This window comes from Nesoenas mayeri, assembly GCF_963082525.1.
Source record: "Nesoenas mayeri genome assembly, chromosome: 2".
Lineage (NCBI taxonomy): Eukaryota > Metazoa > Chordata > Aves > Columbiformes > Columbidae > Nesoenas > Nesoenas mayeri.
The window spans coordinates 29,498,342-29,570,430 of record NC_137543.1 but is presented as its reverse complement, the minus strand read 5'-3'; the positions used below and the strand labels follow the sequence as shown (position 1 = coordinate 29,570,430).

Sequence of the window (72,089 nt, the reverse complement as noted above, 5' to 3'; positions counted from 1 at the left end):
GTTTTACCAATTCATGTGTCTCTTCACTATCGGCTACAAGTTACAGCAGTAACATCTCATTGACTATTTTTGCTAGCATCAATGCTACTCTTTTACTCCCTTCTCTCTCATGGGTACATCCTTAACACCTCCGAATACTCCTTTACTCCCATCTTTCTCACGGGTAGGCCTTAATATCTTCAAAGCTAATTTCTGCTCCCATGCCCTCCATCAGGGAATCCAAGGACCCACTGTAGTCGCACAGCTACTTCACCATTAGGGTCTTCAGGTAATATTAAATACACAACACTACAGTAACCAGATACCCAAAGCGTGCCCTATGCTGTCCTGGCAGCCCTCAGACTCCTCCTGTGCAACTTGCCAAAGGATGCTCCCATACAACAGAAGGGAGCACGCACAGCCCCAGCTCCAGTGCTCTCCCAAAGCACATGTCTCCCATCCCAGATTTCCACAGTGCTCAGTGCAGCCCCAGTGCTCCCACATGTCTGTTGGTGGGTTCACTTTGTGCAGCAGAATCCTGCCAAGCCCCGAGTGGTCTCTCCTGCAGGAAGGCATGGGACTCCCAAACAGGGGCTGGAGGAGATGAGCAGACCACTGCAGGACAACATGAGGCTGTCTAAGGGACGTAATTGCAAAAGCTTAGAGATTTGTACTCCAAATAGCCAACTCCCTGGCAGAACACAGATCCCTGTCTGTGACAGCATGCATACTTCGGTGAGTCACTTTTAGCAACTGCTCATTAATTTGTCTAAATATTTTCCACTTTATGCACTCCCAGCCTCTCCAGCTCCTCTCACAGACACACGCTTACCCAGACCCATTCCCACAGAGGCAAGGAGTATGGTGGTGAGGAGAAGGTGGTCAAGACCATGTCTCAAAGCAGGACAGCCTTTCTGCTGCCCCAGGCAGGCAGTGGTGTCTGGCACAGGGGGACAAGGAGCTGGGAGGAGGAGACACACCGGGATTACCTGGGATGTCAGCAGCGTGCTGGGGCACCAGGAAAAAAACAAACAAACAAACAAATAGTACAGGGGGTAGTATCCTCTCAGCAAATCTGTCAAAAAAAATTAAAAACCCCAAACAGTTTGTTAGCATTCTACAGAACTACAGAAAGACCCCACAGGAGTAATTCCAGCTGAACCTATAGAAATAAGTAACTCTAGCAGAAATCAACTGTGAAAAAGATCTTATGCAAACACAGGATGAAGAGGGAATCTGACAGCTTATTGTTTCACTCCAGCATTCTGGGAAACCAGCCTAATGTCCCTGACATTTGCAACATGCAAAACTCAGGAGATTTCACATAAAGCAGCAAAATTGAACCAGTGAAATTTATTCATTTGTTGAAATGTCAAAGTTGCTGTTTAACAAATTCCTCAACACTGCAGCATTTTTATGGCCCTTCCAGTGGCCCAATATCTATACCTGGTGTTTTTCTTCTGGTATATATCAGTGAAGGGATGAGGAAAACTCTACTTTTGTCACTGGGCTCACAAGTTTTTTAATGTTTTGATCTTGAGTCAAAAAGCATTAATTATCACTGTGTGAGTTATCTCACCAAATTCAGAAAGGCATTTCTCATATCTAAAATATGCCTTAATGTTCTGATTGAATGTCAGAGCATGCACCCTCTTTCAGCCCTTAATGTGATCCAGCCCGTGACAGGGGTCACAATATAATACTCTCAGAGCCATCCTGGCAACCCCATGGGTCACTGTCCCCTCCCTGCTTCCAAACTCTACCTAAACACCCAGCTATGAGATGGCAAGATACACTTATAAAGCACCTTTTAGCTTTCCAGGGCAGCAGCTTGCTCAAATGCCACTCAAGCTGCATTGCTTTTTCTTGATGACTCTGTCAGGAGATAGAATTTGAGGCTTGAGAGTTTTCAAAGATATATCAAATAACCTAGAAAAAAAATCTAGAGCTAGCTCATAAAAACATTTAGATGTAGATTCCAGAAAAAAAAAATACTGCTCTGCTACAAGAACTGCATTTCCAAACTGGTTTTAGAGGATTTATGATGGCCAATCAGACTGTGTTTTATAACTTGGAGAACAAAATTGTTTTGTGATCCTTTAAGATGAATCTCTCATAAACAGACAAATGAGCTACACTCTCATGTCTGCTCTCATGTCAAGCTGTCAGACCAAGTGCTACAGTAGTGATAAAACAAATACCAGATTTCTTTTCTTTTTTTTGCCTGGCTTTAAGAAAAGTATACAAAGAACCTCAAATTAATCATTATGTTACTTTTCTTAAAATAAAACTAGTGAGAAAACAGTTTAGCACATGGAAAATTCTTCATAGACTAGTTGGTAGGCCCTGATAAAGAGACTGTAGATATTTCTCTTATCTGATGGAAAATCTTTCTTCATCAGTATTCTTATTATAGATTTTATTTGTATTTTATCTCTTTTTTATGTTGAAAAATGCTGGTGAGTGAAGGAATCATACTATCATTAGTAGGATATTATTAACCTGGACTTTGTGGAGCTGCAGTGTGGTCATAGAGCCATCTCACATCTGCTTGTAGAGCTGATGAACCAGCTAGCAAAGCCTCCTGCGAGGGACGGGGTGGCTCTTGCACGCTTTGACCCCCAGCACAGGGCAGAGGACAGGCAGCACAGGCCTCAGCACTGCCCTTGCACACAAGGTGTCATCCAAAGGGACTGAAATCTGCCGGCCAGAGCAGTAGGGCATGGATACCCCTCCTTGCCTCTGCCAAAAAGCTGCCAGGGTCGCATCATTCTCCTTGTAGCCCAGGAGTCACAGCTCAGCTGGGAAATCCAGCCAGTAAAGATAGATCAGTGTCTAGAGTGATGAGAGTCAGAAAGCACTTATAGAACCAGAAAGGGAGGAATAAACATGATGTTGTTGACCTTTTGATTTTAATTGCTGATCCCTGAAAGCTCCTTTTCTCTCTTTCTTATCTTCTTCCCTGTTTTTCTTTCACTCCTCTCTTCACAGGCCTGTTTTCTCTTTCTGTTTCTGTGATTTTGGTTTCCTGGGAAGAGCCTGTGAACCTTTCCTTTCAACAGTATTGTTAGATAGGTAAAGCTGTGATAAACTTGAATCAATTCTTATTTTAATCAAAGTCGGCTCTTTTTGACTTCTTTCCGCTGACAAGGTCTTCACTTGCTCAAGGCACATGATGGACTCTGCTACACTTTTTGGAGTGACCAGAAGCAAAGCTACAGGCAGCTAAAATGAAAACATAGATATTAACAGGTGTCAAGGGCCTCCTTGGAGTAGTAAGCTACTGCTTGCCAAATTTCTACCTTTGCTCTTAAGAGCAGATCACGTGGGTTGGTTTTATTCCCACTTTGCACAGTACCCTGTCCCAAAATAGACTTCATAAAGCTCTGATGAAGCAGGATCTCAGCTCAATGCTTCTGAAGTGGACAGTTACCAACAAGAGATCTCCAACCTGCAAAGGCCAAACCTCCATTTGGCTTGTCGGCAACTTTTGCAGAGCTGCAGACCTTGCTTGCCCTTTCATCACAGGATTTTAGTCCACACCAAGAAAGAAATCCTCTCTTAAATGACACAAATGCATAGGAACTTCTCTGAAAAAGATGAAGTGTTTATTACTTGTGCCACTAACACAACACTCTTACTTCCCAGTCCACACTTGTCTGCCTTGTTTCTGACCCTGAAGAACAAGTTGGGAGCATTCAGCATCTCCTTCCATCACTTTCCTGCCAATGCTCATTTTTTGCTTGACTTCCTGTGGCATTATCCACAACAGACATCTCCTCCTTCTGGAAAGGGCCTCTCTTCAAAACCATGATCAGATCTGTAAAAGAATCAACATGTCTGTGTGTAGCATAGGAAGCAAGCCCATCTGGGTGTCACTAATGTCTTGGAGATACGGAACAGCAGTGACTGCCCACTCCTGTCCTCGCTCTTTGGCCCTGAATTCCCATGGACTGTCCTGCCCTCTAGTGATGGCTATCTTGTCTAACTGTGTCTCCCTCTCTGCCACTGAAGTGACACTGTGGCTCTGAGCAAAGACAAGATGCTGGAAACCTCAGGAGAGCTCACAGTAGAGCCCAGGGCACGGAGCCAGCTGCTGTGAATCGTCACCTCTGTGTCTGGGATGATGGGTGCCTGCAGGCACAAAAACCGGGCTGGGAGGAGGAGTCTATCAGGAGGAGCATGGCTCAGGGTCAGTTTAGGGTTGCAAGAAGGATGAAGGGCAGAGCTGCCATGAGAGGGGAGCTGCCAAGGCGCTGCCAAGGGAAGGAAGAGGCTGCAACTCCAGACATAGCATGTTTCCTAACCCTAGACCTTTGCCACAGCTGAGCTTTAACCCAGACTGCTAAAGATGGCCCTCCTGAAAAAGTAACTCAGGAGAAAATCTTTTCATAGTCTGCCATCCCCCTTCCATTGCCCGCCCCTTTACAGCCCCACTCCAAAGTCAGCTCCATGCTTTCTCTTTCTCTTCTAGCCCTAACCCTAAACCCTAACTCTAACCCTTACCCTAGCCCTAGACTTCAGCCTCATCTGAGCCTTAGACAAGGACACTGAGAGACAGCCCAGGGGAAAAAGTTCTCCAGGGAAAAATACTTTGCAGCTTACCCATTCCACTGGCAGCCCCTTTGCAGCCCCACTCCAATGGCAGCTCTGGGCTTTGTCTCTCTTCCAGCCTTTACCTTCACCATTACCAAGAACATCTATCCTAGCAATGCTGAAAAAATTCATAGGGAAAAGCCTTTTTGTGTAATTTCTGCTCAGACACTGCTCTTAGCTGCAAAACAGGCTCTCCCTCATAAACTTTTGCACCTGGGCTTTGGTTGGAGAACTTCCAGCAACTATAGCTATGGTTGGGAGAGAGATAAAGCATAGAGATATCACTGGAGAGGTGCTGCAAGAAGCTACCAATGGAAGAAACAGGCTGTGGTCAGAGCTGTCAACTTGTTCGTTTTTCACCTGGACTTATATTGGGTTACCTCATGAAGCTCAGACAGCTCAGGGTCTAGTTTTGATATTGGGGTTAGGGTTTGCAGTAAGTTTCAGAAAGAAACAAAGCCTCCAGCTCTTGCTGAAGTGGGAGCTCTCTGTGCCTTGCGGGAGCATCCTCCATACGTGGAGAAGCTGAGAGAGCTGAGACTCTTCAGCCTGGAGAAGAGAAGGCTCGGGGGAATCTCATCCACATGTACAAATACTTGATAGAAGGGAGTGAAGAAGAGGGAGCCAGGCTCTTCTCACTGGTGCCCACTAACAGGACAAAGGGCAACGGACACATTAAAACACAAGAAATTCCTTTTGAACACAATGAAACTGTTTTTACTGTGAGGGTAGTGTCAACCTTGAACAGCTTGCCTGGAAAGCTTGTGAAGTCTCCTTGAAGACATTCAAAACCTGACTGGACATGCTCCTGGACAACCTGCTCTAGCTGGTCCTTCTTGAGCAAGGGGTTTGGACTAGATAATCTGGAGAAATCTCAAACTAAACGATTCTGTGATTGTTGTTTTTAAGCATGAATAAATGTATCAACATTTATTTAAAATAATTCGTATAATTCAAATTGCTTGAAAAATTCTATCAGCAGCATTTGTATGTGTGTGGGTGACTTTTACGTGGTGTACATGCACATATAATTTTGAGACACTCCTTCTAGCCTTGGATTTTGTGTGTCTGAGGAAGCTTTTCATGTTTTTGGATTTCATGGTTTTCTCTTGAGCTTTATACCCAGAACGTGGCTAAGATCAATAATTTTAGTCCAGGAACTCAACATTTTGGCTTTGGGAGCCAGAATAATTTATTTTATTTTTTTTTTAATTCCAGGGACAACTAACAAGGTAGTTCATCACTGACAGCTCCTGGAACCAAACTGTGGGTCCAGTATCTTTCTCACGGGCTACAGCTGATAGCTTTGTAGAAGAAGGTAACTTCAGCCTCACCTCTCTGTCCCTATGCTGAGGCAGAAGCAACACCTCTCAGCTAGGTGTAAATCATTCTTTTTTGTCCAGAAAACAAAACAAACACCAAAAAAACCCACCCCAAAACAAAACCAGAAACAACAAAACCAAGTCAGAATAAATGAAAACATCCTGTAGACCAGAAGATTTGGATGTCAGTGAATAGATATGATATTTTTACTTTTTCCGCCCTCATATGTCAGAAATTGGGCATCTCCAGGGATATGATGACAAATCTGTTGTACCATCAGTGTTCCAGTGAGACACATGCAATTTCCAGTTTTGCATCTTGAGCACATCAGTCTGAACTTTTTGGAATCTGTATGCAATGTTAATGATCTGTGAAACAATCATCATGAAGCTATAAAACTACAGAGCATAATGTAACAAAAAAGTCAAGCCTGTAATAAGGGATTTTGGTGTTCTACAACCAAGCAAAGCATTACTCTTAAAAATAGGTCACAAAGTCAAAAGTAAACCTTTATTTCTTCTGTCTGAAGACAAATTCATTAAGCACTCAGGAGGAGTCAGTAACCACAAACGTGAAATAAATAACCACACAAATTATTTGTATTATTGTTTGCAGTTGTTATCAACAGTAAAATTAATTTCTCGCTAGTTCTTTCTATCATTTTCTTGCATGTGATTAGTGGCAAAAATTTACCCCATTATCACAGGACACAATGTCATGTGTTCATTGCAATGACAAAGTATATTATGATCCTTTTTTCCTGCTTTGGTTAATTATGATCCCAGTGCAGCTAGAGCCAGCTTGAACAAGGGGACACATGTAGAATTGCATTTGGTAGCTCCTTTGACATTTCTAGTTACTTTATCTTTACTATCTAATTTTTGTAATAACTTTGGGAGACAGTGCCCCATACGTGTTCTTCATTACAACAGGATTGTGATGAGACAAATGCTTATTCATTTCTAGATTTTAATTGCACTTAATTAATATTTTTAAAACTCTGTAGCTCCTTTTGCGTATGTAAAGGAGCAGTGCAAAGACAACTTTTATACACTGAAGAATCATGCTGTTTAGTTTAAACTGCGGGCTGTCACTTCAATCTGCAGAACTGGTCACTGGTGGAAATTTTAACAATCTCTAGTAAGGACAGTTACAGATTTCCATGTCTATATCTAACATCCTTCTACCATGGCCAAACACTCTGTATGGAAAGCCCACAAAGAAATCTTGTCTTTGTTGTTTTACCTTAATTACTCCTTTTTTCCTTTTTTTTTTTTGGAAATACTATTTTCTTCTGCCTCAAGACCTTCCTCCAGATACTCAGAAAACAAGTTTGTGGGTCCACCCCTAAACCTATAAGCTGCATTAACTTTATTTTTGTTGAGTTTCTTTACAGATCATATGACTGATCACATTGTGGCTGGAAGGAACAATTCAACAGAAACAGGTCTTGGTTTTGCAAAGTAACAGATGGTCCAAAGTGAAATTTATTATTATTTTGCTGTCAGAAAACTGCTAATCTTGCTATGCAATTATTTGTTTGTATTTGTTGTTGGTCTATGTAAAATTCTATGAATATTCATGACTTCTAGAATGTACTGCCACAGAAAGTAGAAGGACTAAGCAGGATTGTGCCTTGTAAAATCACTTATGTGATAATTGTGGATACTGGGGAATATGAGGGCAGTAGACAACAAAAGGTGGCCTGGCTCACATGAAATTTCCAAATAACATTTCCTTTGTCATTACCTGAGACAAAAAGGTTAGAAAAGGCAGGACAAAGGATGCTTTTAACTTGATATGATCATATACCATGTTTCAGGGACAGGATCATAGCCTGTATTGGGCTCTTTGGTTATGTTATCCCAGGTGCAAGACTTTGTGCTTGTCTTTGTTAAACTTCATACTGTTCTTGTCAGCCCACTCCAGCTTGTCCGTGTCTCTCTGTAAGAGCTCTCCTTTCTGATGTGTCTACTTCACCACGCAGTTTGCTGTCATCAGCAAACCTGAGGGTACTTTCAATTCCATTGTTGAGATCATTTATGCAGATGTTGAACAGCATGGGGTTCAGTATTGATCCCTGGGGCACCGTTCCTGTGACAGGCTTCCAGCCTGAGTGAAGAAACATTGATCATCACTCTGAGTGCAGCCTGTGAGCCAGTTTCCTACCCATCTCACTAACCACCCATCCAACCTGTACCTTGCCAGTTTGTCCAGGAGAAGGAGGTGGGAAACAGAGTTGAATACTTCGCTAATGTCCAAGTAAACAACATCTACTGCTGTCCCCATGTTGACAGAAGATGTTATTTTGTTGTAGAAGGTGATCATGTTTGTCACGCCTTTGGTAAAATTGTGTTGGCTTTTCCCAATCACCTGCCCCATTTGGTTTGTGATAGTTTCTAGGAGGACTCATTCCATTACTTTCCCAGGGACTGAAGTAAGACTCATGGGTCCTCTTTTGGGTCCTTCTTATAGATGGGTATGACATTTGCCTTATGATTGTATGATTAATGGGTACTGTACAAATAAGCTAAGGTCAGCATTTTGCCACTACATAAAAATCCTGGCTCACATTAGTATGCCATAGAAACATGGCTGCTTATTTTTTTATGAAAAATGGATGAAAATTGTATCTATCAAGTGCAAATGTGATGTGAACCATAGTCTTTAGGGTAAAGTTAATACAAGCTTTTGCACAGCTTTGTTTAAATATTAATATCAGTATTCACCCAGCTCATTTGAATGCAGAGCTGCCTGGAAGACATTTCTCCATTTCTACTTCATTGTACTGAAGTTATTTGGTATCTGGAAACTTGTCTTTGCATGCTGGTGTGATCTCATCAGCTTTTAAGTGCTTTTGGTGCAACTAATTCTGGAAACCATTTCTAGGCACACAACGAAAACTATCAAGAGCAGTCAGCATAGCTTCATCAAGGGAAAGTCATGCTTGACCAAGCTGATAAAGTTCTGTGATGACAAGAGTGGCTTGGTAGATGAGGGAAGCACAGTGGATATTGTCTACCTGGACCTCAGTGAGGCCTTTGACACCATCTCCCATAAGATCTTCAGAGAAAAGATGTTAATGTATGGGCTGGATGAGCAGACACTGAAGTGGACTGAAAACTGGCTGAACGGCCAGGCCCAGAGGGTGGTGATTAGTGGCATGAAGCCTAGTTGGAGGCCAGTGATGTATCTTGGGGGTCAATACAGTGTTCTGTCCTGTTTATCATCTTCATTAATGATCTGGACAATGGGACAGAGTACACTTTCAGCAAGGTTACTGATGGCACAAAACTGGTAGGAGTGGCTGAAACAACCAAGGGTCATGATGCCACCCAGAGGGACCTTGACGGGCTGGAGAAATGGGCCAATAGGAACATCATGAACGTCATGAATTTCAACAAGAAGTGCGAAGTCCTGCACCTGAGAGGAACAACCTCATGCACCAGTATATGTTGGTGACCACCCACCTGGAAAGCATTTTCAGTGCAATCCATGCCTGCTTTACTCACTTGCTGTCACATATCTCTGTATTCATGGGTGTGTGCATCTGTCATTGCCACTGGGACCACATGCACAGAGGTGAAACGGCAACGACCTGTCTGCAGACTGGGTTTGCATGTGGCACTGACGCACCAGCTGGTGTGAGGACATTGTTCCAGGAGTACCTGGTGCACAGCCCTGAAAATCTGCCCCAGTGTCCCCAGCCCTAAAACACAGATGACATTGGGTTAATCTCTAAAGCAAAGTCTTGACTGCTTAAAATCTTAACAGAAAGTCTGGTATTAAAAATCATCTGGCACCTGGTGTTAGACAGTGAGTCCTTGAGGGCAAGGACCATATATTTATTTCACGTCCATAGAGTACCTTACCTTAGTACTTACTATATGTGGTTTATGCCTCATGACTGAGATGTTGCCACCATGCATGTAGATGAGTATACAAATGATGGATAACTGTCTCTGAAATAATGAAACCTCAAATAAATGTGAAAGTGCCAGATACATTTATTAATATCCAGCAAAATGGTCATTTTCCTCTCTGTATCAGGACAAGTGTTCTTCTGAACACTATGCACGGTTCTGACCAGAGAAATGATCCGTTCCTCTTTCAAACTTACTGAGGGTAATACTGAAAAAAGAGCACTACCTGAATTCCAGATGAGATCAAAATAATGTTGAGGAAAATAGGACAAATGAGTCAGCACTTATCTATCATATTCCAAATTAATTTCATGCTAAAATGAATCTGCTAAGGTGGGCAAGATGGCAGAATATCGACATTTTTGTCCTTGAGACAGCAGTGACTCAGTAATGACTCTGCTTTTGTCTGAGCCATGGATGAATCTGTAGCTGCTGCTGTGCAATGTAGCTAGCTGAGTCAGAAACAGGGCTCTAAGCAGACGTGGGTTTTGCAGCCAGAAGCTGATGAGATCACACCTGCATGGAAAGACAAGTTTCCAAATATCAATTATCTTCTGTACCACAAATAAGAAATGGAGAAATGCCTTCCAATCAGCTCTACATTCAAATAAACTGGGTTGTTGTGGTTTAACTCCAGCCGGCAAGTTAGCACTGTGCAGCTGCTCACTCACTGCCTCCCAATGGGATTGGGGAGAAAATGGGAAGGACAAAGAGAGCAAACTCATGGGTTGAGTTAAAGGCAGTTTAATAGGTAAAGCAAAAGCCACACACAAGCAAAGCAAAACAAGGGATTCATTCAGCACTTCCCATTGGTAGGCAGGTGTTCAGCCATATTCAGGAAAGCTGGGCTCCATCACACGTAACGGTGACTTTGGGAGACAAATGACATCACTCCAAACATCCCTCCTTCCTTCTTCTTCCCCTAGCTTTTATACTGAGCATGACATCATATGGTGTGGAATGTCACCGTGGTCAGTTGGGGTTAGTTGTCCCAGCTATGTCCCCTCCCAACCTTTTGTACACTCTCAGCCTTCTCGTTGGCAGGCCAGTATGAGAAGCTGAAAAACCCTTAACTAATTAGCAACAACTAAAGTATAAGTGTGTTATCAATATTATTCTCATTCCAAACCCAAAATAGAACACTATTCCAGCTGCTAGGAAGAAAATTCTATCCCAGTTGAAACCTGGACATAGGTGAATACTGATATTTAAACACAGCTGTGCATTAGCTTATGTTAACTTTATCCTAAAGACTACGGTTCACATCACATTTGCACTCAAGTGATATCATTGTTATCCATTTTTGCTAAAAAATAAGCAGGCATATTTCTACAGCGTACTAATGTGAGCCAAGATTTTTACACAGTGGCAAAAATGCTGACCTTGGCTTCGTTGTACAGTACCCATTAATTATCACGAGACACTAGAAGGTTTATATATGATTGTACAAAAGCATCTAAAGCATCTAAAGGGGAAATTTAGGCTGGATATTAGAAAGAAATTCTTTACAGAGAGAGTGGTCAGGCATTGGAATGGCCTACCCAGGGAGGTGGTGGACTTACCATCCCAGGAGGTTTTTAAACTGAGATTGGACATGGTACTTAGTGCCATGATATAGTAAATGGACTGGAGCTGGACCAAGGGTTGGACTTGATGATCTCTGAGGTCTTTTCCAACCCAGTCAATTCTGTGATCTTCTAACTGAAAGAAGTGGAAGTTCATATTCCCAGTGTACCAGAGTATTTAATTTTTGAGCACTTATGTCGTTCAAATTTCAGTGGACAAGAATTACCTGAATAAGAGAAATAATTGCCAGAAGTTGAATTTGACAAAATGTCAACAATTTCAGTATCCCCTACAATGGCTGTGGAGACAGACACTGTCCCTTGGGATTAACCTATAATGAAACTTTGTCTTAAGCGCTCTGTGTTGTCTTAAAGGACATTGTCCCTAGCATAAAGCTTTGTTTTGTGAATTCTTCCATGTATGTGTATCAACAGTATACACACAATATATCTAGTGTAGTTTGCAAGCACATCTCAGATGCCACACCTCAAACACTGGGAATTTGGTAGTGAGGAGAGTTACCCTCATTCAACAGCGACTGAGTTTCTGGATTCCTACTCCCCCTTTTTATTTGATGGAAGTTTGGTGTCTAGTCAAAATTATACATCTAGTTTTGCTCAATAGGCAGCAACACAATAGGAACATTTGAGAAGGGGTGGTGTATGGGGATATAGTAGAAGATTTGGCGAGGAGGTTAGTTAAATGTAAATACGCTCAAGTGACTTGCACCTGTCTGTAGAAAAAGCACATACATCACACTAATTGTTTTACTGACCTCATGTGCTTGATGAGTAGAACTCTAGGCACCTTATCACTGTGTCTGAGATTCCTGCTTTGTTGTGAGAAAGACCGAGAGGCTGCGCCTGCCTAAAGCCTTGAAATACAGGCAAGCTCAGCAGGCTCAGTGATCTTCCAGTAGGGCTGAACTGACCAGCACCTGCATCCCCACTTGTGTCATCTCTGCCTGGGAGCTCAGGTGTGGCTTTGGAGATCCCCCAGTAGAGAGGTAACTAAAATAAAACTTGCTCTTTGCAAATGCATTCGTGGCCTCTGGCTCTTCTTGCGACATGCCTGTGTATGTGTACACAGGTGGGTTTATCCCACAGGTATCAAGCGCATCTTCTGGCACAAGCTCAGTCCTTCTCTGGAGGTGAATCCCTTTCTGCTGTAGCACACCTCCAGCACACTGCCTGTGAGTGCAGTGAGGTTTCCAGTGCAGAGATAACCACGTGCCTGTACTCTGCTCTATGCTTTGTGGCACTCCATATCAAACCAAATGAAACGCTCAGCAGCCACCTGAAAAAATGGACTCCATATGCCTAGAAAAACACAGATTATTGTATCCTCATTACCAAAACCACTTGGAGAGCAATCTTCTTGTCTTCATGCTATATTAAACCATTGGACCTACAAGAAAGATGGAGAGGGACTTTTTACAAGGGCATGTAGTGATAGGACAAGAGGCAATGATTGTAAACTGAGAGAGGGTAGACTTAGATTTGAGGTAAGGAAGAAATTATGCACTGTGAGGGTGGTGAGGCTGCCCAGAGCTGTGGATGCCCCATTCCTGAAAGTGTTCAGGGCCAGGTTGCATGGGGCTTTGAACAACCTGGTCTGGTGGAAGGTGACTTTGCCCATGGCAAGGGGGTTGGGACTAGATGATCTTTAAGATCCCTTCCAATCTAAACAAGTCTATGATTCTGTGGTGTAGTCCATAACCTCAGACCTGCAGCCTGATGACTTGAGTCTACACAGGCATACTTGTTCAGCCTCTCAGAAGCAGAGCTCTAGACACTGACCTAGACTGCACTATTAACTGATGACCAAAATCCCTTTTAATTAGCCATCTCTATCTGGTACTAACAGTTTTTCCTCATGAAGACCTGGAGGGAGTCAGTAAGCACTGACTGTACATTATGATATGTACTTGTTTGAAATCCAGGACACAGCAAAGTTTTGAAAAAGGAAACACTTGATCTAGTCCTGAGCAGAGACAAACCCAGGATGCCAGTGTCAGCCTCTTTCCTGGTATTACCCAGCGAGAGCAGCTCACACTGCAAAATGTGGCAGACACAAGTGACCAGGACAAAGCTGGAGACCAGCTGCAGGCGCCTTGTCTCAGACTGACCCAGTCGCTGGGTCTTATGGCTGCATTAGGCAGTAGTGGGCTCCAACTTTTGCACCACAGGTCTCATTGCCCAGAAAGACTTGAGATAATTGCATGCAGCTAGAGCTCTTTCATGCTCCCAGAACCTCAAAGGAAAGGAGAAATAGCATAATTCCTACTAACCTATAGGACAGACAGACACAGGCTTCTAAATCCTGTCATGACATGTGGGAAATGTCACAGACATAGGACAAAGCATCATGGAGGACAGCATCTCTGCAAAGATTGTGGATGGTTTCTTTTCTCCTTTTAGAGGAGCCCACATGCTGCCTTCTTGATGCTGCCTCCCACAGTTCACTGAGATGCACCCTGTGCTTCAGCCAGAAGCTTGTGCCATATCTGCAGTCAGAGCAGGGATTGACATCTAAGTTGCTTTCCTGGGGCAACCATGGCAGTCTTCCTTGGGAGAGGCATTTCATCAGGGCAGAACCCTGCAAACAGTGACCCAGAGTGTCAGGTCCTAAAAATCAGCAACAGTCACTACCGTGACATGCTGACTGGTACAACCCTGATTTCTGACCAGTGACATGTCTCTGCTCTTCCCCTGCCCTCTTCTGTTTACACAGACATTGGTATCAAACACTGAAATCACAGAAGCATGTGAATCTACACAATAAAATTTAATCAGATAGCATAGCAGGTAGTGTGTCCTCCCAGCAAGTTTTATAGTAATTTATTTCCAGGATAGTTTCAGGGCAAAGTATATGGTGCAACATTAACTTCTTACTGTGCTTCATAAATTATGAGCTGAAGAAGACAACAAGGTTGGCTTGAGCAGGCAGAGGACTGCTTTGCTCTCTCTGCCACTGTGTACAGCATTCCAGGAAGGGTGGGAAGCAGGTAGGACATATCTGCAGCCTCCTGGGCAGCAGTATTTGGGCCTGCTCTGCTTCTTAGTCTCCCCACACACCCTGTTTTAGACACTGGGGTTCTGCAAACTCATGCTCACTATAGGAGGCAGCTGCTCTTTCTGTTGCAGACAGCAAACGCAAACTCCTCTCTACTCATGACACTGCCTACCACTACCTTCTACACGGACATTATATGAAGGAGTACAAAGTTGGTGTTATAACAGCAGAGTTAAGAAATAAAAGATACATGTGGTGTTCTGGAGAAACTCCATCTGTGGACTCTATCACCAAGGTTCATCCTCTCTCTCCCTGTCTCATAACAAGAGACAGCTTTTCCTTTTGGGCCACTGCTTTGGCTAGAGACAAAGCACAATTCTGATGCTTGTGGCAGCAGCACAGGGAGAACTGCAGCAAGACAGTGGGACTGACTGTGGATGGCACAGATACGGGCACGAAAAATTCAGGGAAACCACACATACTCATTAACAAAACAGAGTGGCTTAGGGATGGATCTCCTTGCTAAGCATATGGCAACACCACTTCCCTGCTGATTTGAAACCCAGGCCACAGTTCCATCACTAAATTGATGACAGAAAAGTGAAGACCATTCCTGTGGAATGCTGAACCCTCAGTGCAACCATTGGGGTAAGAAAGGATGCTCTGTTGACTTGGCACTGGCCCCAGCCATGACCCCAGTGCCTGCAGGGATGGCACCAAGGTGGCAGGGGCAGCGCTGGGGAAAGGCAGGTTCTGACCAAGCAGCACTGCCTGTCACTGGGAACCCACCTCCCAGCCTTGCTTGGGCCAACTGGGTACTGTCCTGAGCCTCGCAACTGTGTTCCATGGGATGGTCCTCCTGGCCTAAGCAGGATGGGCCAGGTGAACCGCTGCTGCAGCTCCACGTGGGCTCCCCTGTGGCTCAGGGATGCACTGGCTCAGCCAGGGCCCACAGCAGCCATGTTTCTCATGCCTGCTGCTGTCTGCTCTGCGGGGAGGCTCTGGCCCCATAGAGCAGCATGTGCCCATCTCAGCATTATCCAATGTCAGCTCCAAGCTGGTGCTCAGTGAGGGCAAGCAGGTGACCTGGGACTGCGTGATTAGGGACAGGCACCTTCTCCTCATCAGGGAGTTACTGCTCATCACCAAGTTAAAGAGTCCCAGGCTGCAGCTTCTTCTTCCCAAGCCATGGCCCTGAGACGAGGACGGGGACACCCTGGGAGCAGTGTGACCTTGGTGCTGGATGCACAAATGTCTGCTCCAGTGGCAAACATCTAGTAGAGGTGAGTGACGAGGCTCTTAGCAGCCAGCATGTGCCCAAGGGACAGTGCCCATGGACACTTGCTGTCACCAGAGCCTGGGGGCCTTTGCCAGTATTGTGGTTTAACCTGAGCTAGCAATACAACTATGATAGCCACTCGCTCACCCTGCCCTCCCCCCAACAGGGGACAGAATCAAAAGGGAAGAGAGAAACTTGGACTGCAATAAACACAGTTTAATAAAATAACAAAACACTAATGCACTACTAGTAAATATATATATATATATATAAAATATATAAATGAAAGACACTCAAGGCAATTCCTCATGACCTCTGTCCATAACTGAGCAGCCAGTCCCAGCAAGCCACACTTGGTTCCAAAGCTGATCCCAGAGAGAGAAAAGAGAGGAAAAAGGCAGAAAAGCCCAGAGGCATCTGAAAACAGCAAAAGGCTGGACTAAACATCCCAACCAAATCTCCCTTGGTTCTAACAAAAAAGAGCCAAGAAAAAAATAAAAACACGTGCAAGAGAAAGCACCCCAGAGAGAGTGAGTGGAAGACTCAGTTCTCCTTATATCTGAAGCATGATGCTAATGGGATGGAATACTCTTATTGCTCAGGCTGGATGTCAGGTGAGCTCTGCCCCATCCATGCCCCTCTTCCTTGATGCCTCACACCTGTAGGCAGAGTGCTCAGAGTGTCCTTGGCTCTCAGACCAGAGCAATTAAAAACCTTAGCTCTGTGCTGGTGTGTTATCTTCTTCTTCTCAAACTAAGTCCAAATAATGAGCGTGTTTGCTATGAAAAAGAAAGGTTTCTAACTGCATTAAGAAAATTAACCCCTTTTCACTCAAACCAGCACAGCTGGGCAGGACCCCCAGGGGCTCCCAAGGAGGCCATCGCAAGGTAACTCCCTGCTACTTCTCTCTGCAGACCAGGCACCACCTTGAAACTGCAACTCTGCCTAACCCTGGGCAAGCTGTGGGTGGTGAGCAGCAGGAAGGAGTCAGCCAGGGATACAGAAGAGGAGAAATAAGGCAGCCATGAGGATAGCAACTCCCTCATCCTCATTCGGCCCTGTGTTGCCCCTTTCTGGTGAGTCTTGGTGCCATGTCCCACAGCAAGGCTGAGTGGTACAGCATTATGATCTCCTCCTGTGCCCTGTAGACAAAAGGCAGTGCTAGCTACTAAGAAGAAAATATTCTAACTGCATGGAAAATTACTTCAGTTTCAGCTAACACAGCACACAGACAAGTGCAAGTGGGTGTAATGGCCAAAGCCAACTCTTCTCCACATCATCTACATGCAGCCAATGAAAGCACAACTGTTCTCACTTGCTCCTGTCTCTGAGGATGCTTCACCTGTCCCAGACCTGTCTTCAATGAAACAACTGTCATCTCGTGTCCCCTGCAGGAGCAAGGACCATCCATCCACCAAGGAGATACACAGGCTTGGAGACAGTGAAGGAGCTGGTTGGGAACTGAGAGTGGCCCTCAACAGTGAAGGGGATGTCCACCTGGAAAGCCAGCCTGCATGTCTGCTGCCAGTCATCTTGAAGGTGAATGCCTCTGACCTGCAGCTGGAAGAGCTCCTTGTTGGCTTTTCAGGGACCACTTCTGTAGTGGGGTTCATCTTCACTGGGACCCCAAGCTAAAGTCACAGTGTAGCCCAACTCTGGTTGTTTAACTTTGAATTCTGCATAGGGTATTTCTCTGTCTTGTCTTCTTTTCTGTTCCTCTCCATTTACCTCTGGTTTCTGGCATGCCCTTGGAAATTTCATGTCCTTTTCTCCTCTGCAGTGTCCTCAGGGAGGCACACGGAGATTTAGGGGTGGCCAGAAGGTAGAGGAGAGCAAAGTCCAGTTATTGGTGAACAGGAATGTGTTTGCCCTGGAGCCTAGCAGCTCCTTGCTCTGTCAGTGCTGGTGGGTACCTGCAAGAGTAAGTAGCCAAAACCCACCCACCTCCTCATGAGCCAGAATCCCAAGGCTGCTCCTTGTGGTGCTGGTGGGAGTGTCCAAAGCCTCACCTGGAGCACTTGGCATTGCAGGACTTTCTCTGATACATTCCCTTCAAGCTCCTTTCAGCTGACCCATATGAGAGGTGGATGCATGCTCTGTAGAAGCCAAGCAAGCAGGAGAAGGTGGCGGAACAGAAAAAAGAAGCATGGCAAGTCGTCTGCCTGCTCCAGAGGAACTGGTGGAGGCAAGGGACTTGCCTGTGAAGTGGCTGTCTCCTTGCAAAAGCTATGTTTTCTGCCAGCTCTCCATTGCTGCTTTGTGTTTGGATTTTGGGGCAATATGGCACAGAGGAACAGTTATCTAGTTAGAGCTCTTTCTGAAGGCATTGGAGATTGTTCCATGAAGCAACTTGTGTCAGAAGGTGAGAGAGACAGCAGTATCCTATTAAAGGTCGTCCCGCTGATGTAGAGCACATGTGGCTGAGGAGCCTTCCTGTGGCTTGGCTGAGATCAGGTGCTGGGAAGGAATATTGTGCCCCGTTCCTGGCATGCAGGAGCATTGAATGTTGGCTGAGAGCACCTGGAAATCTGAGCAACACAGTTGTTGTCTTCTAGGTGCCTTAGGCAATCCTGGGTGACATGTACACAATGCCTACTTTATTAACATTATGTTCTTGTTCCTTCAGAGTGGTAACAAGTTGCCTGCAGCCAATTTCCTCAAGTGGTTGCTCTCCCTGCTCTCTCACATCAGGCAAACCTGTTCCACCAGTGCAACGAGCTCCAGCAATCTGGCCATCCACATTGGGCCAAATGTGTTGACCACAGCTGAGGACAGCCTGCTCCTGCTGGAAGTGCGAGTGGAGGTGATCAAAAAAAAGAAGTGTCTTCAGGTGACACTGCAGGTGTGAGAGCAGTGCTGAGGCCTGTGCCCCCTGTCCTCTACCGTGTTCTGGAGGTGCAGAGGGCACAGGAGGCATCCCACCCCTGGCAGGAGGCTTTGCTGGCTGGTTCATCAGCTCCACGAACACATGCCCACAGCTGGCAGAGCTGAAAGATGGCTCTATGAACTAGAAAGAGCGCTGGGAAGCTCATAAAAGAGGTTGCTCTGATGTAACTTCTAGTTCTGCTTTGCAGTCTCAGTCAGTTTGGATGAAGTTTCCAGTCTTACAGATGCTTATTTAAAATGAACTTGCAAACTTTTGCTGCTTTACTCTTGGCCCTATTTTCCTATTGAATCTAAAACAAACAAACAAACAAACAAAAACAAATTAAACAAAATATTTCAGAATGAAAAAAAGTAGGAAAAAAAACCCACAAAAATGTCAAGCTGAAGCACTTTGACTTGTTTTGAAGTTCTGTTTCAGTTCTTGGGGGGCCAAACCAATCTGATAAATTTGAAGTAAAAGTGCTCCAAAGCAGTCTTTCCATGCACTTTTCCTCCTCCTGAAAAAATGTCCTCACACCAGCTGGTCTGTCAGTGCTACATGCAAACCCAGTCTGCAGGCAGGTTGTTGCCGTTTCACCTCTGTGCGTGTGGTCCCAGTGGCAATGGCAGATGCACACACCCATGAATACAGAGATAAGTGACACCAAGTGGGTAAAGCAGGCATGGATTGCACTGAAAATGAGACCTCAGAAAAATGTAGCATGAGTCCTATGAAAGAGATGCAAAATGCTACCTGTGGCTTCTACCCCACCAGCTCAGGAATTTTAAACTTTCTCATATCAATGAGATAAACTGTCTGGTCTGTTTGTAGCTGCTCAAAGGCTTCATCAAACCACCATTTTGCTTTAATGGTGTAGTCAATAATAATGTCTGTATGTGCTGCACTGTTTTAGAATAAATCTTCTGTCCCTGCTCAGTACTGAAGTAAGGGATGTGATGGTAGCTCTGCCTTAACCCTTGTTATGCGGGAGTAATGCTTTTTTCTTCTTTTTCCTCATGTCTTGGTTTTGAGTGGAAAGAAAGAGCATATGGCTGAGGCGGTTCTGTCAACTCTACCTTTGTTTTCTGAGAGATGAGCTCTAATTGGGTCGTTCAGGCATCTGTTTTTCAAGGATGTTCTCTAACAGATTCGTGTTCTCTAGGACCTCAGCAAGAATGATCTCACATTGTTTTTTTTCCTTATCCCTGAGACCAATAGTTATTCTGCCACAAACCATGAATTTTTAGATAGATGTGGCCGGAATTGGTCTATTGGGTCAGACATTTAGCTTGTGCTAAATGGTGAATGATAGATGAGAAGCAGCTCAGGAGACAGGTGTAATGGGTCTTGAATGTGTAAGTAGTTGCTGATAGTTGATGAAACTGAAGAGGGTAGATAAAAGAAGGGGTGTTGTAAAGGTGGTTAAACAACAGGATGAGCTTTGCAGCAGCATTCAGTATGCGAACATGTATGGAGAAACATTTTTGGTCACAGTCAGCAGATTTCCAGCCCACTGATATCACACTCCTAGTGCAAAATGTCACATTTTAAACAACTTTTTTCACTTTTTCAGAAGAAAGTCTTTGCTGAAGCATGTCAAAGATTATGCATTTTTCCAAGGTTAATGCCCAGATAAAGAACAAAGCCTTTGCCTTACAGAGGTAAGTAAAAGAAGAAATCCTCCCGATGAGCTGTCATGGGGATGAATGTCATATATCTCATGGCAACTCTTGCATCTTACACAAAATGACTGTCCTGAGAGTTTCTGGGCCACATTTATTCACAAGATTTCATCTGTTTTGTAAATGTCATTTGTCTTGGTCAGTGATTAATAAATGGCCTGAAAGAACTGGAAAGTGATTTCTCCTTTTCTTATGTGTTGTTGGGTTTTTTGAATTTTGATAAATGAGGCATGGTAATTTAGTCTTATAAACTGGCATCCTTTTATAAATATGCATAATAGAAGCAAACACTCTGTCCTGTGTGTATTTTTATATATGGCTTTGGAAGGGATTCTTCACCAGAACCTCTACCATTTGATACAGAACCCTCTGGCTCTGCTCCTTGTGGTGAAACTGTGTCTTGACCTGAGCCTTGTACACCACGTTGGAGGTTAAAAGTGCATTTCCCAGGACTGTTTGTGACCTTCCAGCACTGCCAGGAGCATCTACCACAGCACAGTGTGGAAGGGCAGGATTTATACATGCAATTCCTCTTTTCACCTCCACCTGTGATCTCTTTCCAAATGAGAGTCTTCAGGATCTACCTGGTGGAGTGATTATGAAGAGGTGTTATTCTGCTCAGTGCAGGTACATCCATCAGGTGAAAGAGCCCAGTATTTTTTCAGTGAAGCATCATCTCTCTCTGGCTGGAAACGGCGACCTGGACCACATAGGTCAGAGGACATCTTTGAGAAAGTCCTTTTACTCATAAAGCTGTACACAACAATTTGTTTCCAGTACTTTATGTGATGATATTTTGAGTTTCAGACATATGGGCGCAGCTATTTCTCATGTAGGCATCCGTGAGAGGGAGAACTTGCCCCAGATTCAGCCCAAAGCAGAGTCACCCAAGACTGAGAGCCGGGCAGCCGGCATGTCCCACAGAAGGAGATAAGACTGAAGGTCGTTTCCTGTCAGGTCCCGTTCCCATGTCGATGCTGGGACGCCTGAACGGAGCGGGGCCAGGAACGAGGTGGCGCCCGGGACCGCGCCGCGCAGCGCTCGGCAGGTGGCAGCAGCGCCCAACGGCCGCGCACCGGCCCAACGGCCGCGGGCGGCTCCACCCCCGCGGCCCGGCCCGGCCCGGCTGCGCTCGGCCGGGCTCGGCTCGCTGCCTGTCTCGTCGTCCTGCGGCTGAGTCGGGCCATTGGGGCAGCCCGGACTTAGGAGTTCCAGTAACCCCCGTGGTTAGTCAGCTTGGCGCTCCTGACAGTCTGTGCACAGCACCAGTTACCTGTTGTAATGGGATATTTTCATTTACACGGAAAAGTGAATGCAAGGATTGGCAGATTCAGGAGCAAACACGCTGTGTATCCCACACTTTCACCAGTTCCCATTATATGTTACCTGATGACAAACTGTGCTGTTTTATCACACCTGTGGCAGGGAACGGGTGCAAACCCCGAGCCTCGGGCTGTGCTGTCTCCCACCAGCCCTGCCCGGAGAAGCGGGGAGCAGAGCGGGCTGTGGCTGAGCGTCCACCGCGCACGGCTGAGTGTACGGCGTGAGAAACGTGGGGCACGGGGAGATGTGGGCCTGGTGGAGACGGTCCAGAGGGGCCACCGAAATGATCAGGGCTGGAACATCTCTCCTGTGAGGACAGGCTGAGACCTCAGCCTGGAGGAAAGAAGGCCTTTCAGTACTTGAAAGGGGTCTATAAGAAAGAAGGTGACAGACTTTTTAGTAGGGCCTGTTGTGGCAGGACAAAGGGTAACACTTTTAAACTAAAAGAGGGGAGATTCAGGCTAGACATGAGGAAGAAATTTTTTGCAATGAGGGTGGTGAAACACTGGCACAGGTTGCCCAGAGAGGTGGTTGATGCCCCATTCCTGGAGACATTTAAGGCCAGGCTGGACAGGGCTCTGAGCAACCTGATCTAGTTGAAGATGTCCCTGTTCATTGCAGGGGGTTGGACTAGATGACCTTTGAAGGTGCCCTCCAAACCAGACTATTCTACAATTCTATGTAATTCAGTTGTGAGCTGAGAGCAGGGAGCAGATTAATAGGGATTTGAAGTCACTACGGAGGGAATTGCAGGACAAGTCTGCAGGATTTTGCAACCTATTTATATTTGATATTTTTCCTACCCTCTCCACATGCAAGTTGGATTTCATTGCACAAATGTAGTCCTTTGCCTTCACCTTTCACAGAAAATTTTCATCACTATGGAGGTGTCATCACTGATACAGCTCCGTACAGACCCACTGCATAGAGACAGAACATAAACCACGTTTATATGCACATCTGAATGACAGTAATAACGCAGACAGCATGCAGGCAAATGCAGCTGAGCTTGTGCCTTCTGAATATGCCGTGGTTTTGAGCTCCATTGTTTTTGGGTCTTCTTGGGTGTGCCGTATTGTGCATTCCCCTGTAGCCCTTCAGATGCTCTCTCCTTATCTGTATGCCCTGTGCTATGCACACTGTATCCAAGTAATTACATTTCCATGATGAAATCAGAATCAAACCTTATAAACCCTGTCAGAGGCAGGAGAAAGACTCACTGTTGTTAGATGGCAGGGGTTAACACACAAAACCTTAATCAGCAGAAGAGCTAAGTCTTTTCTGCTACAGGTCAAAGGGCCAAAAGGACACAGACTTGCAGGAGTTCTAAAACTCATGCTGTAAGTCCAGCAGCGCCAGGCTTCCTGAGGGGGTGGTCTGGTATGACACGTTCTACAGTGTCTCAGAGTGCAAGGAAGAGATGGTTGTATCTGTCGCATTTATGTAACTCCTTTCATCTAAGGAGGGAAAAAAAGAATCAAGATGAATCCCCAAATAGTGGAGGAAAGATTACTAATAGATAGGTCATATTTTCTGTAACTTCAGGAATAATTCTCAGTCAACATCTCCTTTGCATAAACCAGATTGAGTTAAACTTGATCTCAGTTGAGGAGTGCTCCTAATAAAGCTGCAGGAAGAGTCTCCCTCCAGTTGCTCCCTGGCAGAGTCCAGCACCAGTGGCAGGTGATTACAGAACTGTCCTCATGGGACCTTTGCTCAGCCAAGGAGAATGTTCAGCCATTCTCTCATTTGTGAGGTCTCTCAGGGCAGGCAGGAGGAAATCCAGAGCCAGACAGGCTGCACCCAGGCTGGCCAAGTCACTGCTTTTTTCTGTCATCAGGAGCAATGAATGCCATAAAACTTATGTATGTACACTTTTTCCAATGTTGCATTTAATTCCTATTCTCATATAGCATGATTTTTTGTAGGTGATTTTTTAACCTACACAATTTCTTCTCTATTTCCCTTAAATCTGTGCCTTTGTGCCTCCATGAGCTTATTATCACTGTTTCTCCTTCCCTTGTCTATAAGTAGAGAATCTACATTCTGTTACTTTTGGGATATCTGATTTGATGGGGTCTGTACACCAGCATGTTTTGAGAGTGCACCCAGGATAGCTTATACTATTCAACACCTTTTAATGGTCAAGAAACAGAGACATGAAATGTAAGACGTGTCACCACAAGGTGAAGTCTGTGAGTGACTGAATGCAAATACATCTGTGTTTATATTGACAATGGACATCCGATATGTTATTTTATCTGTATGTTGCTCAGTTTTCAAGTTATTTAGGAAGCCTAAAAAACAGAACTGCTCTAACTGTGACTATGTATGTCTCTGCATTCTTATGGAAAAAAGACTTTATTGCTTTTTGTACCTTCACTTTTTTTTATGTTAGCATCCATTTGTGTTGAATTCTCTCGCAGACTTTGTGTAATGGTACCTCTACATTTATATTCCAAGGCAATGATATTTCCTTAAATTTTCACTCTTAAGTATCATTATTAATTTTTTGTAAGCTTAAAGCAATACAAGAAAAAAGATATCAAGCAAATAAAGATAGCAAGAATAGCCAGTGAAATAATACAAGCAAATCAGGACATACTAATAATTTCAAAAATGAAACAATTAACCCTAAGTTCATGAAACTGAGGTTCAACAAAGGCTTGTGGGCAGCCTGCCTAATAGCAGTTACATAATAGCAACAATTTGTTTTCTGTCTGCAGAGTTCCTATGTGTGGGTTTTTTGTTTTGTTTTGTTGTTTGGGTTTTTTTTCTCCACAAAATGTCTGGTACACCTTGTATAGCGCAGCAGGGGCTGGAGCACAAGCTCATTGTTTCACAGTTCATACCTCCCTTCCCCAGATGCCTGGAATTTCTGGTTACCCAGCAACCCCAGGGGTGGCTAAATCCCACACTTTGCAACGTGCAATGGTGTCTGTATGGTCTGGAGCTGTCTTAGGACTGAAAAGCCACAGTGCTCGGGCCTGCAAAAAAGAACAAGGACTGAAATCTGCAGACTGTAGTACCCAGATTCCATGAAAGTGGGTCACAAGGAGCATTTCAACCATAGAGACTGATGAGTTTGGAACCACTTTATCAACATTATCTTGCTTGTACTTCTACTCATCCTGTCTTCCTGGACATTTTCCATGCAACCCAAGACTGTGATGCCTGATAACTGTAGGTCTGAAAACTGTGACATATGAAACTGACGTGCGTGTCACGGTCTGAGTTTTTTAGCCCCCAGTGGCCCTCACTACTTTTAGCAAATGGTTGCCTTCACCTACAAAGTGTTTATTACTTTTTGTACAGAAAGTAACAGAAGCTTGTACAGAAGTAATAGACAACTTCCTTCTTTCACAGAAGTGAGTTTACCACTTCCTTTCCCAGATCATCTCTAATTTCAGTCCTCTCCTCCTAAAATTGTTAGATGTCCATTTGGAGCAGAATGTTGGAAAGAACTTATTAAGCATATTGTTCTGATTAGACAAACTCTGATCTCACACGATTGTAGCCTGATGTTCAGAAAAACCATCTTCTTGTAAATCAGACTTTCCAGAGAATGACAGTGAGATAATGGGAGAGTTTTGTGCTCCATGCACTGGGTAAGACCTTATGGAAAAGCTGTAGTAGGGCTGATGAAATCTGGTATACTTCCATTGTCAATGAGTTTCAGGCTCGGAGTTCTTGATTTGAGAGGGCAAGGATTAATATCAATGATGAAAATCTCTGAAGAAATATGAAGATTAACTACCAGTATGGTTTGGCTATACAATTTTCAGAAAACACAGCAGTGTTGGGGGAAATTAATAGCCAGTTTGTACAAGGCCTGGAAGGCACAGAAATGTCAACAGTCTGCCTGATTCCGGCTACTCCTCTGTCTGTTACATTTAACCTGAGAAATTATGGGGGGGGGGGAAAGCAGGTTTTAGTTTTCTAATTCAGATATATTGTCCTAAGAATATTTTGCTCCTTCAGATCTTATGATCCCAGAAGGTAAGTCTGCTAACTCAGGCTACTATCAAAAGACATATAAAGGTTTTGAAATCTTAGTTGTGGGAATGGAGTATAGATGTCGCAGGACAAGTGCTTGCAATGTAGACAAGTCTTTGAAAAGTTTAGATGTCCTCCCAAAAGATTCAAAAGCTGCATATGCACTGTGAAAAATGTAAGGGAGAAATAAGGTACAAATGCACATTTAGTTCTGACTGACCTCTCTGGGAAACAGCCAGGAAGATCAAAAGCCAAACTAAAATGCTTGAAAAATAAGGCATGAAGTGATACAAACAGAAATTCCTCAAAACATAGTGAAGAACAGAGCAAGATGAACTGCTGAATGTTTGCAGAAAAACAAAGACAAAAAGGCTGGATGTTTTGGCTGAATTAGCCACAGAAGGAGAGTTGAAGTGGAAAATGAAAGAGAGGTATTCTTAAGGGAAAGAGAGAACAATGTAGTGGAGGATTTAGAGAAAGAAAAATGTCTGCTCTAAAACTGGCCTTTCTAGATTACAGAATGAGGACAAAATGCATCAGGAGTTCAGAAAGACTGAATCAAAATGAGGACCAAGACAGAGACTGAGATGCTTCAGGAGTGTAGATGTTTTTTGGGGAAAAAATGTTTACTTAAGTAACTGTAATTTATAAGTAGAAACAATTTGGACTGAAGGACAATACTCCTAGCAAATGTGAAATACTAATAACAGCATGTATTATGAGAAAGCTGGTAGTTCATAAATCCTGGAAATTAAAGTAGGAGCCAGTTAGGAAGAAAGGTGATAAATGTTATATTGTGTGTCTATGCTATTACTTTAATCATTCTGACTTTTATATTAAGGACACTTAGTTTAACCCTTGCTCATCCCCTGTATAAATATTAACATAAAATAGAAGTTGTCTCAGATTGATACTATATCCACAAGCTATTATATGCCTTGTATTCAAATGAAATATTTAGTTTGTTTCAGAGCCAAATCCTATTTAGTCAAGTTTATTTAGTGTTTTATTAACACTACAAGATCCCTTGTCATCTCTTATCTGTCTTCTTAAGGAAAAATAATACTTTCTTAATTACGTTATTGCAGTCATGTGCTGCTGCCATTATATAAACTCTTCCTAGTATGTAATGATGGATGAATACAACATAGCATTTATATGGGTTTGTTGCTGGCATGGAAATATTATTATGTAGGCCGTAGAACAGGTACAACAAATTGACTTTGATGATACAAGTTCCTTTCCTGAGTCTTGTCTCAGTTCTGACCAAACCTAAGGCTAGCAAGGTCTAACTCTGCTGTTTAAGAGGACACAAGTTTATCTGAAATGCTTACACTCAAGTCATTGAATAAAATCTACTTTTCAGTGACTAAAATGTTAACGAAGACCAAGATGCAGTTATCCCATATACCTAATTCTGAGCTATCCACACCTACTACATCATTCTTGTGTAATGTAGATTCAAACACAGAGGTGGGAGGGATTTAAGGGTGATGTTGGTTGTTGATCTCTTGGAAAGGAGATGACTGATTCTTGCAGAGAAAATTCAGTTTGGTTATCAGCTAAAGGAGTTTATTAGCAAAAAATTATAAAGATAATGCAAAAAAATATATTCAAGGAGAAAGTTTGGAGAATGTTGATTTAAGCATCATTTAAATTTAGGTTTATTCTGATAAAATTATTTTAAGTGGTAGTTTTAAGATACCTTGTATGTAGGACAGTTTAGGCTTTGAAATGTCACTGTACATTGTTGCCCTTAATACAGTATAGAGCATATTTTCATTATATTAAAAAATCCATGGTTTCTGAACTTAGCATTATTGAAATTCTTTGGTAAGCACAACTGCCTATTCTTCTGCAAGTAGTGATTAAGACAGTTCACTATTTGTGTAGGTCTGATGCTGTCCCTGGAATATTATTGTAAATGGGCAAATTATACATTTTGACAAAATACTAATTTGTTAGTGAAACACCATATAGTTACTGTCCAGAGTGTCTTTCAGTTTAGTAGTAGCTTCTTGGGTGTGGAGTAGTTTAACTACCCAGTGGATCCTGGGTAACCTTTTCCCCAGAACCCTTGTTGTGGCAAAACGTCAGACTGCTGTTGTACATCACTTGTAAAGAATAATAATGAAACAGAAAGGGTGAGTTAACAAGGTCAGTGGGTGTACAAATGACTGCTCAGGTCTATATGCAATAAACACCCTGCATTGCACAATTTGCAACGGTGTTCAGAGCCCGTCTGTTTGCAGCTGTTGTTTCTGCTGACACTATGGATTAGTACTTTGTCTTGTGTCTTCCAGTCCAAATGCAAGCTGCTTCTGCTCAGAGGGGCTTTTGCCTCATTCTACTCTCCATTTCTCTGTGTGAAGCAAATAATTCATATGAGTTGATGTTAACTACACCTATTCAAATATGTCTTTCAGGGTAGAGATGGCCATACTTTGGCATGTAAGTTCCTTGTAACCTGCAAACAATTCAAGCACAGCTTCGAGGCTAGAGGGGTGGCCCATCTGACTGGCAATGAGTCTGTGCCAGCATAAGATCTGGCTGTGGGAAGATGTGAGCTAGCACAAGCTGAGCAACCCGCCCAGTCACACTGGTACCCAGTGTGCATGCAGCAAGCACAGCCTGGCCCTGCCCACAGTGAGAAGCTGCTGCTTTATGTGAACTGTCCACCAGCATTTCAAAGGATCTGGTACATGTCTCATGACCAGTCAAATGAAGCTTTGGGTTGTAGCTCACAGATTCTCAGAGCTCTTTCTTACCAACTACAGATCTTTTGACATTCTTACTTTCCCTAACAAAAGCTGCTTAGTCCTTCAAGCATCAAAATGTGTTACACATTTTGCCTGTCATGGTGGAACTATTAGCAAGGATGCCTTGATGACAATGCAATCAGTGTACTGCAAAACTTCATCAGAGATCAGCTTGTTATATCACCTTATAAACTAGCTCATGCTGGTTGTGAAAAAAGTTTTCTTCCATTCAATAGCCAGGTTTCATACTCATTTGGCAGAGAGGTAGCTACAATAGCTTGGTGCAGCTTTAATTTAGTAGAGAACTTGATGCTGTGTTGACCACATATTCATTGTGAGAGTTTCCCAGAAATAATGGTTCTTTCTTTTTGCAGATCGCCCATGTGTCTCTAATGGCATTCTCATTCAAAGTGTTTGTAATATAAGTGAACTCATTGATGACTTAAAATTCAGTTCAACTGCTGGATACAGAAAGTACACCCTTTTCCAGAACCTTCTGCCTAGTGATCTGCTCAGAGCAAGTATAGGCATAAAATGTTGCTCTGAGTAGGCCATCAGTAAGTGAATCACTAGCATGAACAGCTCCTATTAATACCTCTACAAAACTGTATGAAAAAAAACAACAAACAACAAACAAAACAAAACAACAAACAACTTTTGGAGTTTGAATTGAGTCTGAGGGCCTATTTTGGACATTACAGATCATCGTGCCTTGTGTCCTAAGCAGGACAATCAGGACATGGTCTAATATACCTCCTCTTCTGATGTTCCTTATAACAACAAAGTGCTTGAAAGGCTTGACTGACCTTTACCTTGCATCTCATCATGGAGATGTTTCAAAATTATTATAATAGCCACTCTTAGACAAGGGAGACTTTCCAGGAATCTTCTGCATGAGAAGTTTTAATAAGCTCATGAAAGCTACGTAAAAGTCTAGGTTTCACTTCTTCCATTTCCTGCCTTTGTATAGTGATAAATGCTATGGAATTTGTTCCATTGTTTGCCTGAAAATTGCTTGTTGATTTCTTAAAATAAGTGTTGGCAGCATATGAATAGAGTAACACTGGTGCTCTATCACAGAGATCTTTCATTTTATACAACTTGATCTGGATTCATTGACGAATGGACTTTAATGTGGTCTGTCAGCAGGTATGTGTGACCAAGATATCACAGTCTGAGGAGTGCTTCTTCCCTCTTCAAACAGAAACTGACTGACCTTATTACTGCCAGCAAATCAGCTTCAGTTCTTCCACTTCATATTGTAAAACCATCCCTGTGCTAAATGACAAGTCTCATCTGAGCACTTTCTTCAAAGAAAGCATAGTCTGTGTGACTTTGCAGAATCAACCTCACCAGCTATTTTTATTCAGTGCAGCAGCTATGTCAGTTGCCCTTCAGCGTTCCTTTGCATTCTGGAAGGCAGTTTCATAATTTTCGCCTCTGTGTACAGAAATTTCAGTAGCTGTGATTGCTATAATGCTTGTTTCTGACCACAGAAAGGAAGGATTCAGCAGAGACAGCATGTGATGTCCTCTAAGAAAACAAGCCATTTTAAGTTCTTTCTCATTGCAGAAGGTTACTCAGTAGTCCTAATTCACAATACAAAGTTATCTGTGAAGTCACAAAACAGTGCTGTTGTCTTTTTATTAATTTTATTACAGTACCCTGTATGCTAGGCTGGCTGTACACAGCTTTATCCTCACATTACCATCGTTCCGTCTTCATTCCTTTCTACAGGATTTGTCCCCAGCACTGGCAATTGCAACACATCACTGCCACTGAAAGAGCTATAATGGCTTATACAGCACTCTCATGGACATTTTCCTGGGTCAGTGCATCACTGTGCTGTCTCCCCTGTTGTGAACTTATTACATAGTTTTTTTCATCATTTTTGTAGCCAAAAATTTGCATATTAAAATTAAACTTGTTTAAAAAAAAATGTCAGCTACACATTCTGACAAAGACACAAACATAGTTTAACTGGTCAGCCAAGCCTGTTTCGCAGGGAATTGCTGTCAGACAAAATCATGACTACCGAAAGTCATGCTCTTGATAATGGAATGAAATGTGGAAATCAGCTTTTGTAAGCAACAAGACCAAGAAGATGAAGGTACAGCTGTTATCAGTGCTAGTAATCTAGTTCCAGGAAATCTGGATGTTTCTTTCAGGGGATCAGCACTATTTCTCCTCTGAACTCTAGCAATGAGATGTGATTAATTCCTATAGTCTCAATTCAGTTTGAGTTTGATTGTCTGAAGAACAATGAGGTCAAAACAAGTGGTGGGAAGGAGTTTTTTTCCTGCTGCCAGTCCAATGTAGAAAGATACTTAGAATTTGAAGGCAAACATAGTTTATGTAATGTTTTGATATCAAATAGGTGGTAGCTGCTCATCATTTCTATGAAGTTCATATCTGTAATAACAGGCAATTTGGTACACAATGTACAGTAACTTGTACATTTTGAAAGGCTTTTCAGCATGAGCTGCATTATCAAACCAGTTTCATGTAGTATACCAGTCCTGGGAGAACACTAATCCAACCAGAATCCTTAAGAAGATTGAGTAATGCTAATGTTTACTGAATAGAAATTTTCAGACCTGCATGTGAGAAATGTCATTAAAAATGATGAAATATGAAAACAGTAGCTACATTTCTGAACTTTGGTTTCTGAACTGAAAGGTCCATTTTGTGAGATATATCATAAATCAAAACATGATAAATTAGAATTATTCAGATAACATTATGATTTTGGATTTTGATTAAATCAATCCAAATTTAAAACTTCTGCTTCGTATTCATTCTTGTAGAACACCAAGTCCGTGCATTCACCTTTCAAGCAGGGTCTTACTCTGGCTATAAACCAGAGATGAATTTTGTAGTAATTCATAATTTTCCTCCATTTTCTACTTCTTCTGAAAAATAAAAAAGTATGGCTTGTACAGATATAAAAAACAAAAGGAATTTTGTAGAAGCAGTTTACACTCCCTAATTTTGTAGAGTGTCTGAAACTATGATGAGCTTCTAACATTAATCTTTTCATTACTTTTAATGGGTACATACCCAAAGTAAACATCTTAAAATGCTAAAAACATGAAAAGCCATGAAAAATCAGTTTGGGGCTTTTTTCCTACATTTTCCTATATCATTTGAAAATGTTGTAACCCCACTGCTTGTTTCTGAAGATAATTACTATTTTCCTCCAATAGCAGCAGGTAGCCAACTTCACTTTACCTAAACCCATCTTTTCCACTCACTAGAGAGTTTTAATCATTTGCAAGGAGTGTTGTGGGGTGACACTAATATCTTTACTTAGCCTGGCTGTTTGCAATGCAACTGGACAGTGATTTTTCATCCAAAGCAAGCAGAGGAGGCATCACTGGTCTCTAGGATGGAAAAGCAGGTAGAAGATTTTCACAGAAAGGAATAAACTGGAGTACAGACAACATATCTTCCAACAAAAAGCCTTAAACATGGTTGGTTTAACCAGTAATGTTATCCACTCACAGGGGCAGGATTTTTCAACAACTTCCTGACGGATGTTAGAAAAATGACTGAAAGCTGGTTCAGCCAGCTCTGAACTGCTTTTCCTTTTCACATTACCTCAGCCTCCAGCTTGCAGAGAACATTCTAGGGTCATGCTCTGACTTGAAGTAGGAGATGAAGTATTATTTCCAATTTCAATTGTTTGAGAGATATCATACCTGAATTAGTCATCCTGGTACTTTGTGTCAATGGGTGAGGAAGCCATCAGCAGCCCCATGGGTCAAAATTCAGAAAACTGATGTGAAAGCACCTTTGCTTTACTTTTTCCTGGTCTATGCTGAAAACAGTTTAGCTAGACCTATAAGCCTGGTCTTACAGTTTGCTCTGATTTCACATGCCAGTCAAAAGGTTGAACTGATGTGACCTTTGTGAGATGGATAACAGCTAAGCTATTCAAAACTACCAATTTAGGCCTAAACCTTGGCTGAGTAAATACAAAGCCTTAACCATGCATAGTACCCATAATGAGTTTTCCTTTTTCAATTTCAGTGGATAAAATTTATTTTTAAATCAACAATATTTTACTGCCAGATTTTCAAAAACCAATTTTTCCATTGCCAGATATTGAAGTATCTTACCAAAAAAAAAAAAAAAGGAGAACTAAAAATGAAGCAGGTAAGTTTATTTTAATTTTTCATGAGTGAAGTCACTGTTCAACACCGCTGAATGCAGTGTAGCTCCCCACTCCCTAAAACAGAGTTTAAAAAAGCCCAACACTGGAATCATGCAACAATCTGAATAGTTATGTCTGTGTGTGTGCATGTCTCATACATTTCTGGAATGAAAGGAAGATGAAGTGGATGAGAGGAAACATAACCAAAACCAGCCTATGATGAGCTGGGTACTTCCTGATGGTTTGTGTAGCCTTTAAAGTCCAAAAATCAGTCCATAAATATAAGAACAGGAAAAGTTCCAAAGCATTCTTTTTGAAGTCACTGGGTTGTTTCCTTATCCCTGAGTATGGCACCTAATACAATGCTGACACAAGAAGGATACTAATGTTAACTTTTTACCCAGGCAGAAGAGAATGAAGGAGCCCGCAATAGTATAGGGACAGAAAGATTAGTTCTGAGACATAAGCTTGAGGTTTAGTTCCTATATAATTTAGACCTATATTAACACTCAAAAAACCTGAAGGTCCTTAGTAAAAAATTTAGCCTATCATCAGATAATTTATTAGGAATGCAAAAGCTGTCATTTAGTGGCAGTTTGACATAGAAATATATAGCAAAATAGATTTCTCAGTATTTTACTGGAAGTTGCTCCTAGACAGAAATTTAAACAAACCAACAAACATTTTTTCAAAACAAAGCTTAGTTATTTTCCCAGGAAATAAAAAAGAGGCATGTATCATGTGGCTATTTCATTGATTTATTAAGTATTTGCCAGCCTTGGCAGGTTTCATTTCTACTTTGAAACCACATCCAATTCAGTGACAGATTGACAGAGCTGCTAGAATTGCCCAGTTCAATTTGAAATTTTTCATTGAAACTAGAGGCCTCAGCTATAGGCTTCGGCTTGATGTCTGGGGTGCATATCCATCATTCTTGTTTACACCCATCTATGGCAGAAATCACAGATTCACGTGAATGGCTTTTGGACAAAGCTAGGTGAAGGTCTGTTGTTATTAATAGGTTTTGGTCTGAAATTTTCTGCTCATTTGTGTGTGCAACTTTAGCAACAGAAACTAACAAAATCAATAGAGTATTTATTACCTTGTGAAAGAGTTGTCAGGCATTGGAATGGGCTGCCCAGGGATGTGGTTGAGTCACCATCCCTGGAGGTGTTTAAAAGATGCATAGATGAGGTTCTTAGGGACGTGGTTTAGAGGTGGACTTGGCAGTGTTGAGTTAAAGGTCTTTTCCAACCAAAATAATTCTATGATTCTATGACATGACACTGGGCAGTTTGGCACAGTGCAGTCATTGGTGTTCAGCCACCATCCATCTCTGTGCAAGCACAAGCCATTTCTGCAAGCTCTCCATCCCAACTCCTCATGGAGCTCCTGGGCAGCCTCTCTTTGGTCACTGCTCTGCACACACCAGTCCAGTCCCTTTGCTTACCCAGATCTATTCTTCCCAATCCATGAACATTTTCATGACAATGTTTTTAAGTGGGGTAGAAAGTTCTTTCTAACAGTAATAGAGGAGCATGTCACCATTCTCTCTCACTCTGAGAAACAATATTCCTTTGTTCAAATTAGAGCTTAGAACAGACTCATATAAATTAAATCTCAGACTACCCATTACTGGGGTATCCAATTGAATACTGTGTTCAATGTCTTCAATTTAAACATTCGGCAAACAAAAGCAGAGTATGCCATGGTCTCTAAAAACAAAAATAGAATACTTCACATTGTGTTGTTTTAAATTTGAAATAAAAATAAGTTGTCACAGAAGTTAAAATCTCATCTCTTCCTATATCTTACATTTTTACCAGCAATTAAGGTGAAAGGGATTTTTTCGTTTGTTTGTCTGTTTGTTTTTTAATGCAGGTGATTTAGTTGACTTACATTTAGCAGGGCAGATGGCACAAATAAACTAAACAGAGAGCACAATGGAATCACATACATAAAATTACTCAAGTATATGAACATTTGTGTGATAATAGTTGATAACAAAGTAAACACTAAACTTTCTCACAAAATGTATTTTCTAATATTTCTTTCAGCTGCATTTAGAGGGGAGGTTAGATACTTTTCTCACAGCTCTCTCAGCATTTATTCTTAGGTACTCCTTCCTTTTTGTTTCTGTTTCTCTCCTCTTGGTTCAGTTTCATAAACTGATTTACCACCTTTTCCTTTGTTGTTGGAAAGATACAAATGTTTCCTTGAGAACTTTCTGTTGTCTTTTGAGAATTCTAACTCACACTGTGCTCACTGTAGAGTTCCTATAGCGGGAATATTTAGTGAGTTTAACTATGAGCATCCATGTTCTAGTTGAACTATATTTGACCAGAGGAGAAGACAGTCTGTTCATTTTCATTGGGACCAATACTTAGTCAGTGTACCAGTACAATAAAAATGTTGTATATTCTAACAAGATGTAACTTTTTGGTCCAGATGTCAATTGAAAAGTTTACAGCTTTGGGGTTCTGCACAGAGGTAATAATCTAATGACATTTTGACTTAGGCATTTCTATTGTCTCTACCTATATCCTCCCTTACAATTAGTTTCTGTGTTACTGCATTAATATGTCATAAAGCTTGCACTGTCGATATTTGTATTATTCTCTCATTAGAAATTAGTAGTAAAGCATCATTTTTGTAGCAGAAGAAAGGGCTCTAACTTGACCTCACTGAAGGACCAAAAATTATTTTACTTTCATAATTGTGTTTAATATTCACAGAACAGCTAGAATGAATCAGAATGATGCAGGGTTCTTCTGGATCTTGCTCAGCACTGAAGAGAAACACGGACAAAGATGCAAAAAAATGACTGCAAATAGAATTGAAAATTGCTATGAAAATTAAAAGGTGGATTTACAGCATGATCATTGTATACAGTTCTGCTGAAATCGTCTTGCAGGTTGATGCATGTTTGACTTGTCATAAATCCTGCAGCCAGAACACTCCTACTGGTTGGCAATTGACTACTATGGAGGAAAAACCTTTGATACGGTTCCATCTGTACTGACATTTGTGGTGCTTCACAAAAATAATAGTGATTATCACAAAAATATATTCCAGGAAGTTTCATAAAACATACACAAACAGGATGGTTTTTTTTCCTGTGCACAGGGTCAACAAATGTGTTGTGAGACATAAGCTTTCAAAGCAGGATTCAAGCGGGGCATAAAGCATGTACAGGCTTCACACTGTGCTTTGCCCAGGAGTGAGCACCATAAACCGTGTGAGGGAGCTGAGTGAATGGTTTGCACTTATTGAAACTATTGACGCTGCTTCTATTTGTATTTACTAATGTGATTTAAAAGCACCATCAAATCTAGAAACACCTATTTGTTTACCATATCGAGGGGTGATCTAACACAAAAAAAATAGAAGAGAGATGAAGAAAGCTACCTGGTTTTATTCGTTTCTAAAAACCCGCACAGTACGTGGCACCAGTAATGACAGAAATGAGAGACAAGATTACACTGGCATCTTTTCTACTCAAAATGTTAATGTCAGAGTCATGAGTAATCAAACGGCTACAGCAATTATCTAAGCTGTTCCCTCTATTTGTATTGCCTAAAATGTATTTATAATGCTTCTGTCACCACAGGCTTTGTGAACATTTGCTTTAGGAACTGCTCCTACACATTCTGTACGTGCAAGCAGGCCTCACTGGTATGCGTCATTCCATGGATTTCAGCAGAACTGGGGCAGAGAGGGGCAGATTTATGGAGCATAGTGTGGATTTACATGAAATGCTTGAGCTAGTGCAGGTGCTCTGCTGACATGTATTATGTCCTTTTGCTATCACTTACATGCCTTGCTTGTCACTGCTAAGCAGCTCTCCAGTGTGTAGTATCATCTGGACTCTACTGTTTCCAGTATCTAACTTCCTCTCAAGGCTATCTTATGGCTTTCCTTGAGGCTTTGCATTCTGCCATAAAACAGCCATCACAGATCAGAGGAGTCTGATGCAGGCAGGAGACAGAAAAGGAGGAGGCTGGAATCAACGAGCCCAAATCAATGCCAGGCTCTCAGCTTCTCGGCATTCACTCAAGCCTGCAAATACTAACTGCTGAATGATCAATGGAAATTGGTATTTGATTTTGAGAACAATGGACCTTCTATTTGTGGATGTATGCCTGTATGTGCTTAGCATGTACCACATACCTACTGATAGAAAAAAATGCGACAAAAATGAAGATTAATGTCATTAAAATCCCAGTCCCTCGATGGTGCTGCTGACTGATTTCATTTCTCTGGTAAGAACCCTAAATAGATCTCTTACAAACCCTACCCTGCTAAACATTGTGTCATGGTTAATTCTGTACTTGTCCTTTATGTGGTACCCCCTTTGAAATCAGTGGAAACTTGACATATGAGAGTGCAGCAGGATCAGGCTGAATCGATTTTTCCGTAGTATGATTAAATGGAAGGAAGTCTTCTGAAATGTACAGAAATCCTATTCCTTCCTACAACATAACGGTATGTTTTCTGATTTATTCTTAAAGGATTCTTACCTATATGGATACAGATAAATCTGTACAACTGGCAGATTTAAAAGTGATTGAAGGAAAGTATCCATAAGCAGCAAACAAGTAATTGCTAATAAATTTCTAGCGTGTTGTGGCAGATGCACATCCCACACGTACCCCCCCAGAGAGCAAGAGAAATCTCTTGGCTGAAGGACCACTATGGTCATGCACACACCCCCTGGTCGACAGACAGGTCCTTTGACCAGTGAGATGCCTTGGTTGAGAGAAGTTTCTGGATCACTACCATAAATGACTACAGTGCAGATTCAACTGGGGTATAAATGGAGCTGGCCAGAAAACCCTCTCATTGAGTTGGGCTTCTTTGGAGGAAGGGGTTTGTTGTTTGAGTCTCATATCCTTAGACTGACCATCTAAGAAACACTCCCTGGGGACTGAGACAGCTTGTCAAACTGCTCATCGATCTGGGTACCTTTGAGAGTCCCCACTTTGACACAGAGTGGGAAGATGGACATTTTGGACCAGCACGCTACAGTTTTGGGATCTGATCCCCTTGAATTTTAGTTGGTTGTGTAGTAATTCCTAACTGGTATCTGAATCTGTGTTTTACAATGTTGTCTGCTGAACAATTCTGGATAAACGCAGTTCGTAGGGTTTTTTACTGCACAGTTTAGGTTAGAAACTCTGGAGCTTGTGGGCTGCCTAAATTGACTTTGGGGGTGCCTCTGTGACACGAGCATTTCCCATTGGTGTTCTACATCATGTATGCTACAGTCGCTTATCAATAGCTTCTGGGTGTACAGTTTACTTTCACATTTCCATTTTGTGGTTGCTAAACCATCTTTAGTAGAGGCATGCAAATGTGAGAGAACACACCATTAATCAGTAATAAACTTCAAATACTTATTGCTTATATTCAAAAGGGTCTGAAAAATGCCTTTAATTTTCGTAGGTAATTTCCCAGCTTGTTCTTTTTGCCATGGGCAACAACAAACACATTATATGAATAGACTTTGCACACACCACACCCCCCCCCGCTTAAATAAAAAAGCCATACATTTTACCATGCTGAATGTAAATGAGGGAGTCATACTGGTGGTGTTACTCTAGATGTACGATGATCTCGCAGACAACAGAATTGAGACCCCTGTGGTTGAATCACAACACAATAAAATTAAAAGCATGTTTTAATAAAACAACTCCATAAAAAAAAATTGGGGTAAACTAATAAGAGTGTCACTGCTATACTAGAAATTGCTCGGAGGAAGAGGACACAAAAGCATCTAAAAAGGATCACTGCAAACCCAGTTACGCATGAGTTGTTTCTGCAGCCTCAGTGCTGCGCGGGGACCCTGGGCTGGGTTCAGCCTCTGCCAGGGGTTGTCGAGGTCCGAGCCTTCCTGTCCTGCCATCAAACACCGGAGTGTTGAGCAACAGTAAAACATCTAAAATATGTATTGCTCAATTTTACTCCTGCAAGTCCGTCCTCGGGAGTGGTGGTTTAACCGCTCTCACAGTATTGTCTAGATGTGAAGAAGGAATATAAGCACAGATGAACCTCCTGCCTTTCCCGAAAGTGATTGGGAAAAAAAAAACCACAATAAGCAATGAAGTCGTTATTCTTCCGACGCGTCACCAGAGCTTCCCCCGGCTGCGTTGATCCCCGCCCCCAAATCCTTGTTAATCCTTTCCCAAACCCGGCTCACAAGCACCCTGGTGGCGCGGCAGGGTGCAGGCGCAGCCCCCGAACTCCCCCAGCGGAACGGCTACCACGGCAGCCGCGCCGTTCCCCGCAGCCCCGGCAGGGAGCAGCAGGGGAGCGCGGGCCGGGCCCTGCACAGGCACGTACGCGAACACCCACACCCGCGCACGGACGCGTGTAGCCGCCGCCGCCCGCGCCGCACCGGCTCCCGCCGCGCTGCCCCCGGCCCGCCAGCGCCTCCCAAGGTCACAGCGCCCCACGGAACGGCCGGGCGCCCGCAGGTGCGCAATGGAGGCGGGGGCACGGAGGGAGGGACGCACGGCCGCCCCAACCGCGCCGCCCCGCTCCCGGGGGCGCTGCCGGCCGGGCCAGCCACAGCTCCGCGGCCGCGGCGGATCGCGGGTTATAGCGGCCGATCTCTCCGCCCCCAGCGGAGTCTCCCTCCGCCCCTACCCGCGTTCTCCACCCCTTTCTCCGGCCGCGGAGAAGGGCATGGAGTTGGCGGGAGCCTATAAAAGCCCCTGAGAGCGCGCTGGGGCTACCGCGCTGCGACAGCCTCAGCGGACACCGGCGAGCCGCGCACCATGTCCCACCACTGGGGTTACGGCAGCCAGGACGGTGAGTGCCGGTGGGTGCAGGGCTCCGGCCGGCGCCGTGCGGAACATGTGCCGGCGGGTGCCCGGGACGTGCCCGCTGCGCGTCGCACCGAGCCCTTGCCCGGAGCGGGAATGAGCTCAGTGGCGCTTTTATTTTTTTAATTTTTTTTCTCTTAACCTTGAGATGCCACCTGCGCCCTCGCAGCAAGTCAGGCGCGCAGCACGACTTGCCTGGAGCATCTTCTGCGTTCCTACCGTCATTCCTTTACTTCAGCGCAAGGAAGAGGGGAGGACGGGGCGCTGCTCCACCAAGACGGGGTGGCCTCTAGAAGGACTCCCCGATAAAACCCCAGCCTCCGAGGCTCAGAGACCGCCGGGTCCCTGTCTGGGTCCCCAGGTGGGATTTCCCCCCGCCTGTGTTGCCAGTCCCGGCAGCCCGCATAGATGGTACATTTATTGAGGGCTGAGACTGGTGTTAAAACATCCCGGTTTCTAGAGTGAGGGTTATCATTTCTATACCCCAAGCTTCGTGTCATTTCCCACCGAGCTGCTTTACACTCTCTTGCAGGACCCGCTCACTGGCACGAACACTTCCCCATCGCCAATGGAGAGCGCCAGTCCCCCATTGATATTAGCAGCAAGTCCGCCAAGTACGACTCCGCTCTGAAGCCTCTCAGCTTCAGCTACGATGCCAGCACGGCCAGAACCATCGTCAACAACGGGCACTCCTTCAACGTGGAGTTCGATGATTCTTCTGACAAGTCAGGTGAGAGACCTTGTCTGCGGGTGCAAGGATGGAGGTGGGAGAAACTGCTACTAACTCCATTACTGAAGTCTCTACTGGGGCCATAGGTGTTTTTAAAGATAAAAGAATAACACAGTGTTTTGACTTCAGTAAGGTCAGGATTTAGCCCTTAGGGTTCGGCATCCCCCATGGCTCCTTTAGATGAGAAGAAAACTGAGCTCCCACGAAAAGAAAACTAAGCCTATCTGGGCAGTTTTGAGCTGCCCTGCTCGGAACTTGAGTAAATTGCTTTATTTTTGTTTTAGTCAGAAGCATTTGGATAAGGGCTCAGCTGTGGGGGAAAAAAAAAAGGTTATTTGACAAGAACACTTTTAGGCATATATTAGCTTAAGCTGTGGACCAAATTATTGAAAGAAGAGGCAAAATACGTGATAGGAAGACATTGGTCTTAGAATAACAAGGGATTGCAGTTAACAACTTGGAGTAGAAATAGTTTGGAAATAGTTTCTTTGGTTATCAAAATATTATTTCTTATTTCTGAAGCCAGTATGCTCCCAGGTTAGTACAGAAACAGAGGAATGATCAGAAAATACCTCTTTGTTCTGTAATTTAGAAAAGTGTTCTTTCTGACATTTCTGGACACTGGGCTTTCTCGATAAAGATGATACATCTGGTACATTCCTACAAAGTCTGCTAGCAGGTAGTTGTTCCACGGCGTTCATCGTACTGTATGGTGAAATGAGACACTGAATCCTGCAAACCTTTTACTAATCCTTTCTGAAAGGAATGAAGAGGTGGAATCCAAGCCACAATTGCAACAATGGTTTTCTAGATTTGTAACTGTAGTTTTTCGTCTGTCTGGATTTGCAGAAATAATCACCTTACAACAATGACTGTACCTCTATTTTTAATTTAGACAGGAAAACCAATCCCATTGTAAGTCACTGTCTTCTCCCGACACTGCCTGATTTAACTTGCTTGAGCAAGTGCCCTGTTTTTCCTAAGCGTTTTGTTGGCAATGTGATTTACAGAATGGTGCTGAAAACAAATCATCCATTCCTACTAAAAATGTGGGGGTTTTGCAGATAATGTAACAGTATGACAGACATTCAGTGTTGTTCTCAGAAATTAACTTTGCATTTTAATTACAGTCTTTATACTGAACAATACTAAGTGGTCATCTCTAAGTGTTCACAGTCATGTAAATGCACATAGGTGTAATTGATACTGAACATCCACATTAATATTTTTATGGTTATAAAAGGAAAAAAGTATTCTGACTGCTTAGTTTTTCTAGAGCACTGAGGAGCTGAATGCATAGGCATTAAGTGTCATAGGCAATAAGGTAAGTTATTCAGAGTACAAAAGAAGGGATTATGTTTTCACCAGATACATAGGAGTCTCTCACTGAGCCCAAAGGAAACAGCTTCAAGTCCTCACAGTATAACAAAACAAAAAATGTTTTCCTTCTGTGTGTGCGTAAGTTTGGAAAGACTGAAAAGTAGCTTGGATTTGGTAACTTGGGGGGGAAATGGCAGGAATAATTTAAAGAAATGTCTGTAGGAAGAATGATTTTTGAGAACTCGGCGCAGAACCGGAACATCTGTGACAGGGATCCTCTGACAGGCAGTGACACAGCTTCAGAGTGGGAGGGTAGGAGATGCAAGTAGCTCTATAATCAGAAACTGATTATTCTTCAGAAAAAAAACATTAAACAGATCTCTATGAAGCCAGGTAAGTGTGGATCCTTCAGTATCGTGCTTCCTATTAAAAACTACAGTGCATAGAATCTACCTGGCAGCACACGAGTGGCTTCATTTGTATGCAGTTAACTAGGTAACCTACTTTCCTTACACAAAATAGAGATGTCTTTGACTTGACTCTGCTTGATTCACTCCTGACTATAATGAGTGCACCAAATTCTTGGTTAGACTGTGCAGCATTCACAAGGAGAAACTATAGGAGATAGGTGATGTGCTGATATGTTTTACAGAAGACAATGGAACAAAATCCTGTAAATACTTCCCACAGGCTGCAGTGCGTGTTCCTATGAGCTGTCCCACATGCAGTAATGAATTATCTGTGGTAGTAGGCGCAACATGAAGTAATAAGATCATTGTGTGTTGATTACTCATGTCTTTAAGATTATTCACAACCAAAGAAGTAGATCCATTAATTAAGAATCTTCAGTCTCATAACTAATGACACTGAAGTAAATTGAACAGCCATTCTAGGTATTAATGTCTGGTTGATTCTTGCTTTTTAGGGTATGTAAAATGATTTCTTGCAATAAAAAAATACAGGTAGTGATAGTATGGTAAAAATAGGTAAGAAAGCTAAAATTCATGTTTGGATAAAACTCTTTGAAAGTAGTTGCTACTTATTTCTTTGATTCAGCAAATAAGTTATGTGAATACTGTTGGTCACAAGTAACAACAAGTAGATATCAGAATAATCAAAATTTTGATGTAAAATGTTCTTCCTGAAATTCCTTTATTTTCTCTTAGAAAAGGTTGTCTTTTATCTTGTGTCCTTGCAGTTTTTGGTATATTTTCTTGACTTCTATGTGGAAACTTAATAGTGAACTTCCTCTTCCTGTTGCTGCTTTGTTTCTCTTCTATTTCAGTTCTTTCAGTTGCTTTCTTAGTTCTCATGTCCACTGTCTTTTAATAATGGTGAAAGTTCAAGTATTTGTAGACATTAATCTTGAAAATTTTTACAGTTTAAATAAAAGGAAAAAGTTTATATTATAAAAGTGTCACTAGGAATGAAACTACAAGTTCATTCAGTCTTGTATGCCAGGATCTCTCCTTGCACATATGAGTGAAGCAAATGGTGCTGATAATCATTAAGTTATAATAATGCACCTTATTTTAAGAGCTTAATAGCAAAATAATGTCTCATTAAGGGTACTTATTTTATCATATTAAACACTTTATAGGCTGCTGTAAGGCCATGTGTATCGTTTCACTCACTTTGGAAGACAGAACAAAGTAGGGACTTCTCAGAGCTGTAAAACCACAGGAAGTGACTTTGCTCAAGAAAACCTCCAGACCCCAAAAGAAGAATTTGTAACATACTTAAAATGTGTTCTCTATGTTAAGTTTTGCAGAAAACTTTTCAGAATTCACCTAAAACCTGAAGTAGGAAATTCTCACAGCGGTAGGCGTTTTATTTTGTGTTTTCTAATAATGAGTATGATGAACTTATAAAAGGAGGAATTCAACTAGCAATTAAAGTATTCCATAACGAGAATGTTAAAATGTAGCATTTTAGCTGTGGAATCTGACAGAAGTAGATTGCAGCTGTGGGGTAAGGCTCTAGAGGCATTACTGAATGTGCTGGTAATTTCTGCTGGTGGACAAGTCTCTTAATTATTTCATTTTTCTTTGCTGCTGCTGAGCTAGAGATACATTTACTTGGGACTTGGTCTTGGATTTTAATACTGACACTTTTGCAGATATTCAGTCATAGTATAACTTTAAAATTATGAGGAGACCCAAGGAGATGTAACTATGTTGACCTTGTAACTAGCCCCGCTTGGGAGACTTTCAGTAGTCATAATCAAATATATTACACAATTTTTCCTATAATTGTGTATAAATATTAATGAGGAAGCTTCAATTGTCTTGAATTATGACTCGCTGTAAACAAACCAATTTATTTTCTTATATTTGTTTTTCAGTGCATTAGCATTGCTTGGTTGGCAGTGAGTTACTCTGAAAGTTGTGCCGCTTGCTACTTTCCTACAGTTCTGCTTCAGCAGGTAAACTAAGGAAGAAACGCAGGTCTGCTGTCCTTAAGGCACAACTTTTAATCCAGTCACTGCTACTGGGCTATTCTTAGGTTTCCCAGCTCTGAAGGTGTAATATTACCTATGCCAGAATAATATTACATGTTATCAGTATACAGTCAAGGATCAAAGGTCCACAATACAGTATAGCCTAAGCAATGTGTTGACTCTTCAGAACCGTAAATCAGGGAACTGATTGCTTATAGCTTATGGGGACTGCATTCAGACACGTGCCCACGTGTTGCAAGTACCTTTGTGCGCCGGCTGACTAGAAAGTCAGAGGTCCCAGAGGGTGTGTGATCATCAAGTCATTTCTCTAGTGAACCAGGATCACCAGAAGCTGCAAAGCATATGAGAGCAGGTGAGTGGAGTGTCACTCTAGTGCTTCCAGGAACTGGGAAGGAAGATGAGAGGGCTGGAGGTCAGTCCCGCATGTTTCAGACCTTTTCTTTACAGAGCCCAAAAGTGCACTTCACTTACATCAGCTTTTTATTTTTTTAACATGCAACTTCTGAGCAGAAATTTGACATGGATTGTGCGTTTTAAGAATCATGGCAGGGTCCTCCTCTTCTTCCAAATTCCTTCTCTAGAGGTGCTTTTAGTGCAAATCAGGAGAAACATGTGAGCTGTTACTAGCTAGGGCCACTTGGAAAAGTTTATTTTTAAGATGCAATGAAGCTGGTGTGTCAGATGCCACCAGGACTACTCTTTCCAGTCTGAGTGACTGCTGAGTATTTAGAGGCAGTACTCACACCTTGAGTTTGTTCATCCTTCATTAGATCTCAGCATAGTCTGAGCACCATGTCCAATACACAATTTTCAGTACTGTAAGCAGTTATTACTGTAGTAATTAAGCCGTTAATTACTTTTAAGAGAATCTTAATGTTCCAACTCAGTTCTTAAAAAGTCATTGTCAGCTCATGCAGGGTGAAACATGAGGACTAAAGGCACTGTCCTGTGTCCCCGATCAGCCTTCCAACTCACAGACAATCTCCATTTAAGAGACTACATGAGAGATAAATTGCACTGGTCCCAGGGAGCGGGAGGAAAGTCGATAACCTAAATAGCTTCATCTCCTTAAGCAGGTCAGAGTCTCTCTGGCTGCTACCCAGTCTGGATGAAATAGTTCAACCGGGGTGAATCAGAACCACTGACCCACTGCCGCTACACACGTCTACAGACCCGCTGCGTTTTGGCAGATGTTTCATTCTGGCCTATCTCAGTGGAACATCCCTGTTGCCTTATCAGGCTAACCCTCTGGCAAGGTCAGAGTAGGTTGTGGTATTTTTTTTCATATGAGATATCAATTACGTATTTTTTCCTTCTGGTGAAGCCAGTTACAGATGTCTTCTGCAAGTATGATCCCTACAGTTCAGTGCTTGTGTGCTGCCTTGCTCTCCTGCTTGTCTTGATACAACGTCCTAGGAGGAATGTCTGATAGAGATAACATAAAGAAGGAAACATTTCATAAAATGTGATGCTCTGTGCTCTACATTTCACAGAAGTGGCAGCTCACCCTAACTGAACTCCTCAGTCTGTCAGACTGGGAAGCCCATTCTTGCATAAGAACACAAGGCTAATCCCTGGGCATCCTCATAAGAGCCTTTTTTGTGCCATTAATAGTGCATGGTGCTCAAGGCTTTTTTTTCCTCAAGTAATGCTTCGTCTACTTTGTCTCCTCAAGGCCTGCTTGCTATCATTCAGATATCTGTGTATACGTAAAAGCTTACACAACATTAACATTTATGTATATACTGTTTATATATTTATCTACACACATACCTACAACGTCATATACATGTGCATATCTACTGTAGGCCGATACAAAATCATGGCTTTTTGCCAAAGCAATGTGTGTGCAAGCCAGCTGTCCTTGAAGGTAGATCCTTGAAATGTCCTGCTGCTAGGTGTTTGTTTGGTGGTACTTCAATTAGAACTAAATTTCTGAAGTTTTGAGGTCGGGCCATCCATCGTGCTGTAGTGGACCCATTGTTTCAGGTTCTGGAAGGAGCTTTTGCTGTCAGTGGTTTCCATTTGAAGAACATTTTCTCATTCTGCATTTTCTCAGAGCGATAGAGTAGTATTTTTTCTTACTATGCTAATTTGTATGACAGGATTTCATTCTACCTCATGAAACTACTTTGTAGTTCAGCCATTTTGATTACTTCTTTGACAGGTTTATTGCCTTGATGACATTTATTAGTCATGTGCTCCATATAGAGAGAACATCCCACAGGACCTAACTAAATAACAGTAATTCCACAGTTTTGCTGTGAAAGTTCACACGTGTGGATTCTGTTGCTCCCTGAAAAAAGGTATGAAGTGGGCCACAGTATTTTTTACGAAGCTGTTCTGTTCTACGTGGGAAAGGTAACTACCCAGTGACTTGCCTTTACACAGAACTGTGAAGTTGTGTGGCCTCAGTAAACAGCTGGCCCAGGTGCAGCAAATTGGCCTTTCATTTCTCTGTGGTTCCAAGTAGCCTAAGAAAATGTAATGGAGACAAATCTAGTTCACCTTGTTTATTCAAGAAACCCCACACAGTTCATGTGGTTGTTTGACTTTCCAAATTAGCTCTGGTAATATTTATTTTTACCTAATTTGGAAGATATGAGATCATTTAATATACGGTGCAATATAATTACTGGATGTTACTAGTGTAACTTCTTCAGTAAAGGATAGAAGTTTGAAAATAGTTACTATTTCTAATCTAAGTAGCTCCAAATTCATCTCGCTGTAGCTTTTCAAGTATCTGTAAAATAGGAAAAAAAGTTTTGGTTTTAAGTTGTCGTCTTGGGCTGTTACACATCTATGGAGACCAGGTTACTGACGTAGATTGTGTTGAGAAGGATGAAACTGTAAGAAAATAATGTGGTTTCCAGGTTGGCTTGTGCTGTCTTCACTTTGCATCTGAAGCTGTGCTATATCACAAATGGGAGCACAGCTATGTAGTTGTTTCCAGGATGGTGTGCATGAATACTGATTTCAAAAAGAAGTGAGCTAATGATGAGGTGCTCAAATGTAGATGAGAATTTTCCCATCCTTCAAAAAATGGGGATGGAAAGGCTGGACTGCTGTCATCAGTGTGGCCTGAATCTGTGTTTGTGTCTCATGGGACAAGGATGGGGAAGTTCCTGGTAGGAAGTTGCTCTGATTCTTGATGAGCTTCTACTTTGCAAAAGCTGTTACTGTTTATTCATGGTTTAAAAAGCTTGTGCTAGGAAAAAAATGAAGCTCTAACATTTCTACTTTGCCTTTTAAGTTTAATTTTAAATCTTACTTCTTTGGAAGGGCTGAGAACTATTAAAAAATAACTGCTTAATGTAGGCTAGAACAAGAAGGGCTGTTCTGTAATTAAGCCTGCTGAATTTGTATTCATTTACACTAATCTAATTATTACTTTCTTTGAATGCTCTGCTATGAGTCAAAATAAGCTAGTGCTGGATTTGAGAACCGCAGAATGAGAAAAGTAAGCGAAAACTGCAAAGAGATTTTTTTTGTGCATCTTTTGAGTTTTATGAGACTGTAGCAAACTGTGTAGAGAAATAACACTGCAACTGGATTAAAGAAGATTGCATGGTTCTGCTTTTCAGCATGCTTTTCATTGATTAATAATGGCAGACTAACCTGTGCCGTGCTAATGCTTTCTGAGGTTGGGGAATGGTGGAGCCTCAGTCCATTTGTACCTGCGATGAGCAGCAAGTGGATTAGCTGGAGGAACTGAAACTGACACACTGCAACTCCATTACATTATTTTTAAATTAATCACAATATTGTGTGGATTAAATGATTTTGCATCTGTAAAGACATAGCAACCAATTACTTCATTTTCAGAAGGGACTAATGCACATTCACAGTCGTTGTTCTGAGAAAAACTATTCTGATTCGTAGTCCTGTGCTTGAAACAATTATGCTTCTTGGCAACTAGCACACAAAAGTAGAATAAGAAACATAACAATAGAATAAGATATGTTCCTATTTAATTACTTTAAGTAGCCATTCTTCTTTGTGTCACATAGCTTGGCAATAGGTAGGGCAAGTCTTGGTCTCTTGGCTGTTCAGTGTTGGCTACAGTATCAGAAATTACAAAGACTGCACTGGAACATATATTCACATTTTTCAAAGAGAAATACGTGTTGGGAGGCTTCTAAATATATTTACCAAAGAAGGAGCCCCAGGCAAATGAAATTTTTCCACTGAACCCAAATTTTGCATGTGTAAGGCACACCAGTGAGAATGAATGTATTTCATATATATCTTATTTAATTGTCATGTATTCTGGTTTTTTTTAGTCAAATCCTTCTCACCTTATTGCCAAGTATCCATGGCTGTTGTTGTCCGTGCTTGCACAAAACCAGAATTTTCCAAACCTGAACAGACAGTGACCTCCTCCTATCTGCATTTGACGTATATTTTCACATGTGCACGTATTGTGATAGTGTCTAGACTAATTGCAGACTGAGAGGAAAGCATCTTTATTCCACAGAACCATTTTGTTTGTGGCACATACACAGAGCACACTTCCATATATGTTATATCTGATGTCAACACTCTTCTGTCACTTTATTGTATATATGTATTTATGTGTTTTGAACTCTAAGATATAACTTCAAATTACATTTTAAAATATTTTTATCTTTAAATATTAACATCTTAAAGATTTAATTTTGAATTTAAGATGTTTAGCAACAGAAAACCAAAAACAAAACACACAGACCAGTGTGAAACCTTGCTCTAGTAACTTAGATAAATAGCTCTATTTAGTAGAACTATTTGTTATTGTTCTGTGCTTTATGCTGCACTGGCGGAGACATTGTGCTGTGAGCATTTTGCAGTAATAGGGCTTGATCCTGCATATTGTAATGGTGGTTGGTCACAGTTTAAGTACAAGGTTAAAACTAATAAGCAGAGTGAAGGAGCTCAGGGGAACTCGCTCTGGTATAATTGAAAGTGTGGTGGGCACTCCGCTTACAGGAGTCCCATGGCAGCAGTAATGTCAGACAGTGGAGGGCATAAGTAAACACCTCATTTCCAATCCATATTTTAAAAATCTGCCTCTGTGGGTATTGTCATTCTCACCATCATTATTGTTAAAGTCATTCTTGAGGAGTGAAGGATGGGAGGGACAAGCGCTGTGAATTCACATCTCAGCAGTGCCTTGCCCTGTGCCTGGGCACTTGGACTTGCTGCAGCTAACAGGTGTTTTGCTTTAATTTGGAACCAAAAGCATTTCACTCAGTCCAATCCACCACAGGATTTGCAGGATTAAGGCCTAAATGGATAAAGAGTCTAAAATGAAGGGACAGAGCACATTAGTAAGTGAAAGATGATTTGTCCTTCAGGTGCACTTTGATGGAGTAACTATATTGGGGGTCTTAAAAAGCCTGTTGGCCTTTTTTATTTGGTGACAGAAAAGTTACATCCTTAGCTCTGTCCTCATCACCTGTGATATTAGCATGCCTGTTAAATTGCTGATGAGACACTTTCTGTAAAGTCACTTATGTTTTTTACACATTTATTACTGATTTTGGCATATTGCAGCGATGTACCATTGAGGATGATCTGGAGCAGCATGGCCGCATGCAGAGCAATGAACTGTAACTCATTTGGAAGACTTGAGGTGGATGTTCTCGTTTGAAGTGAGACTCCACAGCAGAGGTTGTGGGAGATGCTAATGGAGGCTCTTTGCTTTGCAGTGCTGCAAGGAGGAGCGCTGGATGGGGTCTACAGGCTGGTGCAGTTTCACATTCACTGGGGATCCTGCGAGGGCCAAGGGTCTGAGCACACCGTGGATGGTGTGAAGTATGATGCAGAGGTAGGTTGTGCTTTACCTTCACTTTTTTCTGTATAATGAATATATATTTAAATAAAAACAAAGCACAACAAAAACAACAAAAAAAACCCTGCTATGGTAGCAACTTCTCTACACATCTTAATAGGGCAAGACATTATGGGGATTACCACATAACATTTTGGTACAATGCCACTCCAGGACCTATTCCCTGCAGTTGCAGAGGTTAGAATTGAAGGACTTTTGTACTGTGGTGTTTTTGTTTGTTTGTTTGTTTTCAGCTACTTCATATCAAAGAAACTACAGAAGTGGAAAAATCCACATCTATTATCCCTGTGTTTTTCCCTGCTTTCTCGATGACTCATAAGAACAATGAAGAAATAGAATCACGGCACCTTTGTACAGGCACATCCACTTTCCTGGCTTCAATTTTTAACATCAGAGACATTTAGATAAACAACAAGATAATTTGGGGTCAGACCCTTTAATCTTTTGGTAGCAAAGAAGCAAGGGGAGCTGTGAAGAGGGCGGGGAGCAAAGTGAGACCTTGCAGGCACTACCTGTGATAGTCTCAGGACTCCAGATGTCCCTTGGGCCACTTAAGACTGTATTACAGTCCTATTACAGAAATTAAGTGACTTCAGTGCCTTGCATCCATTTCTTTGTCCTCTGTTTAGAAATCTACCTCTGGATGCTGTGACAGACTGGTTTTTTTAACCCTTTCATCAATGCATGTTGACTGAACAAACCTGTAATTTGCATTGACAGATAAAAGAAATGGCCCCACAAATTCATTCGCTCTGCTACTTTATCATGAGATAAAGTAGCCTTTGTGTTATCTGAGAAACTTTCCATTGCCTGACATCTCTTGATAGTACCATGATTACTTGCTTGACTTGACTTGCTCTGCAAGGAAACAGCCAGATGAACTTCATTTTTTATTTCTGAGTTATTTCTAATTAAAGCAACATCCTGTCTAATGTGACCTGGAGATTTATTTAATTTTTTTTTTTAAAGGGTTTCCAGAAAAGGATGGAATGGTTTTTTAAAACTCTCTAGAATGCAGGTCAGATCTGTAGTTAATGCCTCTTCTCCCCGACACTGGGCAATTGTGTCTTTCAGTGTTGATAAGAACTCTAGGATTCATAGCAGTAAAATACTGTATCAAAATCCTGCAGTCTGCATGCAGGAAAAACTCAGGGTGAAGATAACAGGAGCTTCAGACTAAAAGCAGAATGATACAGCCACAGTTTGCATTTAAAACTCATCTGGGAATAAGAGTGAGAAGCAAAATAAAATACATGACAGAAAACTCTTTGCATAAATAAAACTTGAAAGTAGATGAATGATTCAACAAATTCTTAACTGTACACAAAAGTTTTTAAATCTCAGCAGCAAAACAACATCTGCTCTTAATGTTTAATAAATTACTTCCCTGCATCCTCATTTGTAAGATATTATGGATGGAATATCATCTTCATAGTGCTGCTTCTTTTCTTGTTCCTAGCTCCATATTGTTCACTGGAATGTAAAATATGGTAAATTTGCTGAAGCTGTGAAGCATCCTGATGGTTTGGCTGTGGTGGGCATCTTCATGAAGGTTAGTTAAACTTTCTCTTTTGTATTATTTGGATGAGTCCAGGATGTTCATTGTGTTGCAGGAGGACCTAAGGGCCTAAAATATAGAATAAGGCAGCATTACGCTATACTGCATAAACCTATAGAGGCCAGCTGGTGCTACAAATTCTTGACTTTCTCTAAAAATTGTACACCAGCAATGGAGTATGGCTGCCATCCATCACTGTGGTGGCCCTGGAGCAGCACTTGCCTTCATCATGATGATGGCGCTGCCATAGCTCTTGCCAATGAAAGGTGATGCACGTAACTGACAAAGTTATGTGTGTATGAATCTGCAGTAGGACCAGCCTAAATAACACCTATTTTCCCTTTTCTGTCATCGTTAAATGTCCAGAGCATTTTGTCTTAGTGGAATTGTCTTCACAGATGGTTGGAGAAGGTGATTGTGCCCCAGCAGTCTGCACTCTGTCCTGGCCGCACTGTATTGTATTAGGAGGGTGACTTACATGAAAAAAAGACCAGCTCAAGTCCAAAAATAAATCCATATATCAAAAATGAAAATATCTTCATTCTGTCCAGTGTCCTTGGCTGACCCATTTGTGCTGATTGTCAACTGGCATGATTTTACAGAGACAATTCCAGTTGCTTTTGCTGTAATATTCCTGTTATGTAATGAAATGATGCAGAGAAAATGTGTTGTAAAATGTTTCCTTGAGAGCTGTATCAGAAAGCTAAACATATCATGAGAGTGCATGGTTATTTTCTTTTCATATGGTTTGTATTACAGGTAGGAAATGCCAAGCCTGAAATACAGAAAGTTGTGGATGCTCTGAACTCCATTCAAACCAAGGTAATATTTGCTGTCTCTATTGATTTACACCAATCCCAATTGTGCTGTTGTCTTCTCCAGAATGTGGATTATTTACTTCTTCTCAGTCTGCTACATGTACAGAAGTAAAACAAATCATCCTGTCGTCAGCATTAATGCTCCTGTAATCTTAAATGCAGAAGAGATTGAAATGAAGTTGCGGTACAGGGCAGGGAATACTAGGAATGGTGATGTTTCTCTGTCTTGTAACTGCATTTAAACCTATAGGGTAGGACTCAGTGTCTGAATCTAAATTATTCTGCCAGGTGCCCTTTCTGGTCAGTGGTGACAGATGCAGAATTCACTTCCCCTCATCTCTGTGTCTGTGGGATGAATTTTGTTTCTTCTCTTGGCTATTTCTAGACATAGTCCAGATAAATTTGATCGGGAGATATAACTCTTAGGAAAAAAAAAATGCCTTTCTGTAATTTAAACATCGTGAAGTGTGTATGTGGTCTTAATGAGCTGAGTAATGAGAAACGAAAAGTACTTCCTGAGTAATTAGGTACCTTCATAGTGGGTAAAGGACTGTCCCAATGAGAAATGTGGGCAGGAAAAATAAGAGATGACAGCGTAGTTTTATTTTTTATCAGGCTTCCTTTGAGGTGAAATGGATGTTGCCATTTACTGCAATGGACTCTGAAACAGATCTCCCAGGTTTTCTATTTCGGTGTACATGGCATCTGAAAAATTGTTCCTTCAAGTGGGGTCAGATTGTATCTCTAGGAGCAAGGAGCATAAATTCAATATTTGAAATGATAAACAATGTCTTCAAAGTCTTGAGACGTAAGAAATATGTTACTGAAAGTCTTTAACCTGAGGGTGCTGTAGGAGACACTCAACACTACACGCCAAACTAAATTTCTGCCTTGCTCCAAACATTAAGTTTCCCGTATAAGTTTTTATTACTGCAAGCCCAGCGTGTGTATGTGATCTCTCCCCTGACATTAGCCTACCTGCTCTCTTTATTGTAGGGGAAGCAAGCTTCCTTCACAAACTTTGACCCCACTGGGCTGCTTCCTGCATGCAGAGACTACTGGACATACCCTGGCTCACTGACCACCCCACCACTGCTTGAATGTGTCGTCTGGCATGTTCTGAAGGAACCCATCACTGTCAGTCCTGAGCAGGTAGGTCTCCAATGGATGGTGCCGGCAGATGTGTTCCAGGGTCATACTGATTTCTGTGGTTCAGCCCTCCTGCTGGGCCATGGAATGTCCGTTTCTGTTACTGCACAGCTGTGCAGGGCAGTATGTCCTACATATCATGTCAAAAATATATATCTGAAGTGGTTATGGTTTTCTGGTAGGACTCCACTTCTATGCATGGAAGTAGAACTTGCTGTAAATCCTAAGGCTGTCCTGCATTTGTGGACACAGGGAAAATTTGGGGAGGTTTAAAAATTTAATCAGGCTTTCCAGATAACATGGTTAGAGCTGCCATATAGTAAAAATGTGGGAAATTCGTAGCACCCTTGAAAGGACCATTTGCACTTGCAGGGTTTGCCTGACATGTATTGTGAGCATCAGCACATTTGCTGTACATGGACACATCACTTATCTGGGTGTACTTGCCCTGAAAATACTGGGTTTACCAAGCATCTGAAGAACATCTATTCTGCATCCACAGTCACACAATGTAGACCTGTAGTTGGTTTGTTGATCTTCCAGCATTTCCAGGACACAGAGCTCATTTTACAAGTCCTGTTCAGCCCAGAACAGACTGGAAGTCCCACGCAGAATTGTGGCAATCCTAACAAAACTGCCTTGTTTGTAAGACAGAAAACTTGCAAATTCCAGAAGTCTGCTGCCTGTAAAAATGCTTTATTCTGGTGAGCAGCTTGAGGAGGACAGTCTTCCTAGCAGAAAGGCGATTGTGCAGATTAAATCACTCCTGGCCCTAGCTTTCTGCACCATCCATTAATGAAATTGCATAGAGGCAGGATTCTGTCCTCAGGTTCCCATCTGTGCACTTGGGAGATAAAAATAGAATCTAGAGCCTATAAATATAAACTAACCCTGAAGGGCTTTAGTTTACCCTTCAAACTCTTAAATCCCTTTTATCAATGGTAGATGTGCTAACAATATACACATAATTCTGGGGGTTTTATTCAGCTGATGTGAAAAAAGTGCAACTGAGCTGTAATAGGACTTAATGTAATAAAAGATAGAAAAAATGACAAGGAAGAACTATTGGAAATAATAATTAAAGTGGTGATTACCATTAATGAACTGCAAGGGAGCATGGAAGTTGACACTGTGTACTTGTTCTAAACTGCTGGTATTGCTATTGATAGTCCAAGGTTTGCAAATATGGTTTTATTATAGGGCAGGAGCACATTCACCAAAATAGAGTTGTTTTTCCTACTACACCTACATTAACCACCTACAAGTGGTAAAAGACACCACTTGTTTCTCCCACACTCAACCCTCCATATTACCGTCAACGTTTCAAAAATGGATTTGGGATCAAAACAGCATGTGTGGCAGCTTGCCTTTTCATTCCAGACCTGATCAAACAAGAAAACACAAAGCAAAATACTGACACTGGATTTAAGTTGAACTGGTTTTCCAAAGATAGATAAAAGCTGGATATTACAACAGGGTGTAGTGAGCCTGTTGTTGTTTGCTATAGTGACACAGCAGTTCCTGGCAGAGGTTGAGCTCTGAACTTTGTTCTGGTCAGTCCTGAAGGTGAAATCTTCTCCTGGGCTGGTCAGTGCTGGGGGCTTTCCTCCTCAAATGAGGGGATGCCTAGCCTGCAGCCTGACTCGTGAAATCTTGTATCCCACCTACATATTTCTATCAGCAGTTCCAGCTGTCTTTGTGAGATCGTATTTGAGGTGGCTTATTATTTTGACACAGTCTTTTTATTAGTTTTGCAGATGCCCACTTAAGACATAAGAGCTTTTATTACATCAGACTGTACAAACACTGATTTTTGGCTCAAGAACAAGCTCTAGAAGCTTGCAGGGTGCTACTATTGATGTGTAACAGTTTTCCCACTCACAGCATTTGAAAATCAAGATATCTTGAATGAAATTGTCTGCTTTAATTTGACCAAGGGTAGTCTTTTTTTTTTTTTTTTTTTTTAAATGTATCAACCGGACACAAAAAATGCTACTTTCTAAAGAGCCAAACCAGTACAACCTGCAAAGGATTCTGAAGGGGATTCAATTCAGATCCAGATCAAGGACAAACAGCTCTTCGTGCACGGGGTTCAGAAAGTGTGTGCCTATGTCTTTGTGCTTTCTTAGTTCTTCTTGCTGGGATATTTTGTGGGCAGGAAAGCCTGTGTCAGGAAATGGTGTGTATGAAATGCAGAGACACATGAGTCGCCGGTGATACCATCTTGAGACCGTTCATTAGTGCAGGTGAAACTTTTGGGCTGGACCTGTGGCTGAGGCCCAAGGTCTATACCTCTGGTAGTCCTGCTGAAGCAAGAGCAGGCATTTGAGAATGTTTGTGCCTTTTTCCACAGATGTGCAAACTCCGTGGCCTTTGCTTCAGTGCTGAGAATGAGCCCGTGTGCCATATGGTTGACAACTGGCGGCCATGTCAGCCCTTGAAGAACAGAGAAGTCAGAGCTTCCTTCCAGTAACCTCAGCACCGAGACCATTAGAAGTTGCTGTGTTTGTGAGGAGCCCCTTTTGCTAAGCACAAATCAAACCTTTGCCGGTGTGCCCTGGCAACATCTTGTTTCCCAGATTTGTTCTTTGTTTCTTTCACTTTGCATCTAAAAAGCCAGCTAATTAAATGTGAAAGGCTCTTGGCCAAATAGGAAAGGGTTCTTAAGGTGTGGGGTTGGGGGAGGTATTAAAGGGTGGCTGTGTGTGCATTTTGGTGACTATTACTGCGACTGACACTTGGGTATAACATGTCAAACAGCATGTTGGCTACTTGGGAGAGGATGTGAATAGTGAAATAAGCCATTTTAAGAAACCTCATCTGTTGGTGTGATAGTACACATAACTAACAATAACTTGAAGCTTTGTGAAAAGCACAGGAATACAGAATCTAGATACGCTTTAGGAAAAAAAAATGTATTTTTAGAAAGTAAAGCAAAATGAATATTGAGAATTAGAGTTCTTAGATTTTAAGAAACTGACATGTAAATATTTTTGAGACCGTTTTACATTTTTACCCATGTTATCAACAACCTTGACTATGTCTTAATAGTAGTATTGGATTTTTTTAATTAAAAATGTTCTAAGTTAAGTATTATCTCTAAAAGTTGTTATTACCATAGGAATAATACAAAATATCTTTTCATTGAAATAATATATGCTCTAATTTAAACAGGAAAATAATATTGTATTTTAGATAACTTCTCTAATAAATCTATACTTATATTTTTGCTTCCATGCTGTTATTTTACCTCAGGAAAGGAGTCACTAGTCTGTTTGCATTGTTGCATATTAAACATAATTACTAAACGTATAGTGTATTGGGAATTGGTTTCAATGACACTGAAGATGAATGCAAACTATATGGATATGTTAGGAAATTTTCTCTCAGTAGCTCTCTGATAGACAGCAGAAAGAAGTGTTAGTTTTCAGCAATCACTACAAATTATCATCAAAGTTGACTGCCTAAGAAAAGATCTGCTCACAAGAATTTTGAACAAAATCATACTGAAGAAAGGGCTTTTCCAAAGCAGTTTCTTGAACATCGCCCTTATGTGACAGCCCCAAAGCAAGATGCCTCATCTTTATGCAGAACCTCTATTCAATCAGTTTCTCCAACTAGAACAAACCTTTCAAGGCTGTGTCCCCAGCATTTGGGTTTTAGTCTCACAGAATCATATCATATGTGAATGCTTGAAGTGTAAGATGTATTTCAACAGAAATATTGCTGAGCAGACAACTTCCAGTAACTTCTGTTGCTGGATCCTTACTAGCTGATTTCTTATGTTTTCATGAACACATGTGCACTAGATACCTAAACATAAATCTGTTTTAAATCCACAAGATCCAAACAATGCCATGGGGCTACCTTCCTTCTCAGGCTCCTGGCTGCTGTGAGAAAAGCCATCTGAAAATCTCATCTCATTGGATTCTGGTCCTAGTTTTTAAGGCAATTTATTACAAGCTTCCTACTCCATCAGGCATCACTCTAATTTATAAGTTTTCAGTTGGGAAGCTGGGATTTTGAAATGTGAGAGATGGGAATGAGGCTTTCTCAGTGTGCATACATTTTCAGAAAACTTTGTCTGAAAAGCTGCCCCATTTAAAACACCTCCCGCATCCAAAACAAAAACACCAGCCCCCAAAAGCAGAACAGAAAAACAAAGTGTTCCTTTGCCACGGGTCATTGAATGGAGCCGTGAAGGTACTTGTCTCTTCCTACAGCTGTGTTGACTAATTCGGGTTCTTCATGTTGGGTGGTTTGAATACTTCTCTGACCCACAGGTCTGAGTGCTAATATAAGTGTCCCCTAAACAATCCAAGGGAGGTTACACCTCTAAAATTAGGGTTATATAATGGATCCAATACAATGTGGCTTAAAGCTGTTGAAGCAATCCGAGAGGGAATGCTTTACAGAATCACAGGATGGCTGCTGAGGTTGGAAGGACTCTGGAGATCATGTGGTCCAACCCTTCTGCTCCAGCGGGGCCACCTAGAGCAGGTTGCATGTCAGTATCTCCAAGGATGGACCCACTTACATGACCCATTTATTTCAGCAGACAGCATCCTTTTGTGCTTGTTAAGCAGTCACACTCAGCTCTTTCCTGGAATTGTGCACGTATGCCAGAACTTGTTCTCGAAGGTGGCAACCCTACTCTTTGCACAATGATTACATGTTATGGCAGTCCTAAAATTAAAAAATAAACCATGAGAGCCCCAGATTTTTGAATTTTAAACCCATATCTTGACAACTATGACACCTGGAATACTAGGTAATAAGACTTTTTGAGAAATGGTAGTCTTGTTGATACCTGTAGAGCTTAAATAGTATCCAGGTTGGTGTGTGACAGAGAATGTGAACTTCTGCTTAATGACTAGGATAAAAACCTGGAAAACCCTGTGAAGTTCCAGCCACCGCTGCAATAAAAAGTTCCATATCTCATACTCCATCGCACTTCAAGGTTGCTTCATAAACAGGAAGTAACAGCAAAGACAACCAACATCAGCTGTATATTTATCATCTTGTTTGCAGGAGCCTGTTTACCTGGAATGTTGCCAGTGTCATATGTTTGCCTTTGCAGAATATGAAGTACTTTAGTTTTCAGCCAGACAGCGCAAGCTGGTGTTCCCACGTCATACACATGGTGTAAAGGAAGAGCCTGCTGTGTGTCTTACCTGTGTGGTCTACCGGGGAACACTGATCTTCATTTTCCATGTTCTTTTCTTTCTTTTAAAGTGAACAATTTTTGAGGACCACCCCCAAATAAAAATTCTCATAAAACCCGTTCTCCAGCATAAAATCGTTCATAGGCTTATCACAAAATAACACTCTGCAGTTAGACTGTTGTGCAGTGGATAGCCTTTTCAAGGAAGATATATATATTAAGGCCAACCCAGAAATGAAGAAAACAATTTCCCTGGCATTCATGATCAATTTCCTTAATGATGAGTTCCATAAATGTGAACAGAACCATCCAGTTCTTCTTCCTGACCTCTGTTCTCCTTCACTATTTGCTTGTAGGAAGAGGTTGTAATTAGGTGCTGTGTTCTGCAGCACGCTTAACACCCATTATAACATCACACTCAGACTTGTTTCAGCTGGAAAACTGTTTATGAATTCATAATGAAAAAAAAAGAGACCACTTTGGTCATGGAACAGAAGATGCCCCACTGCAGGTAATTGTGTTACTACTGTCAAGTAGGCAGCTCTGGTTAAAGGGAAATTTATTTAGAAGGAAAAAAGAAAAGAAAGAAGGCTAGTGTGTTAATCTGAAGTCATTGTAAGATGCTCAGCCAACACTTTGATGGGGGAAAGAGAGAAACACGTTCACTTGCAAACTGTTCATTTTGCACAGTTTGTGATCTTGTCTCGCACTTGCCTGCCAACTCCATGTGTTAGAACATTTTATGATTTCTCCACTGCTATTTCTAAGGGTTGGATGTGTCCTAGATTGACATGGGCGGGTAGACTATGATTAGAGATGTTCCCTGGGAGATTAGATAATAATGCCCTGCATGAAGTCAGCAATATTTATAGAAGTCCAGATAGTTTGTAGAAGAGTATCACTCATTAAATAACAGCTTTAGGATTTTCTAGCTCTTCAAAGAAAAGCCCTGCAAGCAACAGCTGTGTCAAATCTAATATTGTAGAAACAAGCAGTGATGAAAGTGCAGGTAGGGGCTTTATTGAAACATGAGCCACTTCCTCATCCAGACCACAGCATCTCAGACAGTCACGTAGCACCTGGTGACAGTTGCTTACACTGAGTGTTTGATATATTTTAAGTCTATCTGGCAACTGGACACTCCACTGCTGTCCCCTTCCTCTTTCAGTATGACAGTAAAGGGCTGCGCTGCCTCCGTGCCATCAGTGGTCCGCTCAAGCCGTGAGACTGCCCAGCCAACAACTAGGTAAAGGAACAAGTGCAATGGGCGCGTGTTTGAAGCCACCATGGCCCCATACCAAACAGTGAGAGGTACAATGACAAAAAATTTCAGGGATCCCTGACTAATTTTAGACCACAAGTTTCACTATTCTTTTATCCAAGCCACAAACTAAAGCCATTTCAGGTGTGTCCCCATCCCAGTGAGGATTACAGTATAGTGATTCCCCAGGCTCTCATGTTCATCCAACATCAAGCTCTTCAGGATGCTTGCTTTAGTTCAGAGCTCGAAGGGACACAGGTGTGTTGCCTGAGCTGATGGACCCAAATTCTCAGCAGGACTCAGTGGTAACATGGTGTAGCCGTGTTTCTCCTGATCCCAGAATAGAGTCAGTTTTGAATAGTGAGGATGCCAATACACTGCAGCATATTAAACAAGACAAAGATATCCTCAGGACATTTTGAAAAAGGCAATATATAAGCCCTGATTTTATGATCCTGTGTAGTATGAGGCATTGTATATACATATGACAAGAGGTACTCACTGCTCTTTTGAACTCACACCCTGAAACATAGCAGAAATGCATTGAGACAATATGCAATGAACATGTGATTAGAGCAGACAGTTGGATATCAACTACATATTTTTCTTGAGGGATGGGTTTTAAGGAGTCCCATAACATCATTCAGTATTCAAGGACCTGGAAAATTTGCTGCAAAGTACTAGAATAGAATAGACTATTTCAATTGGAAGGGACCTATAATGATAATCTACTCCAACTGCCTGACCAAGTTAAAGCATGTTGTTAAGGGCATTGTCCAAATGCCTCTTAAACACTGACAGGCTTGGGGCATCAACCATCTCTCTAGGAAGCCTTTTCCAGAGTTTAACAAGCCTCTCAGTAAATAAATAATTCCTAATGCCCTAATGCCTCCCCTGGTGCAGCTTTGAACTACTCCCACGTGTTCTATCACTGAATCCCAGGGAGAAGAGATCAGCACCTCCCTCTCCACATCCCCCCCTCGGAAAGCTGTAGAAAGCTGTGAGTTTGCCAGTCAATCCCCTTTTCTCCATACTAGACAAGCCCAAAGTGCTTAGCTGTTCCTCACAAGACATTCCTTCCAGCCCATTCACCAGCCTTGTTGGCTGCTTCTGTCTGGGGAGCCCCAAGATCAATCAGGGAAAAAGTCTATGTGGCACTTGGGTGCCTTGGACCAGGGATACCATGGGCAGAAAGCTTTCTCTGTCTGCAGTGCTGCACAAAGGCTGTCTCTCAGAGGTACAACAGACATGCCAAGGCTGATAGAGCTAGGTTCTCCTTCTGAATGCTGATCTCCAAAGGTCAAGTCCAAAGGTTCAGCTCAATCCAACATGTTGGGAGGACTCCACCTCTAGGGTTCACCAGTGTAAGAAGTGGAACCAAACCAGCAAGAATCATCTTTGCTGATCAAGTGCCACCCTATACATAGAGGAACCAAGCAGGCTAGGTTAAGGACTCATGAGACCTTCTGTCCCACTCTGCTCCACAGCTGTGTCTGCTCCAGTGCCCCTAAGCAGGGAAGGACAACGGAACTGGAATGTCCTTTCCAAAAAAAAAGGAGGAAAGATAACCAATCATCTTGGTTTTGCAAAACTCCATAGCAGCAGGGTACTTTTTTGGAGTTACTCAAAGGTCAGGGAAGACTTTGTCTAAATTCCTCTTCAACCACCTGACTTGAACTTGACACAAGAAGAAGAACATGAGACTATTTAATAGGATGATACTCATATCGGGTGATGCAGGATATTATAATTTGGATGATGCATCACTTAATCATGTTATTGATTTTATTTTTTCCAAAAGTCACTGTAAATACTCTAATTACATTATTCTAAAATGAGAGTCTTAAATAACTATTCCTTGAATCAAAAGGCTTCTAGATACTTGCACTGAACATGTCTTTCGGTCGGTTGTTCTAGTCATTAATAACCGTGCCACAAGAAGGAAGATAGAAGTATTAAAGAACACAAGAGCAGCATTTTGGAAAAAAAAAAAAAAAAAAAAAAAGAAGATAAAAACAAGGCTTGAAAAAAATACCATCGTCACTCAGAATGTGTTCCTGGGAGACTTTTGAGTGGACAGCATTTTGCAGATCATCTTAAAAGAGGATGGTAAACATAATTTCCTCCTACTCTCTGCAGAAGTGCATCACAGTCTCTGAAATGCTTTTTCACTAGTAATGGAAATCATATCCAGATGGCATTTTGAAATGGAAGTATTTTAAATTATTTTAGAGACATAAACAAGCAGTCAATGAATGATAAAGCCAACAGGAAAAAAAAATGCAGTGATCCCAGGATGAGTAAAATGCCCCTGCTGAGACTTCTTAAATACCATGTTCTGTTCTGTGTTTCTCCCTCTGGAGAAGAACTCATCACATCATCAAGGGTGTGGGAGAAGCAATATAAAAAATCAGGGCCTGATAATGAAAACTCTAATGTGACTAGTCACCGACATGAGTAATCCCATCAACTAATGGAAGTTCAATTGTCTTGCCACACTCCCTGTGCAGGAAGGGCCATTTTCCTTCCATGATGAGTGGAGTTAGGAGGCTGAATATCTGAAAGGTCAACTGTCCTTTTCCTTCGGATTTCAGTTTAAGAATATTGGGAAGAGGATAAGATGGAGGAATCACCTGTCATGAAGATGGCTAGGGGAAACGCTCTTCATTTCTCCTTCAGCTTCACAGACGTTCCCCGAAGATGTGAATGTGAAACAAGGACCGTGCTACTCTCATTAGCATGGCACATGTGTGGAGGGCTATTTTCAGGCTTTGTACTCCAGGTGCCAGTTTTGAGTTTACAGCCACTGTAGTGGCTAAAGGTTGAGAAAACCATGAACTCCTGCTTTTCAAGGCTGCCAGAGTGCCCTATAGAATCAATAGAGAGGTTGCCAATGAAATGAAGCATAAGACATGGTCTCTGCATCGCCTCAGCCTCCATACTAAGACCTTGACTTTCCAAGTGTCTTACAAGCTCATAGACTCACAGGTAGTGGGGTAAATGTAGCTTTGCAGAAATCTCTTTCTCCCTTTGTCACCTCAAAGATGGCTTCTGTCCAAACGGGAGTGAGCTGGCTGGTGGGACTGTTCATGGGAAGAAAGCTGACCATGCTCGTAAGTGATTTGTGGGATCCAGCTCTTAGTTTCTGTTAAGTTCTATTTCCATCTAGTTATCTAATCCTTGCAAAATCCCCAGGTAAAAGGAAATGTCAGATCATTCCCACGTGAAAATCCATTCTTATTTCTCAGAGGATTGTGCAAGCATTGAGCAGCTAACTAGGTTAAAGGAAGAGAGGGGACTGTGAAAAATCTTTGCCTTCCAGAAAGAAAAATAGCAAACAGGAAAAAGTCTAAGCTTGTGGAAAATTGTGTTTATATTCATTCTGAGGAATAACCATGTCAGTGTAATAATGATCTGGTCTGCCATGCAACCACCATACTGTGTTTAATAAAGTTATATGATAGTAACAAAATATAGGAACAATGTTTTATTAAACTCTGGGCCTCATATCTAACCACTGCAATATGTCTGGCTGCATTATAAATGTCAACCCCAATTCATGAGAAGGAAAAGCTTTTCTTCCTTCAATGTATTGTGCTTTCAGTAATATAAACTTTTGAAAAAGTGTTTATTTTTGTCATTCTGAGACCATTTGTCTTAGAGAGGATATGAAATAGAAAACCAATATACTGATTATCACCCAGAACAAATAATCCACATCAAGCCAAACAAAATATTTTGTATTTGGCTAGTAGTTGCTTTTTCTTTGTCTTCAACCCTTTGCACTTAGATCAAAATTGTACCTTTTGAAGTGTTCACTACTAATAATATGGAAAAACTGGGTCATATGTCTGCTCTAGCAAAAAAATACTGTACACTTCAGACATCATACATTTGCTTGTGGTTGCTTACAGGAACTAGACATTCCCACTAGGGTTGGAAAAAATCTTTATTAAAAGATGTTTCAAGGACTCAAACAAAGCTAATTGCCCAAGAGGGATAGGGAGCCAAGTAAAAAGCAGTTCTGTCGTCGGCAGCCATCACTCCTCATCATTGCGTTCCCAGGGAATGAAGAGCTAATGACACCAGACTCTTAGGAAATTCACAGCCTGCAAGCTTGATTAGGTAAGACAGCAAGTCTAATCTGCATTTAATGAATGATTCAGGAATAACTTTTAGAGCCTAACTTTAAGGTAGCAGAGTATTAACAGAAATAGGTACATGCTGTATGCACATCTTGTGACCCAGCTAATTATGGGGATCTGAAAAAGTTATACTTCCAGCCAGTTTCAAAATCTGTTCTCTGCTTGTTCTGCCAGCTAAGAAAATTTAGCATTTTGTTAAAACTTATGCTACTGTGTAAGCAGAGGCTAGAAATAGTGAGAGAAAAAGGAAAACTGGCTAAACCTGTTATTTTTGCAGTGTAGTACAGACAGACAGATATTAGTGCCTGATGGAGCCCCAGTGTTATTAGTGTGTATTCACAGCGATGTCTGCTAATGAATAAGAGGATTTGGACCAACATTGTTCTGAACACCCCAAGTAAAGACTGCTAAAGATATACAAGTAAATGCAAAGAAAGAAAATGGATCAAATATAAAGAGAAGATTAGGATATTTTCACTGTTTTTAATCTCAATAGCATTTTCCCTTAATATAGGGAAAAATAACAATATCCTTTTAAGAGGTGGTTCTTAGATGTATTATTTTTCAACAAAAAATAATTTGTCAGTGTAGGCAGCACTGCAAAATGTCATGAAGGGAAAACTGTATTGACATGTGCAACCTACAGTGATGCCATCAAAGTATTGGTCCTTCCTGGAGTCTGAAAACCCTCCAGCACTTTCCTTTTAATTTAGCAGGAAGAAAATGCTGAGGCATATTTAAAAATTACTACATGTCAAGTTGCCAGTAAGGAAGTGAGATGTTTAAGAAACAGATATTTTTTTCAGTCCTTCATCCCTCTGTCACTGGAATTCAAACCCAGAATTCATTCAGCAGGTACCACCAACACTTTCCTCCCTGCCCCTTGATTCAAGTCTCATACAACCTCCACTGTTCTCCTCATCCTCAGAACTCCAGTACAGTGATCTCGACCTACCACACACTCTCAGTATAGATTCCCATCTTGTGTTCCCCCATCTCGAAAATACAGACCTCAGGACAACCAGGGCACTGTGAAACAACAGACACACTCTTTGTGACAAGAAAATACTAACTGCAAAAGCAATATAGAGGCAGCCTGCAGCAGAGCAGCCAAGGGACAGCTTGCTCCTTTGTCGTGGTTAGCAGATTATGATTCTCCTGTCTCTTTTGCTGTGTCTCCTTGCTTTCCTGTCCAGCAGAGTTTCTTTAGTGCTCTGGACAGCAGTATAGATAAAATCAAAACATTTGGAATAGCTGTTACCTGCATTTTACAATGGAAGAGATAAAAGCAAACACATAAATACAAGTGATCTCCAGAGTCATAGCCTGTACAATCAGAAATAAAACCCAAGGCTCATACATTAACTATGAGACTATTCTTACTTCCCAGCAGTCAGAAATGAGCTACTGATTGCAGGAGCAAGAGAGATGTGCCTGTGAGAATGAGGGCTCTTGGCCCTTTGAAGCATTCATGGGAATCTGGGTTAGACCCAGACAGAAGCATCACCACTCGTTCAGCCCCTGCTCAAACTGTCAGCTTTGCATCACGGAGCTTTTCCCCTGCATAGTGCTGTATATGCCACCAGCCTTGGAAGGCTATGACTCAAGATCTCTGCAGACTTACAAGGTTGAAAATATCCTCAACAGCTTCAGCTCTTGCAAGGCATTTTAAGACGTAAGAGAAACCTGCAGCAGCAAGCCCAGTCTGAATATGCAGAACTGAGAAAAGTGGCACACTGTGCAGTATTTCTATTATAAATCCTCTGTTCCAAGGAATTGGAATGCAACTGTAATTAATCACTGCAGGATGGAGCTAAGCAAGAGAACATTCTAGACACATACATATTAGTTTTCTTTCAGCAAATCTGAAAATATTGCATGTGTATGTGAAACACTGGGCAGATCACTCCAGGGCCTTCAGATTATTTAATCTTCCATGTTAATAAAAATAGATTTAACAGCAGAAACTGGTATACAACTGGGATTTGTAGCAATGGAATTTCAGTAAATAAAAATGCTACGACCAAATTAGAGGCTGTCTACCTCTGTTCCCATGTCTCAATCAATGGTCCTTTATTTAGCCCTCCCCCAGTCATAAATTCTGCAAGGGTTTTTTCACACAAAATCTAGGCTTTTTCTCATGACCGTAAACTACATCAGGGCCACAGAATTAATTGACAGAGAGCCATTTGTCGTGCCCCTTGAGTTTGGTCTTTAAAACATGTTTCAGGAAATGCATGCACCTTAAAGTCCGTTTTATGACTGTGGCTCTGTGTCTGCTCCGACTCCTGCTGGTGTTCTAGTAGAAGCTGTGCTGTCAATGACATCTATCAATATATTTTTCAGTGCTTTTTTCCACCTACCCTCACTGGTCATCTGTGAGTTCTACATCAGACCACCTAGTTAAAAAGAAAAAAGAAAAAGAAGAAAGAAAAGGAAAGGACAAAGATACTCTTCAGCCAGTTCAAACATGTTTCTCAAGGGGATGGCAAGCAGAGGTAGATTTACCGGAGATTTTGTTAGTTGATCTGGATATGGAAACTCTCTGGTAAGTTAATTGATGGCAAAATAACCGTAAGAAAAATGTTACTCAAAAGGTGTAAGGACAAGATATACTTGATCTGTTGTACGGCACATAATCAGACACTGTGGAAGAAGATGATGGTCAGCTTTGTGATTGTTTATAGCATGTAAAGATTGACCCTGAAACTGAAGCAATCACAGCCTCTGGTAAATGCTCCATACTATGAACATCAGCAGCTGTAACCATGCACGAGCAAGTCTTTTGTCACTGTTTATGAGCTCTTTGTTTCATATCACAGAAGATGAATTGCCACGAGTCATATTCCTTATAATTTTTTTTGGTAAATCTCAAGTTTTTTTCAACAGATTCATAACTCCCAGTGAAAACTCAGTTATTCATATTTTACCTATTCAGCTGAATAGGTTGTTCTAATTGGAACTTTATGACAGTGTCAATCCTAATACTTTCTTATGCTAAAATATTTTAAGTGTTCATCTATATAAATGTGCTGAAGAAAGCTTAGAGTTGCAAACTTTAAAGGGGGTGCTATGCATTTTATGTACATTTTTTTCAGCTTAATGCTCCACTCCTGAGTTTATTATGGGCTAGGCCATAGTTTCATCATCATACTGAAAGCAATGAAAGATACACTAGAGAGACACAAAAAGAAATGCTTAAATATATCAGTTATACAATAAAAGCTCTTGAACCAGCCAAAGAAAAAGAGATGGCAATAACTGCATTACTTTCTCAAGGTAACTGACAGGAAATTTTCTACACTGAGATTATTCTTCTTTGCCATAAAGACTAAATATTATCAGTGTTCTGAAAAACTCAGGAAACTAATTTCAACAGTTTCTCAGTACTCGATAGTGTTCATCCCAGAAATCAAGAACAAAAGCTACAAAGGCCCTTAACACTCTATCAGTTTTTAAGAGGTTGTCATTGACTCCAGTAGGAAATCTGTTCTAAAACCAGATAGCATTACATTGCCCAGTGTGTTAAGCTGATAACAAAACAGGTAATTTATCATTGAAAGGAACTATGTTTTTCCGTACTTCTTATCCTTATCTTTTAGAAAATGCATGGACTGGAGTAACTGCTACACTGGGGTTTGGTCATGAGCAGTGGAGTCTTGTAGCCCCTGCTGAAAGTTACTAACTTAAAACCAATCAAAATAGAAAAAACAGTAAGATAAGAAAAAAGTATTTTTTGTTGCCTAAACAAACAGAAAACAGAAAACTTTCTTATCTTATTGTTACGCAGTCTCTTCTTCATCACTGTAGACTAATACTGAACATTAACTCAGATTTATGGTGACAAATCCTGAGGGGGACCGGGAACAGAGATTCAAATAAATAATTTATTAGAGCAAGTAGACTTATGTCCTCGCCCTGCATGAACATGGAGAGAGGTTTAGCTCCTGCTTTCTTGAGGTGAACACGAAATCAATTTCCTACAATACCTTTTCCCTCCAGAATCCCATTCAGACTTCATGAAGAGTAAAATCTTTCCAAGATTAGGTCTAGTACCTTCCACTAGTACTATACTAACTTAACACCAGTTTCCAGGTTTTCATTTGAATACAGCACAGAGTTGTGGTGGGAGTAAATTACTCTCTGCAAAACTGAACATGATGAGGCATGCAAGGACTTTTTTAAAAGGGCTTTGAATCATCTTAGTCATCTTCACACTTTCCCTGCTGTTTGGCAAATGGTACAAGACGTCTCTCGTTTCTAAAGGTTCTGTTGCAGGCTGCCTGGTATTGCTTGTGATTCAGCCTTCTCTTTCCAGGGACAGTTTTTTTGCAACCCACACACCAGGGAGGCTGTGAAACAACTTTATTTCATGCAATCTTTGAGTCCTGAAACTGAGTGGCAATTTTCAGAAATATATCACTACAGAAATAGTTAAAAATCCCAGGTATGTTGCCAAGGATTTACTTACTTTTGCTACAAAACAAAACAAAAAAACAACCAAGGTCAAACAGCCTGTATCTACCTGTGCTGCTCTTTATTTATCCCTCAGCTGCAGCAGCGGTAAGAATGATGGTTAGAACCAGTACCTCTAGAAACCAAAACCATCAGGCTGAGTGAGACCTGATTAACAGTATCTCAAGGTATAGCAACTTTACCCAGTAGTATAGGGAACTTAATTTATAGAGGTTTTTTCTGTGTCAATTTTTCTGCAAGTAAAACTCCAAAATATAAAGCATTACATGGGGCTTAAATGTATGATTTGTCCAGACAATCAGCTCTGGACAAATCAAAATGCTTCCACCTGTCTTTTAGAGGAAGAAAAAAGAGATGTTATATGGATACTTCAAGCAAAGTAGATATTCTGGTTATGGGTGAAATGAATTAATATAAAACATTTGGAGCAGTTTTGTCCAGTTATAAACAAAAGTATCATGCAATGGTGATTATGCTAATTATTATGGGGATTATGCTAATATTTCATGTTGGTTTTGCCAGGTGGAGGTTCAGGCATGCAATATTTTCTGAAGCTAATAAGGGGTACAGCAGACTGGGGACTGAGACAAGAACTCCATGGTTCATTGGAATATAAAACTTCTGACAGCCACAGGAGTGAGCGAGAGCTCCGCTGCTTTAATGACAGGGATTTGTACTCATGTTCAGAATTTAACAGAGCTGCTATGGCAATTTTCAAGAGAATAACACTCATAGTATTATATTCATTTACCAAAACTGACATTTACTGGATATCTAGATTTTGTGATTACTCAATGCAACTTTTTTCTTTGACTTAGCATATAGGAGAAGATATAAGCACCCATTCTGTCTTTAGCAGCTCAACATCTAATTGTAAGTCTTGTGTAAATCAACACAAAATGTTTACTACTAGAAATGGAATAATCACTGAATGAAAGGAACAGCACTACAGATTCCAGTTCAAGCAAAAAGAAAGGGCATTAAACAGCTGCAGGGTTTTCTAGTGTCACTAATTTGTTTTTAAACTCCTAATGTATTGGGCATTCATATAAGTATGTTTCAGATATTTTGAAATTTTGTTATGTGTCTTATCACATGTATTATATAATGACTTATGCTTTTGGAGTCCCTATACTCCCAGTCTGGAGTTTTAATCATTATTTTTAGTGATCTGTTTTGAAATTTAGTATGTTTACAATCTAAAGACAGCTATGTCATCCACCCTGAGGTATCTGACAGTGATCATATCCTCTACATCCATTATCTTTGGGGGATGGAGAAGGGTGAAAGAGGAGTTATTTATCTTCTGGAGTCTGATTCTACCTGAGCTTCTCACACACCCAGTATGGGCCACCTCTTGTCACTGACTGTCAGGCGGAACAAAAGCCGATATGCGCGAACTATTTCAACAAGTGATCACACAGTCTAAACTAAACTAACCTCTAGTCTGAATCCTGAACCAGAACTATATTTTGACATAGTCAAAACTCACTGACCTACGAGATCTGATCTATGAGACTGGACAAAGGGAGAGAATGGGGGAATGCCCTCTGCCCCCAAAATCCCAGATGGCTGTATACAGCCATTTCACTCCCTTGACACATGGTTCATTCAAGACCTACATCCAGACAGCCCCAAATAGCTCCAGGATTTGTCACCCAACAACAAATCCCTCGGGGAAACATAACGACCAGAGACCTTAACATATGGCAAGACTGCAGCCATCCCTCCTCGGGCATGGCCACAGAGGCTCCTACTCAGAGAAAAACCTGTGACTGGGTGTCAGAGAGATGGTTTTGCCAGGTCTCTGCTATCCAAGATTTCCCTCAAGGCAAGGGATATCCCAAATAACGGATTGGTCCTCTCGGGGCCCTTGAGGATAGAAAGGGCATGCCATAACCATGGACATGTCTTCACAGGGATTTTAGTTGTAGGAAGGTCTGCCACACTAACTCGTTAACGATACGAGTGCTAATAGGAGCTGATGCTCAGCCATGCAAGAGTGTGTGTAGAAAATGAGGTAGGTGGTGATGGAGGGGAAGCCTCTGCAGACAAAGAGGAATGCTCCTGTCAGGCAGAGATTCCTTCATGAATCAGGAACTACAAATCACATGAACTGAAACATTGTTATTAAATGAAGGTCTTCCAGTGTTGTAGCATTAGGATTCAAGAAAATTGCCTTTCAAGATATCTTATGGGCTGACTGTTTCCTTGAAAATCAGTGCTTGCCTAGGACCTTTTGTAAGAACAAAGAAAGCTACTTCTCATCTCTCAGAAGACATCAAATATTTATTGAAATCTTCATTTATTTAGCCACCCACAGAGAAACAGATACAGGAGATCTTAGTTGCTGGTTTGACCTTGACTATTTAAGGAGAAGTATAATGATACCATTGCAGCCAACAGAGCCTGGCAGAACAAATGCAAGCAGCCACTGCACTAAGATCTCTTGTTTTCTACAAAAGCAGCAATGGGAAAAAAAAAGGTAATATTAGATGAAGGAAACAAGTCTCAGCATGTGGCATCAACATATGGTGGCACCAAACATCAGATGTGAATGGAGAACTAATGCTATTTGCTGCCCTATTTCACGCCATAATTTCTTCTCTGTAAGATGACTCTGGGATGTATCGTAAGGAACCTGCATACTATATGGCAGCTGGTACCAGCAAATTTGATATTGCTCAAAATAAATGCTATTTGAGTAGCTTTTTCCCTTCTCTTGTATCTTTGCTATTATTTACATCTGTGCAAAGCAAGTGTATTGTACTCACAAAACACAGCCACTTTGAGTTGCTTTTTTAAGAAGTAAATGTTTATCTAAAGGTTATGGCAATGAAGGAAAAAAGTGCTTTCCAAAAGCTGCAGAGAGTGTTAGAGGTTCATTAAGCTTGACACCATATAAAACTGCAAGATGTGCTCCTGCTCAGAAGACAGGATTGCACTGTGCCTGTAGTTCTCCATCTGGGGAGTCTGTAAGAAAACTAAACATAATTATGTCTCTTGGCTTTCTTTATTGTAACAAGGGACAAATTTTACAGTGCACAAGTATAGAGGGAGTGGGATGCTTTGTCTACTCTCTTTTTTTAAGCTTGTTTGTTTAGGAGGAATATTTGTCACTATCCTGCATGTGTCTTCACCCCAAAGTGTTCAGCGAGCCAGAGGTGAGGAGGGCTGCCTGCCGTCCTGCTTCTCTGTATGCCAAGTCACTGCAAGAGACAGATGCCAAGCAGTGTTGTATATTATACACACTGAAATACATTTCTAATTGTTGAGGGCTTTTAAGACATAGGCATTGTTGTTAGCTGTTTAAGTCTAACTGCTCTTGTATTCACCCATAAACGTGGCCTGTGTCATGTAGATATCTTGGAAAAATTGCATATAATGAGGCATGTGGAGGTGGAAAGGTCAACTGCTTTATAACTCAGGTCAAAGAGGCATTTTGTGAATGGGAAGGGCTGGGTCAGAGAAAGTTCACAGTCTGATATGGGGGAAGGGGATCAGTATCCCTGAGAGATGCACATATGTTTAGGAGAAGGAATTCATAAAGATTTCCAAGACAAAACCAAAGGTTTATTTTTCAGAAAAAGAACAAATAAACTCGATTAAAAAAATAAATCCACTTTGTTTATCAATTTCCTTGAGGAAAGCCTCTAATCTGGAGGTAGTTCACTGAGAAGTGACAGAGGAGGTGAATTCACATGTCCCCTAATTGCTCCCTGTCCCCACCCCTGACCCCCATGTGACCAACCCAACCTCAAGGCATCCTGTCTAAACCAGATGAACTCTCCCAATTTATCTGACCTCACAGCCAGGCACACTCTTCTAAAAACATGCTCCTAATGGCCAGAAAGTTCACCTTCAAAGCGAGTAATAAACCAACCTGT

The 72,089-nt window shown here is 41.6% G+C and overlaps 1 protein-coding gene across 1 annotated transcript; it reads left to right on the top strand.

Moving 5' to 3' along the window:
* The first annotated feature begins 39,116 nt into the window (after nucleotides 1–39,116).
* Nucleotides 39,117–56,380, top strand: LOC308037091 (carbonic anhydrase 2). The gene is made up of 7 exons (XM_080338596.1): nucleotides 39,117–39,276; nucleotides 39,823–40,020; nucleotides 49,489–49,607; nucleotides 51,091–51,183; nucleotides 51,949–52,011; nucleotides 53,004–53,159; nucleotides 55,510–56,380. Exons 1-7 carry the CDS (start codon nucleotides 39,243–39,245, stop codon nucleotides 55,627–55,629), a joined length of 783 nt encoding a protein of 260 aa, XP_080194722.1. The 5' UTR covers nucleotides 39,117–39,242; the 3' UTR covers nucleotides 55,630–56,380.
* Nucleotides 56,381–72,089: the final 15,709 nt, after the last annotated feature.

What these genes read in the sequence shown, in the direction of transcription:
- LOC308037091 (XM_080338596.1), top strand. Translation starts at nt 39,243, where the DNA reads ATGTCCCACCACTGGGGTTACGGCAGCCAGGACG. An exon ending in GTGTGAAGTATGATGCAGAG is followed by an intron (nt 49,608 to 51,090) that starts GTAGGTTGTGCT and finishes TCTTGTTCCTAG; the next exon opens with CTCCATATTGTTCACTGGAA. An exon ending in TGGTGGGCATCTTCATGAAG is followed by an intron (nt 51,184 to 51,948) that starts GTTAGTTAAACT and finishes TTTGTATTACAG; the next exon opens with GTAGGAAATGCCAAGCCTGA.